Source organism: Gobio gobio (genome assembly GCF_949357685.1).
Source record: "Gobio gobio genome assembly, chromosome: 5".
NCBI classification, from domain to species: domain Eukaryota; kingdom Metazoa; phylum Chordata; class Actinopteri; order Cypriniformes; family Gobionidae; genus Gobio; species Gobio gobio.
In genome coordinates this window covers 55351469-55420227 of record NC_137101.1, presented here as the reverse complement: position 1 = coordinate 55420227, position 68759 = coordinate 55351469, and the positions used below count along the sequence as shown (strand labels likewise).

The window sequence follows — 68759 nt, the reverse complement described above, 5'->3', positions numbered from 1 at the left end:
TGTTAATTTTTAATTAGGAAAATTAATTTCGCTTAACGTTTTAAAAACTATTTCGGTATAAATAAATGTTTGACAAGCTTAACGCAAGCTCATAAAATGTATACAAACACGAGATATTATATATGCGAGTTGTCAATGCTGAAACCTACTGCCTACTGAAAACTAAAGCCTACGGTCACAATTTACATTCTTACTCGCGTGCCAAGCACGCGCAACCTGCCAGCTGGCATGGCCTATATAAGGTGGGGTCAATGACTGCCGCGCGCAGAGACGGTTTTCTAGACTAGACAACTGGACATCCGGACATACTGCTAGTTTTTCAGAGGTAAAGTATTGTTATTTATTTTTTTAAGGTAAAGTACTTTTAAAACGTATGAGCCCATTAAGTAAATGGTATTTAACATTGAAGAAAGTAAAATACTAAGATATAGGCTAATACAGTCAACTAACGTTATACTCAGGCCAGGGTAAAGATGAATGAGAGTCAAATAAGATCCCTAAGTTAGTCTTTGCTAGAGATAAATAAATGCCACTTTCACCTGATGAACATATACACCTCTTATAAAATTGTGTCTTTTCCAGTAAATATACCATTACTGTTCACATAAAATGTACCATTACTGTTACACATAATGATTTTCCGTCTTTTTTTTACCGTCCACTTGTCAGCACCATTAAAGTAAGGGAGGTTATAGCGAATACAACCCCGACAAGCTGATCGGGACCCGGACGCGAAGCGCTTATTAAATGTCTACCTACCAAATAAGTTAATAATTTGACTCAAAATATTGATTTAAAAAGGAGTTTATTGATTTAAAAACGATTATATTGCCAGAGTGAACAGAACTGCGTCCATAGCAACGCTCTGTTTTTCATGGCAACGGTGTTATACCGTTACGTTCGAATTTTTGAATCAAGCTGCTGAGCTTGTTTCCACTACTATCAGTTGCGCGGATACAATGTCCTCGCGCAGTCTTCACTCGGACGCGCGCTTCAATCATAGACTGTAAAAAATAACGCTGCACACGTTTGCGGCTGCGACACGGCTACCGAAGCTGATCGCGCCCATTCTGGTCAATGCTTGTGTGCGTTTCAGAAGCGGCTCTCTGTGCTGCTTCGCTAAGGATAGGCGCCTAGTCTATTTTTGATGGATTCCGCGTCCAAGCCGCACCGTAAATACAAAATAAAAGTAAAAAAAAAAAAAAACATTGTCAAATTCAAAATAAACGCCCTGTGCAAACTCCCAATTGTATTACACACCAATATCCTTGGTAGAAAACCATAGACTGAATGGTAGAAACCCAAAAAATCAAGAAAAACCACGCCGGACAGGCAAATCACGTGGTCTCGCTCATCCAGTCGCTCGTGTCCCTTCTTGACATCCAACCACTGATGAACGTTTTTGATGCATAAATAAATAAATAAATATTCACGTAAAACATTCTCAGCACTAACAATGCTGTAACAACAACAAACGAATCCCAATGTACTATTGCAATTGATTTCTGGATATAGTTATGCTATATTATTATTGTACACATATTGTAGGCTACTAAGCATTGTATTAGACAAAAGCCTTTATTAACTTTTGAATATATACCATCAAATTAATTCTCTTCTCTTTTCCAGTATCAATTACCATCTCATTATTGTAAGTAAGCAAGCAGTATATCAAGCAGTCATCCTGTTTAATCACATATTGTTGAAAACAATGCATTTTAAAACATACAGATATATCTCACTCATATTCATGTTACGATTTTTTCTCCCATTTCCTTGTGTCAACAGCAGCTAACTACACCCCAAAGGCTCTTTTAAGAGCCCTAGCACTGATCATCTTTGGATTTGTAAGTATATGTTTGACTAACAATCAGACATATTTTTTGAAATCTTCTATTTAATGGCATTTAAAAGTTCTCCAGCACATCTATCAATTCAGACTCATGTAATATCTGATACTGAAATATTCATATAGTCACTAAACAGATAATTTCTCTTTTCCTTGTCTGCAAACAGACATCCTTGATTTCTTTAATTTTAGATCATCCACCATTGCTGCCTGTTCTGAGTATTTTCTTTTATTTCAAGGCAAGTCATTTCCTTAGTTTCACTTACATGTGTTCTCCATAATGTAAACAAACCTTCCCACTTGATAACTAGATTGTTTTTATATATATTTGCAATTTAATTTCATGTGAATTGTTCAATATATAGCAAAGTAACTTTTTACCAATTTATATCCATTGCAAGTGCCTAAAAATAACAAGCCATTCACATTGATGTGTTGCAGTTTTTATCCACTAGTTCTTTCATTTCGCCTTCAACACTACAAGGTAAGATATTTACAAATGTACATTACCATGTTCTTTCTAGTAGGATTTGTTTTTAGTGTAGAAAGATCACAAAGGACCAAACATAAAAAAACCTAATAATTAAATAAAATCTGTTAATCGGTGGTCCCTATATATTTTAGAAAAATAAGCTTGACATTAATTTCACTGACTTGAAAGCTCATATTTGGTATCAAAATGGTGTACAAATTACATCTAAATTAAATAAATGCTACTCTCCTAGAATGAGCTCTGAAAAGAGAGAGTTACACAGGAAATATGTGCATGCTTGGAGAACCGCAAGGCTCGTGCATCCAGATCGCCATCTCACCTGGACACTAATCCAGCCGTTGAAGTACAATCACTTGATCTTCCACTTGAAGAACAATCAGAAGGTGCTGCCGGTGTACTGTCAGTTGATATGGAGCAGAATTGCAAGAAAATGCAAGAGAACAACCAATAGAAACAACATGGGAGGTAATTAACAGCTTAAATGAATCCTTGGCCTTTTACCTTGAAGACGACGACAGTAAGGACATGTCACTGGCAGAAGAGCTGTCCGCTTGGGCCATAGAGTACCAAATAAAACAAAATGCACTTGACAACCTTCTTAAAATGTTAAAAAGGCATGGACACAGTGAATTACCCTCAACTGCCCGGACACTTTTGCACACTCCCCGGCAACTTGACACGCAGCAAACATCTGGAATGGAATACGTTTACTTTCCACTTAAACAGAAACTACAAGAAACATTAGAAAGTTACCCACTTGATGAAGTAGTTAAACTACACTCTGTTGATTTATCCCTGAACGTTGATGGATTGCCACTGTACAAAAGCTCCAAAACATCTATGTGGCCAGTCCTTTGCGCAGTCATGCTGGATCCTGTTACCATTTTCCCCACAGCTCTGACATGTGGTGCAAGTCGTCCAACAGATCTTCGTTTTTTGGAAGACACAGTAAGGGACCTGGGCCATCTGATGAATGACGGGATTTCCTTCATGGGAAGAAAAATAAAAGTCAATCTGAGGTGCTTTGTGTGTGATGCTCCAGCTCGTGCATTAGTAAAAAATATCAAACAGTATTCCGGGTACTTTGGCTGTGACCGATGTGAGCAAAAAGGTGTGTGGTTAAACAGAGTCACATACCAAGAGACTGCTGACCTCATACTCCGGACAGATGAAGCATTCAGAAATCAATCACAATTTCAGCATCACCATGGGAACACACCTGTGTCTCACCTCCCCATAGACATGGTGAGGTGCTTTCCCATTGATTACATGCACCAGGCTTGTCTCGGTGTAATGAAAAGGCTCCTGCTCATCTGGACCAGAGGAGACAGAGCTGTGAGGGTTTCGGCCAGCCAAAACAAAGAAATTAGTGCAAGACTGCTGTCTCTTCAGGACTGCATACCATCTGCATTTGTGCGAAAGCCTAGGGGTCTTGAGGAGCTGGACAGATGGAAAGCAACCGAGTTTCGTCAGTTCCTTTTATACACAGGGAAGATTGTGTTAAAGGGAATACTGCCAGATGACGTGTACTTACACTTCCTTTCTTTCAATGTGGCCATGGCAATCCTAGTATGTACAAGTCTTGTGCAGGAACATTCCAAATATGCCAATGAACTTCTGCAATACTTTGTGGAAAAAGGTAGGACAATCTATGGACAGGAGTTCCTTGTGTACAACACCCATACCATGTTGCACATAGCAAGTGATGCAGAAAACTTTGGTTGTCTGGAAAATTGTAGTGCCTTCATGTTTGAAAACTACCTGCAGTCACTGAAGAAGATGGTGCGTTCTGGCAGACACCCACTGATTCAGGTTTCTAAGAGACTGGAAGAGATGAGCAAACAGAAAAAAACTCCAAACAAAACAAATGAACAGAAAATCTCTACAAAGGCCAGAGACTGTGCATATATCCTCAGTGGGGGCCGATGCTGTGAGATTCTTCAAGTGGCAGACAAGGAAGAAAGAGTGTTTTGCCGTGTGTACAGTAAACCGTACCCACTGTTCCACAGTCCATGCACATCATTTTTGATTGGAGCCTACACGTACAACCAAAAAAACAACACAAGTAAATGGATTCCAACATCAGAACTCACAAATCATGCAATAAAGATGATTACAGAAGACAGGAGTGTGATTTTTCTGTCATTGCTCCATAAGTTACACTGCATGAAAAGTGGGATTTTCGTCAGTATGTGACACTGTAGATTGCCGTGAAACTTCAGGTTTACGACTGTGCACTGCAATTTGCAGGCAACACCGAAAACTGCCGTAAATTGTCGGAAATTGTCGTGGGCCTTGCTTGGCAGTTTTCCCCCCATGACCCCCCCTCCCCTTAATTCTAGGGGAGGCTTTATCATGTAAATGAAGATGCTGTGAGCTACACAAATGCAAATCAGAGTAGCAGCAGGGGGAGTTTTATCTAGGTTCTGAATTTTTTTGACTAAAACAAGTTTAAAGTTTAAGTTAAAATGTTATCTTAAATTTAAGTAAAATGTACTCGTTTTAGTACACATTACTAAATTTTTAGGGCAACCAGTTTGCTCCAATTTTTTAAGTAGATTCAACTTGTCCGGGCTCACAGTGTAGATGAATTACTCTGTATGTCATTAGCAATAACCATGTTATGTAAAAAAAATAAAAAAATACAGGACAGCAGTTCATGTCTTCAACCTTTAGAGAGGTTATGTGATGCAACAAGACAATGAACCAAAGCACACAAATAAATCAAGTAAAGCATACAGTTTACATACCAACATTAATTTTTCCACCCTGCACTGTGAATGATTTTTTAAATGGCTATTAATCATAAATGTGAAAAGTACAAGTTTGTTTGTTTATAGTTAAGTCAGATTGTGTTTTTCTGTAATTGTCATTTAAATTGAGCTCACACCACATTTTATGAATTATCAATGCAGATTTTCAAGAGGTGGTTTCCTGGACAGGGTTTAAATTATGCCAAAAGTAGGCCTTAATCTATTTAATCGTGAGTTAAAAAAATGTTGCCTGGAACAAAGATTAAGCACAGATTACTAACACCTGGACTATGAGTCCTGAACTAAAATAAACTGGATTCATTTACAGTTTTATCTAATTGCTTACACACAATTTCTGAAAATATGGCTCCATTTCTTATAACTCTACACACAAAACATCAGACATCTCTTGCAAAAGCAACACTTTGTGCAAAACTATTTTAACTATTTCCAAAAATGTTGTTTTTGCATATATCTAACTACACAATGCACAACTGAGGAATTTACAGTTGAACTGAAATCAACTGAACTGAATCAACACTGAAGTCACTTGAGCTGAATATTGACACTATATTGGCTTGTTAGAGCCGGTTTACAGCAGAATTTGTTTTGAACTTGTTACTGAAGCTGCTATGAAACAATATATTTTGTTGTATGCATATTCTTTCTTTCTCAAACCTTAGTTTTGATTTCTAAGTGATCAATTTATGTATAAGTGTTTTCACACATGATCATTGGCTGTATGGGTCCTCAGTAAATTAATGTGGCATTTAAATGGCAAAAGTTATTCTTGTCTCTATAACTTATGGCTTATAATAATGATATAATGAATAATATAAATAAAATGAATAACAAAACATATTTTAAATATAATTAAGTCATTTTATTATAGCACTCATCAGATGTTCCTGGAAACAAAACAGAGACAGAACAGTATAAACAAACTATACAACAAACTAAACACCAAATTACAAAAACATTATTATGTGAAAGTGAATAAAGTTGTGTGTGTTTTCAGTTATAAATATGTGCTGTGTAAATTAGCCTATACTTTTAGAAATTATATATAGCCTAACTTTAAAAAACAAACAATAACCCATATAGATAAATTATAATAATTGTATAATATTAAGCATTTACTTAATATACATTGTAACATTAGGCTACTTTACTCTAGCACAGTAGTCAGTTAAGCAATTAATTAATTTCTTATATTAATATGTATGTAGCCTAGGCTACATCTAAAGGTAAGTCTGCTTAAAAAAAAAATATTACACTTCGACATGTACAGAATGTGCGCGTTAAGAAACACGTTCAAATGTTTTTCTTAACATGTTAAAACTGTGCGTGAAGCGGAAAACAGGGCGTGTTGAAGGTTGAAACGATCATAAGTCACGCGTTTCGTATAAAGAGATTTGGCCCCAGGCGCGTTCCATATCAGAGCCCTAGTCCAATGAGGTGCGAGGTCGAGGTCATGGCAATGACGCGTAGAAGACGAGCTTTAAACTATTTTTTTTAATGTTTTTTGCTGCTTTCCTTTTTCGTGATCAACAATGACAGGACACCGTCTTCAACTCAATCTCTGCATGGACGCGACGAACTTTTTGGACTCATTTTCAGGAGGCTGTCTTCGTCTTCATAACTCTGAGGCAAACTGCAGTCGCTATGAACCAGAGCATGGGTAATGTAACGTTACGATTTAAAGAATATGCTTTTATTCAGCTGTATAAGGAAATGGATGCGTTAATAGATCCGAGCTTAAAACTGCACATTTTGTTTACACAGACTATCCTCGCCTCATAACGAAGCCGTGAGCTCTTATCTGCTTGGAGCGATTTCCGCGAGTCCAGATTTAACCGCTGATCACGACGAAATTGTGTGTAAGTAACTTCTAATGTGTTTCTCATTCCTTGTTTAATTTTACCGTGACTGTTTTTATTAATACCAGTCTCATGTAATTGTTTTCCAGCTGCCTGTAAGACGTATTATGAATCGACACGCCGGAGCTTCAGATACAAACAACCTGAAACTGCGAAGTTTAGCTCGGAGTCGATCAAGAAGAAAAAGGGTAAGATTTATTATATTAGATCCGTTTTTTGTCAATGTGAGTATTTTTCAGGCTGCTTATTGTCTTTATGGATTGTATTACAGTTGCTGGAAGCGAGAGTGTGCTGGATGAGGTGGACGTTTGGAAGTCCGCGACCATTGAACTCATGTTTGACGAGGAAGACGGCTTTGTTGACGGGGTGTCTGGATGGATTGTGCGGCCACCGCGCTCTCGCAGCCTGGAGCACGCCGAACTTTACATTACATTACGAGACATTACTGCTGCACTGTACATAGTTGTATGTTTAACAATAAAGCTCTTTCTTTGAGTAAACCGCTGTGTTTTATAAATGAAGCCCTTTCTTTGAATGAACAGCTGTATGCTTATAAATGAAGCCCCTTGTTTGAATAAACGGCACGGTCCGTATAATTTTCCCATATATTCCTTGATGGTATGAATACTTCATAGCACAATAACATTAATATGAAACAAATTATTACAACATAAATTATATATTTATTATTATTATTGGGGTTTACATTTATAATGAGCAAGGGGGACCAATAATGATTGGTTTGCAGTGATCTGCCAACCAATCACGAGGGATTTTTCTTTTTTAAATGTAGTGGCTTCAGCCAATAGTGAGTGAGTAAATTCAAGTCTGGCCGTTGACTCTCTGGTTTCGCTGCTATTCATATGCAAATTAGAGGCGTCGCACCTCCGCGGGCTCTCTCAGCGGGGGGCTCTCCACCTACGTCATGGTTCGTTTACGACAATTTGTGGAACAGACGAACGCGACGTTCGCTGCCTCTAAATTGTCGAAAACTGCCGAAAATTAGGGAGATTTCCAGGAGTATACAGGCGTTTACGGGGTCGAAAATCCCACTTTTCATGCAGTGTTATAATCAAAGGTAATAGGTTGTTGTATGATGTGATGAAGCGATTGGTAAATATAATCAGCTTCTTTTCCATTTATAATGATTTTTCTTGCTTCTTGCAGAATGTATTCAATAGTTGAATTTTTAGAGGAGGGGACTTGTGATTTGGTTCTACAGACCTGGCTTTTTAAAGAAGACGAGGTATTAAATCTCACTTGTATCAAAAACATACATTAACGAATATCTTTAGTCACCATGAAAATCAAAATTGACAAATCTTTCTTTTATGGAACATAACAGTGCATTTTTTAAATTCTTCATGCACTTTTTTTGTAAAGCCCTTTTAATCTTTTTACAAAATAATTGTCATGCCCTCCTTGTAAGGACAACTCTTCTCTTTTTTTCCTCATCTTTCTCTTTTTAAATTTAACCCATTGTTCTCCCAACGAATGTCAGTTCCATTTAGTATGTTTTGAGTACAATTCTAAATTATTAACATTTACATTTTAACTTTTTACTTGAGTTAGATTTTCAGTTACTTTTGCTTTCATATTTCAGTTTGAATTTATTTTCTACTTCTACAATATCTTTTTCATAATTTAATTGTACTATTTTATTGCAGGTACAATATTGTTACTGGCCACCAATTAATGTGACCAAAAAAATTAAAAGACTTGAACTTCCTGATAAAACAAATTGGACCAGGCACAGGGTCAGAGTGTTTGCAGAAACAGGTATTTCATTTTACTTTAAAGGATCATTCAAACAAAATGTTAGTGCAACTACTGTTACTGAATGCTAAATTATACTCACTGTATTTGTACTTCAGGTGATTATGAAACCGCTAAAAAGTGGTCCAAAAGAGCAGCTGTGAAGTCTTCTGTGGAGAGCTCTGATGACATTCCCAAGAGGAAAAAACGTCCAGTGTATCTCAGCAGCTCTGATGAAGGTATGAACCTGAGAATGTGAAATAAGTTAACAAGTAAACAATTAAAGTAATTCTAAAATAACTTTTTTCTTTTTTTTACAGATACTTCAGTACCTCACCCCAAAAAGAAGAGCCGGGTGAACTGTACAAAAACTGGTAGGCCTTTCTTAGTTTTAATTCTTAAAATTTAAATTTAAATCACTTGTGCACATTTTCATATTTAAAGTGTTTTGGGGTTTTCAGAATACCACAATTTCATTAGTTGAGTGATACCAATAACGGTATATTTTATAGCTATGCGTTTGTTCCTATTTTTTAGTAATTAACTTCTAATTTACAGTGGAACCTCAGCTGCCATTTCCCCCCGCATTTAAACCCAACAAACCAACCACACTAACGCCTTCAAGACCTGAAGGTTCAACATCAAGTCTTGATGCAACATTAAGACCTGCGCCTCCTAGAGAAACCCAGAAGAATGGTAAAGGCAAAACATAATTTGAAACTTAGTTTTTACCTTTATTTGAATTAATCAATATTGATTCTCCCAGATCACCTCCTGAGCCTACTCACTCAGAGAATCATCAGCATAGAGAGTGAGATAAAGGCAATGAGGAGCTCAACAGCAGCCCTGTATGAACTCTATGCTCGTGCCCTGGGTGATGGGACTAGTCAGCGAGTGGAGGAGATGAATCTTGATGTGTGTGGAACTATGGAGGAACTCCTCTCTCTTGAAGAAAAAATTAAAGAGGAGGCATTTCGGAATAGAGTGGTATGTTAATAGTGAACTATCCGTGAAATGCCAAAAAAAAGTGTTAGAATTAAGTTAAATAACAAAAGTTATTACCATTTTGAAAATGTATTCCATCTTGTAGACACACCATTTAAGTCTTGTTGGAGGTCCAAACCCTGGGGAAAACACCCGGCGGGTGATGCGGGCACTGGCCTCCTACAGTGTTTGGAAGGAGTTTAGTCTGAAAGGGAAGAAAGGGAAGAAACCACTACTAAACTTGAACATTATGAAGGTCATAAAAAGTAAGTCCAATATGTTAGTGACACAAAAAACCTGTATTGCCAGTACTTTTTAAACCATTGCTGTATATTTATGGAATTGAATTTTACAGAGGCAGTGATGATGTCCAATCCTAAAATCCAGCAAGCAACAGTGGAGGACTTTGTGGCAGACACACTTAAGCATGCTCCAGCAAGGTGTCAGAATGTAAGCTCCTTTTGTGCAGTTTTCTGTAAAATAGTTATTATTAGGGTTGTCTATTTTCACAAATTACCATGATCGATCGTCGTTTAAATAACGACCAATTAATAGATTAATCGTTAGCCTTAATACTGCGATATGCGTCTACTCCAGTGGCATAATATGGCCAACAGCATGACAGTCTGCAAATGCTGCTCAAAATGCAATGTAACTTACATCATATCTTGGCCACATAGTCATCTGGTGGGTCATAGTCTAATGCTTTTTGAAAACTTAAGGCTTTCTTCTAGGGGTGTGACGGTTAGTATCTAGGCTAACCATGAGACCGACGGTTATAGTTGAACACCGTCATTAGAACTCTATAACCGCCAAAACCGTGTTATTAAAATATTTTTTACAAAAATAAAAAAATTATCACAGAGAATGTTTAAATACTAATTAAAAACAATTGGTAACAGTCTGTGTTATTAATGGTCTACGTCGTTTCCAACTGTATTTGATTCGAAGTACCCCCTGCCCGACCAATCATTTGAGATAGAAATAAAAGCTATGACTATGATATAGTGATGTGCCATCATTATGAGATTTATTAAACAAATGAAAAACATTTAATAATAAACATTAGCAATAAATATTTAAACCAAACTGACGCCCATGGCTATATAAGCTATAGCGCATCTCACCTCGTCATAATTTACATATAGTTGACATCTGACATTCATAGTAACAAATAAAATATTAAAATGAAAGATATGATTCATGGTTACTCACATAGAGCGCAGCTGCAGTTTTCTTGTTTCGTTCACCAACTCCCGAACAACCGTCCGTTCTTCATCATTTGTTTAGAGGATTGCGAACCAACATCATAGGTGCATGTCGCCACCTACTGTTATGAAGTGTGAAGAGAACTGGTTCTCTCACGTAATCCCTATCCTATTTTTTAATCCACTTATTTTAATAAACTCACTATTGCATTTATTTGTTTCCTGCATTTGAGCCATTTAGTAAATACAATTACATTTGTTAGTTTTAAAATTTGCCATTTTCAATGTATTTATTAAGATTAATTAATTAATTTAATTATTATTTATGGATTTATATTATATATATATATATAGTTATCTTACATGATTAATATAATTAAACATCATATTTTAAATAAATTATATTGACCAGCTGAATGTAACACTTAATTTCAAAAAATTTAAAAGTCAAATGAAAAAACATTATGTGCAATGAATTGTATAAAACTGAAATATACTTTTCATTTTGCAGCAGCAGGACCAGAGAAAAGGTGTGCAGCAGCATGATGATGATGATGATGATTTTTCCAATATCAAATTAATTAAAATCAATGCCAAATTGTCACTTCTCAATAACTTTGTTAAATTTTAAAAACATGTATATGGTAAAAAATTATATGTTAATTATTTATTATCTGGGAAATGTAATTAACAAACTGCTGATTAATAAATTATATAAATGTTTTCTAGTTGTTTGATTCTTGAGGAACACGTGTGTGACACATTGAGCCATGCGGTGCACACACACAATAGCACAGGTAACACAATAAATGCTGATTAAATGTAAGCCTATGAAGTGTATTTTTTGTCGTTGCTATTACTAATTTGGTCCTTTGATGTAATGTCCCCACAACATACCAGTTTGGTCATTGAGACGTCCTCATCACGTTCTTGTGATGTACCACATAACGTCGCCACGACGAATACAGGAATCACAAAGTTACGTCGCTGGAACGTTATGTGGTACGTCGCTACGACTAATATGGTCTGGTCCGGTTACGTCTTCACAACGTAACTGTGTTAGCTGGGAAAGAGGTTAACGAACTTTCAGTCTTCAGTTTTTCTTTATTCTCTCAATACCACCATGGAGAAAAGTATAATTTGACATTTAAGCTGACAGTTGTCAAATTTCAAGCGTGGGTAAAGCTGGATACGGAGCGGCTGAAAAATTCCTTTAATGCTTGCGCGCACACGTGTGTGCGTGTGTTTGTGTGTGTGAGGGAGAAGGAGGAGATATATTTCATTAACTTCGGGATGTTATCCTTAGGTATGTGGCCTGACAGTAGCTTCTGATGGAAGCGAGGATCACCTTATCCATTGTTTCAAAGAGGGAGAGCCGTACGCATCTGGGCGGAGCTGTTAGTGCGAGCAAGGCAGGCAGAGTTAGCGGAGGCTGGAGAAGTGGAGGAGAGCGACGAGGAGGAGGAATTCGCCCATAAACTTGTAATTGGGCTCGGGCGCTGCGTTGCATTCTGGGACGTGGCGGCCATGTTGATGGCCTCGCGAATGTAAACATACAGCAAATCGAACGAGGAGAAGCAGAGTTGGGAGAAAGAAAAACTATGTTAAAATCCCGAAAAGGATGTGGAATTTACCGGGATACGTTAAATAGGGAAGCCAGGGACCGGTATATGGACAAAATTGGAACTATTAACGGTTTGGATTCATATGAAATTTGCAGTTCACAAATGGATGGGTTCAGGAGCTGCAGATCATGAAGCCTATGTAACGTTAACCTTTTACCTTGAAGCATTCTGCACCGTTCTGTGTTCTCAGGTTGCACTACTTGCAAATAAACACTGAAAAATATCTGATTGTGTGACACTTCTTGCTTTTGCACATTATACGGTTATTGCGATTGTGTGACACTTCTTGCTTTTGCACATTATACGGTTATTGCGATTATGTGACACTTGCTTTTGCACATTATACGGTTATTGCGATTATGTGACACTTCTTGCTTTTGCACATTATACGGTTATTGCGATTGTGTGACACTTCTTGCTTTTGCACATTATATTGATTTAAGTATATTTATTTTGAAGATTGTGGGTATGGATGCAACAGACACTTATGGCTGTATTTAATGCACATTTATTTTATTTCAACGCTAGGGCTCATGTTTGTCAGAGCACAACATACATACACAATCTTATAGAGGAATGTCATGTCTTCGTCCTTGCTTGGCAACACCATGTGAATCGGTACTTTATCTGACAAAATAGTGTACTTGTTACGGACGGTTACAATCACCCTTTCCACGTGAATTCGGAGGTGGGCATTTTTTCTTGTGCTCCCCACATCTCTTGCATCCAGCTGACAGCGTCCTTTTGTGAAAGCAGGGATCTTTACCTCGGCACACATAAGTCCCACACTGTCCTTTATGTCAAAGCCGCGATCAGCCAACACCATATCCCCAGGTAACAGTTTGTCTTACAAGCGCGATCCAAGCGAGCCGACAACTCTTTGTTACCTCGGATACTTGGTCTCCGTGGTTGCGTCTCCAAGCAGGAAAGAGGTGGAAAGTTAATCCATTTTCGACCTTTTTCCCATGGCGATTATGTGATCTAGTGTTACACCCCACAATGCAGCAACGGTTTACCATGGTTTCCAATAATAACGCCAAATTAAGACACACGACTGAGAGGGAGCACGTCTATAAACAGTGCGCAGTAGTCCGAGTAGCAGCAAATGAGGCCATCAACATGGCCGCCACGCAAAGTAATGACGTCATACGCCCGAGCCCTATTGAGAATCGCGGGGATGATGATAGTTATGAATAGAGTAATTTTCTATCACATGATTGCAGTTGTTTTACAGGGTAGCCTTCATTCTTTCTTTTTGATGTGTTTCGGGCAACAAGTTCATACGCTCAATGGATTTTAGCGGTAACTTATATTGTTCTGCCCATTGCTGTCACATCGTTTAGTTTTTTGCGCTGCCAATAATCTAAGACATTTCTTACATTAAATGATTTGTTAAACACATTCGAATTAATTATAAATAAAACGTAATATAATGTGGTAACCTCCTACCGTCATGCTTGAACATCTCAACACTAAATTAAAGGCCTGTCTCTTATAGACGCCTGTTTCAAATACAAGCCGGTGCAGTTCGGTGATTTGGGTAAATAGAAGCCCAGGCTATTATTTTAAGTTTTACGGTAGTAAAGGATATGGTTTCCTATTTGTATAAAATTTTATATGCATAATTAGGGTTGCCACCTTCAGTGTGGCAAAATAAGGGACACCCATTCACGCCCCCCCCCCCCCCTTCCAAAAAAAAAACCACGTCATGAAATGATTATTTCTACATTAACAACTTGACAGCTCAATAATAAACCATAAGAAAACATGAGATCAAGTATGTGAACTTGCAACAGAACACATTTTATATTATTTTACATTTGATTATTTTATTTATTTCTAAATAACTCTTTTGTAGCCTATTTGGTGCACTTTAAAGGGATAGTTCACCCAAAATGAAAATTCTGTCATCATTTACTCTCCCTCATGAGCCGCGTTTCCACCGCAGGAACTTTACCCCGGAACCAGGAACTTTGGGGGGGAACTCGGTGTGTTTCGACCGCAGGAACCAGGGTCTAAATGAAGTTCCGGGTAAATATTTCCCCCTCCAAACGGCCCTGCTTGCGAGGTGGGACTTTTCAAAAGTTCGCGAACTTTCGGGGTTGGGACTTGGGCGCTGAACATGCTGATTGGTTGAGCTCTCCCAGCTATTTTTTTTTTCCACCGCCATATTTACAAGTCTTTTGCGAGGTGGGTTCCGTGGGTTTTGCGTTCAGTAAATATTTTTTTTGCAACAATGGAGTTCAACAAAAAATTCGACCGATGGACCGACAACGAGGTTCAGGCTTTATTGAGCATATATGCGGAGGAGGACATCCAGCGGGAACTGGAAACGGCGACCCGCAATGAAAAGGTATAACTGAAGATATCGACTCGGTTCCAGTCACACTGGAAAACAGTGCAGAGAGAAGTTGAAGAAATTAAGACAAGATTACAAGAAATTAAAGGATCATAACAACCGGAGCGGTTCCGACCGGCGTATCAACAAGTGGTATGACCGCCTGGACGCGTTGTTGGAACACAGACCGTCATTTTCTAGGGCAGCGGTAACGAAAGACTCGGCTAGTGTGTTGTTGGAAACCATCCAGGAATCCGAGTGGGTTGAAGGTAAATATATCATCTTGGTATCATCTATTAAACTCGTTGCAGTGTTTAAACACGTTGCAGTAACTTTTTTCAACGTGCTTTTCCAGACGTAACGAGTGGCCCTGATGAATCGCAGGCAACGGAGACCAGCGTGTTTTCCCCCGCGGTCACCAGTACGTTATAGAGCTGACAAAAATGTGTATATATTTAAAAACTGATGTGTAATCCTTAATGGTTTTGTTGTTTTTAATTGTAAACTTAAATTGCCCATGATAAAAATTGCACACTGGGCATTGTTCAAGCTGGGCAAACAATTGTTCATTATTTGTAGTGAAAATACTTTAAATAATTAATTGATGGTTTCTATTGTTTCATGGTTGCCTTGTGTATTAATTTCCATGTGTTTCTGTGCAATTTTTCTACTTAGAGAAAAGGAAAAGGGACTGTGACTTTTTTTGATGCACTGAGGGACATGGAGGATGCTAACCCTGCAGCATGGACAAGAACTGACCAATATATGCAGCTGTTACTGGATAGCCCGGCCGAGGAGAGATGAGGAGGCAAGAGCTGGCATTCCACCAGTCAGAAGCGGAAGAAAGCACACTGCATGAAAAGTGGGATTTTCGTCAGTATGTGACACTGTAGATTGCCGTGAAACTTCAGGTTTACGACTGTGCACGGCAATTTGCAGGCAACACCGAAAACTGCCGTAAATTGTGGTAAATTGACGTGGGCCTTGCTTGGCAGTTGTCCCCCCATGACCCCCCCTCCCCTTAATTCTAGGGGAGGCTTTATCATGTAAATGAAGATGCTGTGAGCTACACAAATGCAAATCAGAGTAGCAGCAGGGGGAGTTTTATCTAGGTTCTGAATTTTTTTGACTAAAACAAGTTTAAAGTTTAAGTTAAAATGTTATCTTAAATTTAAGTAAAATGTACTCGTTTTAGTACACATTACTAAATTTTTAGGGCAACCAGTTTGCTCCAATTTTTTAAGTAGATTCAACTTGTCCGGGCTCACAGTGTAGATTAATTACTCTGTATGTCATTAGCGATAACCAATGTTATGTAAAAAAAATAAAAAAATACAGGACAGCAGTTCATGTCTTCAACCTTTAGAGAGGTTATGTGATGCAACAAGACAATGAACCAAAGCACACAAATAAATCAAGTAAAGCATACAGTTTACATACCAACATTAATTTTTCCACCCTGCACTGTGAATGATTTTTTAAATGGCTATTAATCATAAATGTGAAAAGTACAAGTTTGTGTGTTTATAGTTAAGTCAGATGTTTTTCTGTAATTGTCATTTAAATTGAGCTCACACCACATTTTATGAATTATCAATGCAGATTTTCAATAGGTGGTTTCCTGGTTTAAATTATGCCAAGAGTAGGCCTTAATCTAGTTAATCGTGAGTTAAAAAATTGTTGCCTGGAACAAAGATTAAGCACAGATTACTAACACCTGGACTATGAGTCCTGAACTAAAATAAACTGGATTCATTTACAGTTTTATCTAATTGCTTACACACAATTTCTGAAAATATGGCTCCATTTCTTGTAACTCTACACACAAAACATCAGACATCTCTTGCAAAAGCAACACTTTGTGCAAAACTATTTTAACTATTTCCAAAAATGTTGTTTTTGCATATATCTAACTACACAATGCACAACTGGGTGGCATTTATAGTGAATCGAAAGTTATCCAGGGATAATGTCATGATGTAGTGTGTGTGTGTGTGTGTGTGTGTGTGTGTGTGTGTGTCCGTGACTCTTTAGCTCTGCACGCCTGCATGAGCTCGGGTGTTTTCGAAAAGAATCGGTACAGCGTTATAAATATGATCAAACTAAAGACTCTACAGAGATATGACGGACGCAACACTACTCTATAGGTACTCAAGATTAACATGGAATTTACAGTTGAACTGAAATCAACTGAACTGAATCAACACTGAAGTCACTTGAGCTGAATATTGACACTATATTGGCTTGTTAGAGCCGGTTTACAGCAGAATTTGTTTTGAACTTGTTACTGAAGCTGCTATGAAACAATATATTTTGTTGTATGCATATTCTTTCTTTCTCAAACCTTAGTTTTGATTTCTAAGTGATCAATTTATGTATAAGTGTTTTCACACATGATCATTGGCTGTATGGGTCCTCAGTAAATTAATGTGGCATTTAAATGGCAAAAGTTATTCTTGTCTCTATAACTTATGGCTTCCTAAAGACACGTTTATGGGTAAATAAAATATTAATAATATAAATAAAATGAATATCAAAACATATTTTAAATATAATGAAGTCATTTTATTATAGCACTCATCAGATGTTCCTGGAAACAAAACAGAGACAGAACAGTATAAACAAACTATACAACAAACTAAACACCAAATTACAAAAACATTATTATGTGAAAGTGAATAAAGTTGTGTGTGTTTTCAGTTATAAATATGTGATGTGTAAATTAGCCTATACTTTTAGAAATTATATATAGCCTAACTTTAAAAAACAAACAATAACCCATATAGATAAATTATAATAATTGTATAATATTAAGCATTTACTTAATATACATTGTAACATTAGGCTACTTTACTCTAGCACAGTAGTCAGTTAAGCAATTAATTAATATCTTATATTAATATGTATGTAGCCTAGGCTACATCTAAAGGTAAGTCTGCTTTAAAAAAAAAAATATTACGCTTCGACATGTACAGAATGTGCGCGTTAAGAAACACGTTCAAATGTGTCTTCTTAACATGTTAAAACTGTGCGTGAAGCGGAAAACAGGGCGTGTTGAAGGTTGAAACGATCATAAGTCACGCGTTTCGTATAAAGAGATTTGGCCCCGGGCGCGTTCCATATCAGAGCCCTAGTCCAATGAGGTGCGAGGTCGAGGTCATGTCCATGACGCGTAGAAGACGAGCTTTAAACTTTTTTTTATGTTTTTTGCTGCTTTCCTTTTTCGTGATCAACAATGACAGGACACCGTCTTCAACTCAATCTCTGCATGGACGCGACGAACTTTTTGGACTCATTTTCAGGAGGCTGTCTTCGTCTTCATAACTCTGAGGCAAACTGCAGTCGCTATGAACCAGAGCATGGGTAATGTAACGTTACGATTTAAAGAATATGCTTTTATTCAGCTGTATAAGGAAATGGATGCGTTAATAGATCCGAGCTTAAAACTGCACATTTTGTTTACACAGACTATCCTCGCCTCATAACGAAGCCGTGAGCTCTTATCCGCTTGGAGCGATTTCCGCGAGTCCAGATTTAACCGCTGATCATGACGAAATTGTGTGTAAGTAACTTCTAATGTGTTTCTCATTCCTTGTTTAATTTTACCGTGACTGTTTTTATTAATACCAGTCTCATGTAATTGTTTTCCAGCTGCCTGTAAGACGTATTATGAATCGACACGCCGGAGCTTCAGATACAAACAACCTGAAACTGCGAAGTTTAGCTCGGAGTCGATCAAGAAGAAAAAGGGTAAGATTTATTATATTAGATCCGTTTTTTGTCAATGTGAGTATTTTTCAGGTTGCTTATTGTCTTTATGAATTGTATTACAGTTGCTGGAAGCGAGAGTGTGCTGGATGAGGTGGACGTTTGGAAGTGCGCGACCATTGAACTCATGTTTGACGAGGAAGACGGCTTTGTTGACGGGGTGTCTGGATGGATTGTGCGGCCAACGCGCTCTCGCAGCCTGGAGCACGCCGAACTTTACATTACGAGACATTACTGCTGCACTGTACATAGTTGTGTGTTTAACAATAAAGCTCTTTCTTTGAGTAAACCGCTGTGTTTTATAAATGAAGCCCTTTCTTTGAATGAACAGCTGTATGCTTATAAATGAAGCCCCTTGTTTGAATAAACGGCACGGTCCGTATAATTTTCCCATATATTCCTTGATGGTATGAATACTTCATAGCACAATAACATTAATATGAAACAAATTATTACAACATAAATTATATATTTATTATTATTATTATTGGGGTTTACATTTATAATGAGCCAGGGGGACCAATAATGATTGGTTTGCAGTGATCTGCCAACCAATCACGAGGGATTTTTCTTTTTCAAATGTAGTGGCTTCAGCCAATAGTGAGTGAGTAAATTCAAGTCTGGCCGTTGACTCTCTGGTTTCGCTGCTATTCATATGCAAATTAGAGGCGTCGCACCTCCGCGCGGTCTCTCAGCGGGGGGCTCTCCACCTACGTCATGGTTCGTTTACGACAATTTGTGGCACAGACGAACGCGACGTTCGCTGCCTCTAAATTGTCGAAAACTGCCGAAAATTAGGGAGATTTCCAGGAGTATACAGGCGTTTATGGGGTCGAAAATTCCACTTTTCATGCAGTGGCAGACGGCAGCAGAGGGACTTTCAGACCGGGTTTCTGTCTGTTCTTGGACAGTTTGTCCAGTCGTTCAAGAAGTAGCCACAATGACCAGCCGCTTGAATGAAGCATTTGCTCTACCACATTTGTACTTTATATATTGTACATGTTGGCACAGCTCTTGGACAGGTTACTGAAAAATACACTTTTTTTATATTGTTGTTTTCACATTTTATATTCATTTTATTGTTCTAGTAATTTATTTGTCTTTGCACACTTTTATTTTAATTTTGTAAGAACTAATCTGTCTAAAATAAAGTAAAATGTGTAAAATGTCACTGTGTCTTTAATTTCCACATTCTAACTATATAACCACATTCTAATTGTATTCATATAGTGTAGGAAGCAAATAAAAGGGCTGCTGCTCGCAAGTCTTTCTGAATATGCACATAAACATATCTAGAAAACCCAAATATTATATTTTTAAATGTATAACTATGTGAATGTAGTATAATAACTTATAACCACAACTTAAGTGAAGCCATAAGTGTGGTCCTGTTTCATTTCAAATTTGAGGAAGAAGTCTCTACAATTATGCATTTAATGAAGCATATTGTAATACTAGTCATGTGATTTTTTTTTTTTTTGTGAATGTTAAGAGATGTTATTGTGATAAAAAATAAAATACTTGCAGTCTAGTACCTAATCTTTCAACTGCTTGATTCAGTCTATTATTTTCATTCAATTAACTTTTCACACATCTGTCATGACTGAAACCTCATTATCCTTTTATAGAAAAAGTTTTGTTTTGGAATTGAGCTATTACAACACATTCAGATTTTGGATTGCCCATCATCCCATTTTGCATTAAAATGGTCAAACCAGGTGAAAGTGCACGTTTAAATAAACAGTGTTGGTAATGTGTGTACATAATCAGCAAAAGCAGCGCTGCTTGCATCACCTACACTTGTTATAGTTGCAGACAGTATCGCGCAAAAGTGATTACTGTCCGTCGGTGACTGGGAGAAGCAGTCGCGCGCATTCCCACGTCACCGGACTAATTTGCCTAATCTCCCCGGTACTTTAGACCGCGGTGGAAACGCAGATTGTAGCAGGTCTGGGGGAGAAAAAGTTCCTGGGAAAAAAGTTCCTGGTACAAATAGTTCCGGGTAATTTCGGTGGAAACGCGGCTATGTTGTTCCAAACCTGTATGAGTTTATTTGCTCTGCTGAACACAAAAGAAGATATTTTGAAGAATGTTTGTAACCAGGCTGCTTTGGGGGCACCATTGACTTCCATAGTAATCTTCCTATGTGTTCATATTTTATTATATTGATATTTCCCCATAACTTTTTAAAAATCATTAATATAACTTGATTTTAAGTCAAAATCACTTCAGAAAATACATTTTCCTGTCAGAAACCCTCCTCTCAGAACAGATTCTGTCAGGATATATTTTATTATATTGATATTTCCCCATAACTTTTTAAAAATCATTAATATAACTTGATTTTAAGTCAAAATCACTTCAGAAAATACATTTTCCTGTCAGAAACCCTCCTCTCAGAACAGATTCTGTCAGGATATATTTTATTATATTGATATTTCCCCATAACTTTTTAAAAATCATTAATATAACTTGATTTTAAGTCAAAATCACTTCAGAAAATACATTTTCCTGTCAGAAACCCTCCTCTCAGAACAGATTCTGTCAGGATATATTTTATTATATTGATATTTCCCCATAACTTTTTAAAAATCATTAATATAACTTGATTTGAGGTCAAAATCACTTCAGAAAACACATTTTCCTGTCAGAAACCCTCCTCTCAGAACAGATTCTGTCAGGATATATTTTATTATATTGATATTTCCCCATAACTTTTTAAAAATCATTAATATAACTTGATTTTAAGTCAAAATCACTTCAGAAAATACATTTTCCTGTCAGAAACCCTCCTCTCAGAACAGATTCTGTCAGGATATATTTTATTATATTGATATTTCCCCATAACTTTTTAAAAATCATTAATATAACTTGATTTGAGGTCAAAATCACTTCAGAAAACACATTTTCCTGTCAGAAACCCTCCTCTCAGAACAGATTCTGTCAGGATATATTTTATTATATTGATATTTCCCCATAACTTTTTAAAAATCATTAATATAACTTGATTTGAGGTCAAAATCACTTCAGAAAACACATTTTCCTGTCAGAAACCCTCCTCTCAGAACAGATTCTGTCAGGATATATTTTATTATATTGAAATTTCCCCATAACTTTTTAAAAATCATTAATATAACTTGATTTGAGGTCAAAATCAATTCAGAAAATACATTAACATTAGAGTAACCTACATTCACATCAGTTCGCCCGTTCAATCGTGCGTTGCTGTCACTACCGTTAGTTACTACAGCCTACAGTTAGCTAGCTACTTATGCCTTCGTCACGTAAATGCATATTACCTTATTGTAAAACGTATAAAAAGATTATAAAACAAAATTGCTGATATCAAGAAGGGGTGGATTAATTTTGTGAACAGCTACCTTGAACACCACCAACACCTGCCTCTGCAGTGATCGTTTTACACCGGATAGTTTTGCAAACGTTCATCAGACACAGCTGGGATTCACTGATAACCCACTGCCGGACAGAGACAGGACTTCATCCGCCCGTCCCGCCAACATCTGGTGCCATCGTTGCAGTCCGTGCCACTGCCCAGTTGTCTTGTGTGCTTACTGCTGCTTTCCCGCTAGTGGGCAGGGTTTCAGTGCAGACAGTGTTTGAGGGCAGAGAATGCTGCTTATTTTTTCAAGATTTTATATATATATATATATATAATTTAAATTTAAATTTGCCACACATTTAATAACACATTTTCATGTGGTGTGACAAACTCAGAACAAATATTTAATTTTGACTTTAAATATAAATTAATGTTGAAACAATACATTTTAATTTCATCTTTATTTGAGTAAAGTTTTTTTTTTACATTTAAGTACACTACAGTTTTAATTTAACTTTTAGATACAACACATTTTAATTGAATCATTATTTAATTAGTTTACATACCTGTATGTAAGCACAGTGCACTGTTAATGTACAATCTGTGTATTTACAATGGTAAATTTGCTGACAACCAAAAAAATATAAATAATATAAAAAAATAAACTGCCTCGTTTTTGAACTGTGCAGAGCTGTAGCTGAATAGTTAGGCCTACTACGCGACTGTATTTTAATGTTGGTCATTATGGTGGTACTTGGAGAGCCAAATATTTTGTGACTTGGTATAAAAAGTTTGAGAACCACTGCTCTAGTGGAAACCATAGAAACAGTCACTTCAGTTTTAAATCAAAACAATAATGGACTGCATTCTATTGATGACATCACAGCACTGGAGCTCCAGAGGCTCTGTGTTCTTCCCACTCAGACTCACTTTCACTGAACATCTCTCAGTGCTCTTGACTGAGAGCTGTAATACAGAAGCTTTAATAAGAATAGATGTATAACACAATGAAGTGTGTAAGAAAGAAATGAATACAGGATTGGGACAACATGAGAGTGAGTAATGACAGAACTTCTTTTGGTGAATTGGGTGAACATGTTTATTATGGGCTGTGGTCACTTTAAGACCTGCACGCATCGAGATTCAGACACGCATGCGGTTTTCTCTCGACTGTATACGTTCACTTTAGAGTTAACATGTGGTCGGTCATGAAACTATGCCAACACCAGTCACTAGAGTCAGCAGACATTATTCACTTCAGAAACACACTCAATGTCCAGATCTCGTTTCTTGTTAGTTACCTAGAAAAATAATAACTATAGAGAGGGGCATTTTGCTAAATATTACATATTCATTATATGTTTACTCAACCTGTTAGTGTTGTCTTCATTATTTAATGTGCGCTTGAATAAATCTGGCATGAAAACAAGTTATTACAGTCATTTAAATGTTTACATTTAACCAACAAATTAGAGTAAAAACATAATTCTATTATTAAAAAGTTGATATATAAACTACCTTATTAATGTAGAAACAACTTAAAGACAGTATGAATATGTGTTGTTATGGCATGTTTTTTATCAATGAAGGCCACTATCACTGACACTAAAACTGATACTGATGTCTCTGTGAAACTGATTTTTAAAACATTAATTATAGACACTCAAGATGAATGTAAACCATCAATTTATTTATTAATTTATGAGTCTTTAAAATATAACAGCTTTTATTTTAAGTGAACTTAAAACAATCCTCACATAAACCCATTATAATAAGTGTCATATTTACCTGTGGCCTTCATATCAATTTACAGAAATTGAATACATTTATCAAACACTTAACCGTCTTAACTGCAAACATTATAAATTAAATATAGATTAATTATAGATCCTTATTAAAGCAACAAAGTTCTCGTTACCGTTGTTCTTTGGTTAACATTAATGACAGTATCAGTTTTATTAGGCTGCTGTCACTTTAAGATCGCCACCATTGCCAAACATGACGCGGATCTGATGCTTGTTAAATATTTTTAATTCATTTAACTGAACGAAACAAGGGAAATCCCGCACACTATCAGTACTTGCAACAAAACTTTTTTATTAGCAACGTTTCGGTCTACTGACCTTCATCAGGCATATACATATTACTCAAATCCATGACATTTAAAAATGGTAACATGACCAATCATTGAAGAGAACCATTAATTAGTGAATCACACTCAATGACTAAATATGTCATTAGCAGCATCATTAGTAGGCTACCACATACCCATACATCACATGCACAAGTACACCTATATAAATACACTTTACACATTTTAAATATATACATACACATGTAAATGGTTCCATAAACACATGAAGAAACATTTTTATTACATATTATAACATCACATTAAATAATGCTTCATCGTTCATACCCATAGGTGATAAATCTGAAGGGTAAAAATCCAAAACAACTCATGTCTCTGTAAGAGCAATTCAGTATCGCCTCCTCTAGGTGGCACACTCACTTTTTCAATACCACAAAACCGTAAAGAGGACACGTCATGATTCAATGCACAGAAATGAGCCGCAACCGGATAATTAACATCGTTTCTTCTAATAGAACTCTTATGTTCACTTAATCATCTTTCAAATTCTTAGCCCGTTTGTACACAATCAACGGCGGATGCTGAAAAGTAGCACTCAATTCAGGATCAGAAGTCAACAAATGCCAATATTTTTTGAAAATCGATCTTATCACATAAGACTTGGGTGAATGGGTTGTAATAAAAGTGAAAGAATGTTTTTTTTACTTTTTTTTTGTCTTCTTTAACAATTCCGAACGTGTCTTTTGAAAAGATGTATTAAAAGGCATCATCAATCCATTCCGAAGGATAACCTCGATCTAAAAATCTCTTTTTCATTACTCTCGATTTTTCAGTAAAATCCAGATCAGAATGGCAAATTCTCCTCAGTCTGTAGAACTGACTTTTGGGCAACCCCTTTTTAAAAAAAGTTGGATGGAAACTAGTAGCAAGCAACAAAGTGTTGCGATCCGTTTCTTTTGTGAACAAAGTCGTAATTAGTTTTCCCTCATTTTTATGTACTCACATATCTAGAAAATGAACTTTGGAAATATTTACTTCCCCAGTAAATTCTAAATCATCAACTAAGTGGTTTAAAGACAACACAAATTCTCGAGCCTCCTTGTGGTCTCCTAAAAAGATACAGAATATATCGTCAATGCACCTATACCACTTAGTGATGTGTGAACAAAAAGGATTTCTCTCTCTATTAAATACATAACACTGCTCTACAAAACCCATAAATAAACTGCCATTATTCAGAGCAAAGATCGAACCCATTGCCGTACCACTAATTTGAAGAAAGAAATCTGTGTCGAAACTGAAATAATTATATAATAATTATAAATTATTATTATAAATAATAAATCATTATAACCGCTTTGCATGAGGAGAATAAATCCAGGATTACTGCTCAAACGCTTCTCAAAACGATGTATCTGAAGTAACGTTACAGCGCTTCACTAGATGTGTTTGTATGTGTTGATGTGGGCGTTGATCGGGGATCGTCAGTATTTGAATCTCAATAGAGCGCGCGATCTGTGGGCGAGGTTGCATTACCGGATAATGAAGTGGATCGCGGGTGACCGACATGTATCGCTTTTCAACCAGATTAAATAAACATCGATTTGGTTTACATTGTTTAAAATCTGACATTTCAGCGTTTCTTTAGACATTAGTCTCATGTTTGTGAGACAAGTATTCACTAAGCTAGAGTTCCTTTTCTGAAGACTATCTGAAAGAATGTCTTTGACAGAGCAGAGGAAGGGGAGGTAACCTTTCCCCGTATGACGACATACACAGGAAGATTCCAGATCAGCTCGTCTGAGCTCTCATTTTCTCAAAGGCAGAGCGGGACACCCAGAACTCGGTTTACACCTGTCGAAATTTCTAGCCACTTGGGGACCATATACCGAAAAATTCATAAAATGACATTTTCATGCCATGGGACCTTTAAATTAACTTATATATGTTCTATGCATTTTCCTTTTAGAAACAAAATAAATGTGATGAGAGAACTGCAGTTGTGAAAGCATCAGATCATAGTGATGTGGATAGTTTGCACCAGATCTGCAATTCAGCTCCTCATACAGGGAAATTTAATGCCACTAAAGTTAAATACCATCCATAAAATCAGTCCAGACAACACAATATCTACGAGACTTGAATGTAGTGTAGAATGTGGATTGTTTTAATGGTGCCTTTATAGTGGTTATAGTATCTAAGTTATTATCAATTTCTGTAAAGCTGAAGATTTGAATAAAGAGTTCAGCTTTCAGAATGAAACCAACCTGTTTGTTCCTCAGTTTCTTCATGTTTCACTCTCAATGTTTCCTCAATCTTCAGTTCTTCACTCTCCTCTTTCTTTGTTTGTTCCTCAGTTTCTTCATGTTTCACTCTGAATACATTTTCAATCTTCAGGTCTTCAATCACCTCTTTAATAAACGCCATCTTTATATTCACGAGTTCACACTTACATCAAATTAAATAGAGTAAAGATTATGCGTATTTGGCGTGCTGTCCGGGGGAATTTTGGCCCGAACCCAGAGTACCCCCCCCCCCCCCCCCTGATAGAGCTAGTCTATAACTAGACTGTATTTTATTTTGGATTGTGTTGACGTCTAATAAGAGTTTATTTAAATCAAAGTGAGGAGATGGGGTGGTGGAGGGATGCTAAAATAAAAACGGTCAACGAAAGAAGGTAAATATGCTGTATATATATACACCTCTTATCGTTGATTAAAGCGATTAGCTTGATGTGCTCCACTTGTGTTTAATTAGTTTTAATTTTCTGAATGTGCTTCTCCCGAAATTTGTTTATAAAACATCAAATAGTGTGTCATGTGGATCTCAGTCACTTCATCAGGAGTTTTTCTGTGTGTTTGTCCTGTTTAAGATGAGAATAATTAACAGAAAGAAAAATAAATCCACACTAAATTAGGGCTGGTCCGAATACCATTTTTTGAGCTTCGAAGCTTTGGTAGTAATCAACATCGAATATTCGAAGCTTCGGAGGGAAGGAGCTGAACATATCCTTCTCTCTAATAAAGACTGGAATCTGGAGAAGGGCTGCTAGCGTGACGCGTCCGGGCTTATATGCTCCGCGAACGGGCAATGAACTAGTGATACAAAACACACAGGTCTGTTACGTCCCAGTTTTTATATATTATGATAGTAAAAATAATTCTGTTCAGTTACAGATTACGGTTATACCCAGATAGCAGACCAACACTGAATCATCGTTGAATCAATGTTAATGCATTAATCAAATTATAATTGAAACGATGTTGATATTTAACATTGATTTGTCGTCAGGTTTGCACCCTGAAATAATGTTATTTCAACAATGAAAAATAGATGAAGATGGGCTTAAAATCAATATTTTTTGAACTTAAATTAAATCACTTATTTAACACTGAATCAACATTGAAACACTATAAAATCAATCTTGTTTTATGTACAGCAGGATTCTATGCCAGTTAATTTTCATGTATGGCAGCAATTGATATGATTTTGAATCAAAAAGTCACTCAAAGTAAACAACATCCTTCAGTTTACATGCAAATGTATTTATTTATGCCCCCACAGTTTCAACAGGAAATCTCACATTGACTTAAAACAATTACATCTGAATTTATAACACAAGTGTAAAACATGACAACCTGGCAAAACGGAAGTAATGGAAACTCGTCAATAAAGACAGAAATGGGACAGTACTACTGAAAGAAAAAGGTAGAAGAAAGAATGAAATACTCTGAACACTCTAAACTCAGCTCTCAACTTCCCTTTAAAGCACCTGCAGACACACAGGAGGAATGAATGGAAAAGCAAGGTGAAAATATCTTCAAATATCTCTTGTTTTATGTAATATTAATACTGTATTTAATAGTAAATAATAGTAAATAAACAAATAAAGTGTGAAAGTGAAATAAGTAAATTAATAATCAAATAGCTACATTAATAAAAGAGGAGCTGGATAGGCCACACTGTGCTTTGTAAGAGATTATCCATTTTACAAAGCGAACTGGAGGTGCAGCAGTTTTCTAAATTTCTGCAGTTTGATATAGCTGCCTACAGAACTTAAAGCTCTCACTCTTCTTTCTTGCTGCATTAAAGATTAAATTGGAATTGTGTAATTCTGGTCGGCCCTCGTGAGCTAATCGCACAGGCACAGCTGAAGCAGAGCTACAAACTGATTGGTCTATTTCCCCTCACCGGCCAACAGGGCGATCAGTTCTAGATCTGCTTCAGCTGTGATATTAGCTCACGAGGGCCGACCAGAATTACTGACATGCCAGAAATTCATCCGATCGCCGCTCGTTTCTCCCTGTACACTGGACAAATAGGGGATGATTTTACTATCAAAATTATTAATAAATGCATGCACAATAATCCATGAACTTGATACATTTTGTAGATATTTTTAATGTCCACAAACAAATGCAAGCATGAATAAATAACCTTAAACATCAAATTTAACTTTAAATATACATACTTTAAATGTAAATATAATATACTTTTTAATATACAAATTAAGGATATTTAATATGCATTGTGCTTTCAGTGCATTGTTAGAATGAATTAATAATAAATTTGAGCACAGTTTAAAATATACTAAAAATATAATTAAAGTAATGTTCAAATAAGTACACTTTTAAAAAGTACACTGAACTTTCATTTTAAGTATATTTTTCTAAAATATATTTTTCTAAAATATGCTAAAATACAATTATTTTAAAGTGCATTAAAAGTTACATTGTGAAAATATGATTCTAATATACTTTTTATATGAAAGATGGTACAATTTTTGTTAGTATATTTACAATATACTATTGAAAAAGAGAATATACTTGAAATACAATAAAGTATACTTTTTTTTCACCAGGCCTAGCCAGTCTTCAGACCTAAACCCAATAGAGAATCTTTGGAGGGAGCTCAAACTCTGTGTTTCTCAGCGTCAGGCCAGAAACCTGACTGATCTAGAGAAGATCTGTGTGGAGGAGTGGGCCAAAATCCCTCCTGCAGTGCAAACCTGCTGAAAAACTACAGGAAACGTTTGACCTCTGTAATTGCAAACAAAGGCTACTGTACCAAATATTAACATTGATTTTCTCAGGTGTTCAAATACTTATTTGCAGCTGTATCATACAAATAGATCAAGAAAAGTCTAAATATGCAGGATAATCAGTTTCTTTACAATCATATTACTTTAGACAGGGAATCAGGAAAATAATGGATTCATCAGCATGACACATTATATTGGGAATGCCAGATGAAGGATTAGACATATGGCATGAGTTTAAATACACAGGCTTACTAAGAAAAACTAGACTAGAACTAGACAAGAGGTGAAATACTCACAGGTAGATGGTCCTGGGAAAGAGGCGGTTCTTGGATCTTCGCTTCACTCTGAAACGGCATCTGGAGATTCTGGAAATGCTAAAGGAGCCGGAAGAAGATCAGTCAGATCCAGCAAAGCCGGTGGCTCAAAGAAGGATGGATCCAGCTGAAGATCAGGCGTATCCTGTGAAGCCGGTGGCTCAGGTACAGATGGACCCGGCTGAGGATCGGCTGAATCCTTCAAAAGTCAAAGTCTTTCTTCTTCATTTTTGTTTGCTTTTCTAAAAACCCCAAAACAGAAACAGAACAGTTAGAAATTGTCTCCAGATATTATAAATCAAATACTGAGGCTAGATCCCAAGACACAAAAGAACAGGAATAAAATGACAGTAGACCCACCTTCAGCTGGATTTGCGTCACAGTTTGTTGGCTTGACGCTGGACGGGCCCGGCTTTGGATCAGTTTTATCCTGTTGAGCCGCTGACCTGAGGTGGGACGGGCCCGGCTGTGGATCAGCTGGATCTGTGTCAGACGGTGGCTGTAAAGGGACTTCTTCTTTCCCTCGACTTTTTATAGCCAGCCATGAGTTTCTGAAGAATTTAGAAAGGCGACTCTTCTTGCTTTTCGATTGTTTTTCTAAAATAATAATAAAAAAGGATTTCTAGTTACTACATTGACTTTAATTAATTAAACATTTGACATTCAGCATGAATGCCACAGCAAAAGTAACTTCATAGAATGAACATCTACTTAAATTAAAAGATAAATGTGACCTGTACTGGAAAAATGAGCACATTTTCAAAAATGAGATATTCTTAATTTAACATTCTCTATTAAAAAATCTACTCCTCTCAGAAAAGGCACAAATAAAGACACTTTTAGATGCTGAATTGCTATTTGGAGCATTGGGATCGCTAGACGAGGGCTTAATGAAGGTGGGTCTAATGCAGAAGGTTGCTGGTTCGATCCCAGCGGTCACCACCAGTGTGTCCTTGAGCAAGGCACTTTACTCCATGTTGCTCCAGGGGGATTGTCCCTGTAGTAAGGGCACTGTAAGTCGCTTTGGATAAAAGCGTCTGCCAAATGCATAAATGTAAATGTAAATGTTAATGAACTCATTTTTGTTAAAAACTCAAAATCAAATCAAAATGGATCAATCTTTCAATAAATCAATATTTTTCACTTAGCCTTAAAATGAGTGCACATCCCGACTCATTTTGCCAGCACGGGTCACAAACAATATTTCATTTGTAATTATAAACATATACACACATACAGTAGTGGCCAAAAGTGATGCTGTGCTTGGAGAGTGTAAATTGTTTTGTTTTAACGCAAAGAAACGGCTAATGAATTATTACCTGCTTATGCTGTAGTTAATGTATATTTAATTTCCTGTCAGCTTTTTTGCATAGTGAAATAAAACCTATATACTAAGCTGTAGTTTGTGAGCTTTTCAATTAAATACTTTGACCAAGTTTGGTGTTTTCCTCTTCCCAATGTAACATGATCCTCATATGACTATATATTTCTTGTGTTTAAAAACCTCATGTGTGAAAATATGAATATGAAATATATTCACCTGTTGAGCTGTTCTCCATAGCTGCTCCAGTAGGAGACAGTGCTCTAGTGTTCATGGTAAAAGCAGATGTCCAGAGTTTGGCTGCTGATCGTGTGAAAGTCTTCGCTGCTGCTGACTTTTTTCTTTTTTCTCTGTTATGTATAGTATTTCCATAGCAGCATAGTCCATCCATAAATTTTGCCTTGTACTGACCAACACATGTGAAATTGATCTACAATACACACAAGCTATACAATGATCTCTGAGCCCGTTTCTCTGAGAGCAGCCTGTGGGGAGATGGAGACAGATGAAGCAGCCATACAGTCCTGGTGCCACAGATGTTCTGCAAGGGCATTTAGGAGAGGCGCTACTTCACCAAGCCCCGCACTCACATCACCTCCCACTCGGAAGACCGGAAGACCCCACACCTCTTGAAAATGTGTTATGTCACTGTGTGTGCATAAATAAGTCAAATTTGGTGCCAACCACCAATTTAACCATTGGATCTGAAGATTCTGTGATCCGTGATTTCTGATTCGAAAGATCATCAAAGGAGCCTCGATCAGTGAAGGAGAACAGGAAAAGGATGGCATCCACCTGTTCCTTACATGACGGTAACATGTGGTCAAATCTTCGCATGGCACTTTCCCCACAGTCCCAAAGCTCAAAGCGGAAAAACAGCACACGGCCACTGTCCTTTAGTCTCACAGGCCAGAAGACCACTGTTGTCTCTATGCCTGTGGTCTCATTATGCATTTTGGGGAGATCGAGGCCAGCGAGACGGGCAGCAAGAGCACTCTTCCCGACTCCAGTTTTACCCGAGATAAGAACCTTGTAGCGAACGATGTCCACATTCATATGAGGAGGCATCATCGGCGCCTCCAAGAGCCCAAACTTTCGCCGTGTCTTCTTGTGCAGTATTTTGCTGAAGAACTCTCTGCTGTCTGCACAGCGGTGCCAATCCGCCACCAATATGGATCCAAGTGGGATAGCCATTTTAATTTAGCTAAATTAGGTAAATGAAGAGGCTTGTGCTTTATATTATGATATCAAGTAACTTATTCTGGGCGAACGTTGCTGCTGCTGACTTTTATACTGGCGCAGCTCGGAATGTTCACTGGAATGTAGCTCGGAATGCAAGCACTGTGACATCATGAGCCCTGTGATGTCACGCCGTGCAGTGGAGCCTCGATCGCTGCTTTCACAGATGATAAACTTTACAGCTTCATACAACATATCGTTTTGTTCATTTCACGGGTGTTGTGTGTCGATTTAAAGTATCGTGTGTGTGATATGCTTTATTATATTTCGCTGTTATAATGTGCATTCGTTTTTTTATGGCCATTGAAAGGAGATTATCGTGTCTTTAGACATGCAGCGCTGTATACATTAGCTTGTTTATGATTAGCTGCTTATGTTGATGTCCTTTATGTATATTTAATTTGTATTTCTGTGTTTATCCCCTTATTAGCATTATGTAGGCATTTAACCCTCAAATTGTGAAATTACTAATTACACTCAAAGATCAAAGGTTTAAGGACAGATAAAGCTCTGTTTAATGTTTGAAAGAAATCAACATTTCTTGTTTTTAAAAGAAGTATCTTCTGCTCAGAAAGGATGCATTTATTTGATAAAAAAATACAGTAAAAACGGTAATATTGTGAAATAATATTATAATGTAAAACATCTGTTTTATATGTGAATATAGTAAAGTGTGATTTATTCCTGTGATCAAATCATCATTACTCCAGTCTTCAGTGTCACATGATCCTTCAGAATTCATTCTGATATGAGGATTTGATGCTCAAGAAACATTTATGATTATCAGTGGTGAAAACAGTTGTGTACAATATTTTTAGGATTTTTTGAAAGCTTTCTATTTCAGAGAAATGCTGTTCTTTTGAACCTCCTATTCATCAAAGAATCTTGGGGGAAAGTGAGCATAAATTATTCAGCATAAGAGACTACTTACATTTTTTTTTTAAGTACATATCCCAGTCTGAACTGCAATACTGTAAGGCTTAGAATATTAACACCTGACCACTCGTGTGGGTTTGCTACTGTTACAATTAAAAACCGTATAAGGGTAAGACCATCACAGCCAGACATGATGAAAGCAACACAGCTACAGCTACTAACACTGATACTGGGTGTGCGAATGATCAAGAATTGACAATAGTCAATCATATTGGTGGCACCGAGGGGCCCCCAAATAAAATTTTGCTTAGGGCCCCATAAGGGCTTGGGCCGGCCCTGCTATATATATATACTTTATAAGCACTACAAACAATAAATGTGTTTAAATTTGTAGCGAGTTAACTATATTCATCTCAGTTCAATCATCCTGTGAATCAATATTTTACTCTTGCAACACGAAATAAACATTAATAAATATCTGAATGCCATTGAAAAAATCAGAATAATCTAGCCTAATATATAACGAATGTTGACATCAATTAGTTTCAAAAGTCGTTAACAAGTCATATGTGTCATTTCTTTTTTCATGTTAAATGTGAAAGAGGCTGGATGCCACACTTTTAAAATGTATTTTTATTGTTTTTATATCGTCACATTAACTTCAATTTTATTAATTTGACATTATTCTTAAAATATTAGGATCTTAATAGATTTTGTTGGTTTAGTTATTTTTGCCTGTTTGTAGGCCTATGCATGTAAACACAATCAGAAATTAGGCCAACAAGATGAAGTTGAAGGTTTCAGTAGCCTATCGGTTCATCATTCGGAAGTGCTCCTGCTCAAGACTAAGACAACACAATGTTTTTCTTATTTTAAAATATTTTTTAGTGCACAAAAATTAAAAAGTAGACCCTTTAAAATTACGAATGATGTATTACTTTTAACTTTATGGACAAAAATGATAGTAACTGAAGTTGTGAACCAAATGTGATAAAAGGACAAAGGATATTGAAATACGTTTATATAGGTTACATTGGTTTAAGTTAATATTTTATAATTGATTAAGTGTTTTATACCTATAGATTTTCTTTTAATTGTTCATTTCAGAATGATATTGATATTGAACTGAGCATTCCCTCTGGGAAATCCAGACGAGATCAGTGAAGTTCTGGTTCCATCTGTCAGACGCTCTCCATCACTGTGCCTTCACACATAGAAACACACACCCCGAGAGCGACCCCAAGACCTATCTGAAGGACCAACTCCACTCTGAAACCCAGTCCCAAAATCGAAAAATGAACCCAAAAAAATTACACAGCAGGAATACATTGATTAGAAGAATAAAGCAGTAGGCTACAGATAAACAAATGAACGGTTAAAAAAAAAATAGTCTGCTGAATTGGCTTCACCTGAGCAGCGTGAAAAACTACAGTCAAACAAAACTCCTGGCAAAGTATCCTCTGAGTTACCACCGTCTGTGTGTGGAGATGGGCAAACACAGGTGGAGCTGGAGCACCAAAGGTGTGTTCACACTGCTCCACTGGAGCTGTTGAGGACAAGCTGCACTTCCTCAATGAATGCAGCAAATATCAGCATATCAGGGACACTAAACTCTATCTATCTATCTATCTATCTATCTATCTATCTATCTATCTATCTATCTATCTATCTATCTATCTATCTATCTATCTATCTATCTATCTATCTATCTATCACTCTATCTATCTAAAACAAGAAATAATCTATAAGAAATTTTATTACATTAATACAGCTCAACTGAACTCAATTGTAATGTTGGGGGGGGGGGGGGGGGGGGGGGGGATACATCCAAGTAATAGAAATTATGTATTAAACAACTTCTGTAACCACAGAATCAGAAAAATGAACTACCTAACATGATTGTAAACAAGATTTTAAACTAGAATAAAACTTCAAATTAACTCTTTAAAGGGATAGTTCACCCAAATATGAAAATGTTTATCTGCTTACCCCCAGCGCATCCAAGATGTAGGTGACTGTTTCTTCAGTAGAACACAAATGATGATTTTTGACTCCAACCGTTGCCGTCTGTTATTCGAAAACACTTGGAGTTAAAAATCATCATTTGTGTTCTACTGAAGAAATAAAGTCACCTACATCTAGGATGCGCTGGGGGTAAGCAGATAAACATCAAATTTTCATTTTTGGGTGAACTATCCCTTTAAATGGGAAAAACCCTACTGCACACCAGCCACAGATTTAATTGCATCGAGGGCAGTAGATAGACCTGCAACCTCAGTGAGGATAACGTTTTCTGAGCGGCACTTTGGGCACTGTGTTGAGTTTTCCATCCACTGTTGGACACATATACTGCAGCCCACAATGCTTCGGCAGCATGCTGTGAAAACTTTTTTTTTGCAAAAAAAGTGTTGTCATAGTATAACAGGTTTAAGAACTCTTTTTGTAATAACAAAAAAACCCTCAACGTTTAAATACAACAATGCAATACACAAAATATATAAAGTAACATTTTAAACAAATTAAAGTGCAAAAGAATTAGGCTATAAAGAACAACAGGTAACACTTTACAATAAAGTCGTATTATTTAATGCATTAACTAAGATTGAGCAATAGTTTGTTACAGAAAGTATTATTTTTTGTTAATGTTAGTTAAGAAATACGACTGATCATTTCAGGTACATTAAATAAGTTATTTTTATTTTAGTAATGTTTTAAACAGTAACTAAGAAATTAACATTAACTAAGAATAATTAATGCTTTATTGTATTTTTCATTGTCAGTTTGGTAATAATGAATTAACATTAACTAATGAAGCCGTATGTCTCAAAGCTTTACTGAACAATAACAAATAATCAAAACATTTCTAATCGTTAGGGCATGTTGTAGTCCAGATTCAAATTTAAGTTCGAAGTTAAAAACTTCACCAGCGCAGTTGCTTTGTTTATGGGGTTTACGGGGTAAAGTTGCATTTCTGCTGTTCCATCAGCGCCCTCTGGTGTCAGAGAGTGAACGCGCACTTTCATTCAGTCTCTCTCACTCGTTCCTGGGCTTGTTTACATCTGAGTGCGTGTTCTTGTGATGCAGAATACAGCAGTGTTGTGCATTGTTGATGGGTAAAGTATTCTTAAATACATTATAAAACTGTTAATAATTGGTAATAAATTAATATTTACGGTATTTTAAAATGTCCACGATAACAATATCGTACATATTCATATCGCGATAGCATTACCGAATATCGGCACAAGTCTAGTGGCTGGTGTGTGGAGCAATTTGTATACCTGTGCAAATTACACATGAAAAAGTTTGTTTCATCGTAGTCACAAGTGACGCTCTTTGTGCTGCTCCCATTGAGGTGGAGACAATGTCATTGATATGCTGAGAGACAGCCTCAAGACCATGGGAGGCCTCCAATAGCTCTTCAACACAATGCTTTAGGTCTTGCACTGCGGAAGAGTCAGGATCTTTATGCCTATAAGAAAAGAGTTTTAAAACATAAATAAATAAAGGCTTTCCATTACAATTTGTAGATGTACTTGTATTATAGACTAACACAATTTTGAATGGTCTTTCAAAATTGTCTTCAAATACACAAGTGTGTGTGTGTGTGTGTGTGTGTGTGTGTGTGTGTGTGTGTGTGTGTGTGTGTATGTATATGTAGCGGGACCGTGGCCCTTCACACTTGGGGCAAATATAGAAACACTGCCGCTAGCGTCACATGACTACGCCACCCTATTTAATAGGGAAATATAGATGTTACTACTAAGATTTGGTAAAAGATACACAGGAACGTAAATAACAAGAAAGGGCTAGAGACGTGGATACCAATAATACAAAAGTTTTTATTTAAATACAATCATTTTTAAAATATATAAAAGCTGAGAATCATCAACAGACAAATGCGGGCGAGCCCATAATCCAAAGGAGGCCGAGGCTTGAAGGCAGACACACGCCCAAGGCTTCGATATCACTCAACACCCCGTGTACGAGTAACAGCACACACACTGCAATAAAGTCAAGAAATAATCACACAGCACTCTGAGACAAGCTCTCCACCACCACATACGGACCCACTACTGTATATATATATCCAAACAGTAAAACTTAAAGTCGGGTACTGTGTCTTGGTTTAGAGTAATTTAACATTTATCTATCAATGTGAACTGTATTATTAACTTACCATTGTGTTATTAAATGTATTTCAATAATACATTAAACTCAGAATTTTGTCATCTTTTCTTATTTTTATTAATATATATTTTCGATGTTAATTTCTGTGCACTTCTGTGATTTTAGACGCAGCTGTGAACGGGACTTTTATTTTGGTACCCAATTGTGACGTCATAAGGCCGCGCTCCTGCATCTGTTGTGATTCTGCTGAAGAGAGGTTTGTGTTTTAAGCGTTTAAAGTGTTTAAACCGTCACATAATGAATGATATATTCCCAGCAAACACAAAACGTTTTTACAACGTTTCACAACGTTGTATTTTGGTTGCAATTAGGTAATGTTGCAGTACAACGTTTTAAAGACGTTTTAAAAACGTTTTTTTAAATAGAAAAATAATGTAACCAAAATAAAACGTTTCAAAAACGTTGTAAAAATACCAACCTGGTACGTTTTCTTTAAGTAGTCAAAAAAACGTAAATATTACGTTTGTCTACTACCAAACTACAACTTTTGTTAGACGTTTTATTCTGGTGTTAAAATAACGTAATCTGTACGTTGGAATAGGACGTTTAAAAAACGTCATGACAGTACCAAAATACAACCAGATGCCAAACCTCCAATGATAGGCTACGTTCTGTTTGTGTAAAAATATCAGTAACATTTTACCATTGAGGCGATTCAGTGACTGAGTGAGACTGATTTATGCAGCTGAGCATTCGATATCAAAAGGACTTAAAGGTAGCCTAATATGTGAATGCTTACTTTCAGTGGTCTCTGCTCATTTAACTGATAGCAAGCTATTAGAATAATCCAATCGATTATTGTTGTTTCATAGCTCATCACGAGCCTGGCGCGTGGATCAAACAGCTCAGAGTGTAAAAATGAGCCCGATCACACGAAAATGCGTATAAATATTACTATATACGCACGAACCTAGGCTGTGATGATGTAGGGCTAGGCTGCACTATCCAATTAAACAACGTTATCAACTTTCGGGACATTTTCTACTCCATCAGTAAGCCTATGTGCTGTTTTAATTCTTGAAACGCTGTGTAATTGATATATGACGTGTTTAATGGGCGTGCGTGTTGAACATCCGAGTCGCTTTTAAACTGGAGCGGTGGGAGTTACCATGGAAACGGGGCGATACAGTGAAACAGCAAGACTCCGCCTGCGTCCTGTCACTGTTGTTTTCACTGATTTCAGGTAAGTTTAATCCCTAAAATTACACATATAATGTTAAACTACACATATAATACATACAACTGTTCCGTTGTTATGTTGAATATTTAATTTATAGAAATGGTTTAACGTTAGTGTCTTCGGAAAAAATCCGTTAGCCGTTAGGCTAACTTTATGAAAGGTAACATTAACTTAGGCTAACGTAACTAGCCTTGAGCTCTTGTTTATGAAAGTTTGGGGTTTTAATCACATATTATGTGAAGATAAGAGGGCTTTGATAGTTTTGTTAACGTTTTGCTGGCAATTTGTCAATGGATGAATGGAAGTAACGTTAATCTAATTATTTAACCTGAAAGTTTGCACTGTAAAGTTAATCGGTGACGTCACTCACATGGAGCGTGACAATGAGCTGAAACTATTTCAAACACCTTTTTTCTTTTATCTTACATGGTTTTCCATCAATTATTATTATTACGTATATATCTCCATGCATCTGTAAAACCCCAAAACATAAATTCTGATATCTAAAGATATTATATATTGTATATCCTGTATATTCTTACTTTTTTCAGCATTTTAACCACGTGCTCTAGTTTATTTATTTCTAATAAACCTGACATTGTATACCACATATTGTTGGCTCTGTGACAAATTGTTTATGTTTCTAGATTCTGATGGATGTGCAGAGAACATCTCTAAGGTACTATGAACCATCTGACTTGTAAGTAAAACCTCAAACATTCCTGTGTGTATATGATACAACAAATGTTGATATTTCTTGTAAATTAAATGGTAAAATGTTCATGAAGTGACTCCGAGAGCAGCTCTGCAGATAGAGATAGTATAGAGAGACAGCAGACACTGAAATCATTGCAAGCGTCACACACGCTTTAGTTTGCGTAGTAGTCGAAACTGCAGCGCTCATTCACACAGACATGGCAGAACATAAAGACTTCAGATTTCATTAGCAGTTTTTTTAGCTTTAATATTCACAGACACTAGTATGTATCGGTATCTGATTCATTGTACCGCCCTACTTTTAATTTATTAATTCAAAAATTGCCAAATTCTGTGGCGTTCCGCAATTGTGTGATGTAGGTGTGTTAAGAGTTTAGGAAAATTGTTAAAAGTATTGAAAAAATTGTGTTCAGTAAGCAATTCTTAAGTACAGTACAGTTTGCACATTATGAACCCAAAACACTCATGGAAGTTAATTAATATTAATCAGAATTTGGAAATATTCCAATTACTAATCAGTCATGTAAACACCAATATTGTCATTAATTATCCAATAATATTCTGATTTATTATCTATTATATATATATATATATACACTGTAAAAAATGTATAATCTTCCCAACTCAAAATTTTCTAGTGACCGTTTACATCTAAAATGTTCAATTGGCCCAAGTGAAATTCTGTAAATGTAATTTTATCAATTGTGGCAACAGCCTGTTAACATGGGCTCAATTAGAAATAATATGTTGAGCCAATGGAAAAAAATTTATAATCTTCCCAACTCAAAATTTTCTAGTGACCGTTTACATCTAAAATTTTCAATTGGCCCAAGTGAAATTCTGTAAATGTAATTTTATCAATTGTAGCAATAGTCTGTTAACATTGGCTCAATGAGAAATAATTTGTTAAAACAATTGAAAAGAAATGAGTTTACCAACCCATGTTATTGGCCCAATTGTACATTTTAAATTGTAGTAGCGTTCCTTTTTAGTTTTACCTAAACTAAAAATGTATTTTGGTAAATTTATACTAGTAAAGCAACTTCACTGTATTGTTTATTCCCCGTTGCCCCAAAAGAAAAACAAATATATATTAAACACTAAAGCCATACTGCCACATGTTATTTAATACATTTTATTAAATCTACAACAGTATTGTGAAAATACCTTAAATGGTAAATACATTGAACTTTTCTGCACAGTAGACCTTTGTAGATAAAAATCATGCATTTCAATTCAGGATTCTAAGATACACAAAACTCATTAGACCTTAGATCTTACATTAACAAAACCACAAATATTTTAAAAACATGTATTATCAGTGTTTAGAGAAATTTCACTGACATTGTGGTATTTAGGTACTACATTTATGAAACTGCAATAACAATATTAAACATTTAAATAATTTAAAATATTATGTTAATATTTGCTAAAGTGCAAAAACGTCAACACAACATAAAATACAAGTAACAGGAGAGGGCTACTTTAAATATTCAGTGTAAATTTACTTGAATTTTTGTAAAACATTTGCAAATATTTGAAACGCTGCAAAAGTCTGAAGTAAAAAATGACTTCAGGGTTTTGTTTTATGTCATTTCATCTTAATATGAGCTCATGAAACTGCATCTTACTCATCAAATATTAAGCATGTAAACACATTTACAGATAAATAGAAAGCAGAAAAAAACATTCTCACCAAAGGTACTTTGAGCTTAAGGGTATTTCTCCCGTAAGGGTTAAGTGAAATTTCACTTAGTTTTCCAATAATTTGCTCATCAGAGTTTGCACTTTTTTGCTGCACTCAGTTCCCATGTTCAAAAAGACCTTCTGAATGAATTCAAAAGTATATCTTAAGTCCTTGTTGTACTCCATGTTAAGTGCGTAGAGCATGCCAAAGAGGACAATGAAGGCACTCACAAAGTCTCCCATGTTTTCCAGGACAACTTCCTCTTCAAGGACAATTGCAACATTTACCACATCGGAGAGGGATCTTGAAGTGGAACTGTTGCTGCTCACCACTTCAAGAATTCCCATTTTCATTCCAACTTTGTGATGCTCCAATGCCTCTGAACTCTGTAAAAAGTATAAAATAGCAATATTAATACTGATAGTGAATAAATCCAGAACAATACAGAACATCTTCATTCCCCATATTCTCGCTATTTAATAAAATATTAAAAAGTTCCCACTTTAAAATATATAGTGTGACCAGCTGATACAGACTTCTAAGAAATATAATTGACAGAATGTACCAATTTTTTTTTGTGCAAAATTGCATTTTCATAAAAAAAGTCAGTAATAAGATGAGAACTAAGAAATACTACATAAATCAAAGTAATCAGATGTAAAATAACACTGGTTAGTCTTCATTGTAAAAATTAAATACAGATGAATGCTTACACTTACAAAATGTATTCAGTCAAGAGTAGAGTGATTTGAATTGTCTTTTGCTCTTTGATTTACATGACAGACAGCAGGCTTATTAGACTGTCTCTTTAAGAGCTTATGCACGGATCCAATATACAGTTACACAACATTCATTATCTTTCACAACCATTTACATTCCAAAACTGACTGCTTAACTGACCACTTACCAATACAGGCATTTTAAGACAGACTGTTTAAGCGGAGCAAACCACTCATTTTGGTACTTGCAACTCAAAAGCTACCTGAGAGAAGGCTTTGTGCATGCCACTTATATAGATCAGTGGTGCACATGCTTTTGGTGTGAGCGTGAAACTTGTAGGAATGACTAAAAGGATTCACAATACAAGCACAATTTCAACTATTCAGAGCAAATGAGAGAGTGAATGTCACTTCACCATCGGAGAGAAGAAAGAGTGAGAACGTGCAGCTGAAACAGGTGTATCAATACTGCAGAGAAGGTGTATTGGAACCATTTCAGATATTTTTAGTATCAATATGTATCGAAGTAATATTTTTTTGATAACACTAGTGTCTAATTAGGATTGTTGTTCTGAAAGATTTCATGGTGGTTCCCCCTGGTTTAATTTGGCCATGCATGTATTACAAATTTTAACAAAAAATTACAAAGTTTATATCTGATAGGTTCATAAAATAATAACTAGCAGATATATTATTCAGACATATATTTTGTGTAGAATTAGGTGCCATAAGCAGTAAATGACAAAACCTGATTGATACATGGGACTGCGCTTTATGTTGTTTTATAGTCAACCATAAGGGTTGGATAATGGCTGAGATTAAAGTGTGTGCAAGCACTGATGTTATACAACTATTATTATTTAACCGCTTGTCATTTTCTGTCTCCTTCTTTTGAGCTTTTCTTATTATATTTATTGGTGTATTTGTTGTTATGGTGGGCTGATACAATTGTCCTTTGATAACAGTTACAGTGAAACTGTGCAAGCACTGACGGAAGGGGGGGCTTAAGATATTTTGTGCGTTTATTTTTCTGCCACTAAAATTTTCCATTTTTTTGACTAAAAACCATCAATCCCTAGTTATAGCGTAGCTCTGATTTAGAATCTTAAAATCTTGCTGTAGAAATCTACCGTCCACTGGATGTCTGGAAGCAAGTGACGTAGGAGGCAAATTTGGCAATAATTCTGTACAAAAACGGTCTGATTAGTATATCTAATATACAGTACTGTGCAAAAGTCTTAGGCACGTTGGTATTTTCACACGGAAAATGTTTTTAAGCCAGTTATTTATATCTTTTACTGCAGTGTGTCAGTAGAAAATATATCAGTTTACATTTCCAAACATTCATTTTGCAATTAATTTTTTTATGCACAAGAAGTCTGATAGCAGCCGGTATGATCTGATCTCACCATCATCGAGTCTGTCTGTGATTACATGAAGAAACAGAAAAAACATAGCCTGGCGTGGCCATACTCAATTCTAGTCAGAATATGAGTCTGGTACCGCTCCATTGAGCTTTGATTATGGGGCGTGTTTCAACCGAGCCAGGAAAGACCTCAATCGGATAGACCCACAACCAATCAGAGCAACGGAGCAACGCGTAACGTTAGTTGTCAAATGTCAACAGAACTCAACTGCACTGTGTTGCCAAGTCCGTGTTTTTCTCCATGTCCGCGGGTTGAAGCGACCCCAATTATGTGATTATATAAACCCAGGAATGCGAATTTTAGCCTTCGATGACGTGGATGATTACGTTACTGTTGATCATCTGTCCATCATCGTCTAAAGCCCGCCCTGATGATTTCATTGGTCCGAACAGTTTCAGTTCGGGCATAATTCCTCCTCTATGGAGCAAGTCCAGACCGAATTGCCCGAGCAAAAAAATTTGTGGGCGGGGCTAAATTCGGCTGGCATCCAGGCTAGAAAAAACATAGACAGATTAAATCCAGAAAAACTAAGGCAGCGTCTCCCAGACACTTGAGGAAACCTACCTGCAAAACTACAGTACTGGGAAAAGTTTAGGCACTTGTCAGAATGCTTTAAAGTGAGAATGCTGTCAAATATAATAACATAAATAGCTTTTATTTATGAATTAACTTCTATTAACTACAGGGTTCCTGCAGGTTTCACCAAGTCAAATTTAAGACTTTTTAAGACCATTATGAATTAAATTAAAGACCTATCACACAATTAAAAAACGTACAGAATGAAATACAGAATAATAAAATTACTTAAAGAATATACATTTATTTAAATTGAACAAAGTATCAGTAAACTTGCACTTCTTCATAGCTTAATTTATTTTTTTATTTTTTTATCAAAATGATTTTGGTGGGAACATTTTGTGGTGGTCATTTCCAGAAAAAAGCATGTTTTTTTCCCCCATAATTAGGATGCCCATTATGTTAGATGCACAATAGTCACACATGACAACAAAATGCATTACTCTATATTAGGTTACTTTCATTTTAAGACCTACAGTAATGTGCAGATCCAATACTGACACACGTTTCAAACTTTTTTACACACAACATACCCGCCAATATGGGCATAGGGATAATAATGTGTGTGTTTGATTGTTCAAGAGTAATGAGCCTATAAATAGACACATTGATTCATATACTCGCGCGAGCGCTGACAGGCGGCTAGCGCGTGCACGGAATCCACAGCCAGTCTGACATCGGTCCGTGGTTTAGATCGCTTTTATTAACTATTTTTAGTACGCAATCGCTTTGAATACGCAAACCAATTGCATTGAGAAAGGTTAGGACTGCCAACCTTATTAACTTGGGTACACATAAATAAATAAATAAATAAATATAGAAATGCATAAATACATGTAAAAATAAATAAATGTAGAAATACATAAATGTAGTATAACACAAATGGTACAAACATAGCGCAATTAAAAAATATTTTTTGGACAAAATTATTCATGTATTCATTAATTTATGCATAACTGCATTTATCTATTTTAGAATTGTATAATTTAATTATTCATTTATTTATGCATTTCTATATTTATTTATTTATTAAATTATGCATTTATGTATTTATTAATTTATTTATACTTAAGTCATAAGCACCTGATTTAATGGAGGAGATTTGCTAGGGTGACTAGAGGGTACAAGATTTACGGGTGACTAGGTGGAGAAAATGCCCTTTGAGGGAGGTTAGTCCCATTCACAGTGCCAGTGACACGCAGTGACAAAACAACATGATCATATTAATTTTCAATGAACAGTAGAGAATATAAAAAAATACCAGAATAGTCTTGCATATGGTTCCATGTTCCTTGAAATAAAAAGGAAGACCCCGAAGAGCAGTAGCCCTTCTCTGCACAGTTAAGTCTGCCATCTGTACAAGGGAATGAAAATAATAACATCTGATTAATACAATTTTTAAATGTATAAAAAAACAGACATTCTCTCAGATTTAATTTAATTTGTGTTCTGAAGACAAATGAAAATCTAACAAGTCTGGAATGGCATGAGGGTGTGTAGTTAATGACATAATTTTCATTTTGGGTTGAACTAACCCTGTATTGTCACACCCCTACTGGTCAGCTAACAAGGAAGGAATTTGATCAAGGAAGCTCAAGTATGCTTGCTCGAAATATTAGAACCAACAAGGTTCTCGCATGCCAGGCCAGCACATTTGAACCAGAGCCCTTGAATATGGCTCTGGTTTGAGCTTCTGCAAGAACCAATGAGGTTTGTTCTCATGCATCAAGCAACAAATCTCTTTAGACAACACAGATTAAATGGCTCATAATGATTTATTTTTGATCAATGTATCTTTGAAGTGTCAAAGCTTTTGGTTAACAGACTTTCAATGGAGGGGCATATCTCTCAGATTTGATTAAAAATCTTCATCTGTGTTCTGAAGATAAAAAAAATTCTTATGAGTTTGGAACAAAATGAAGGTGAGTAAATGACAACATAATCTTCGTTTTGGGGTGAACTATCCCTTTAAATAAAAATTGTGACCTACCTGTTCATCTAGATTGTCCAGCAAAGTCTCCAAGTCACACTCGCCTCTCTGTATTACTTTTGCCCTGAAGAGTTTCAGCAAGCCTCTGGAGTTGTTATCCAATGATGTAAGGAATGTGGATTTAAGGTCTAAATGGTTGATCCTTCTAAATTCTGCATAAACCTATGTGAGAAACATAAGAGAAAGAAACAAGGAGAGAGTTCAAGCAAATAAACAAAACAACTGTATGTACAATATGACCTTAGGAAACATACCTGTTCCTCATTAAAGAGTGCTGGCCATCGTTGTTTGAGTGTTGATACAAGAGGCTGATCTTCAACAACCTCACGTCTTCTAAGAGAGAAGGTGAAATCCATCTTTGTGTTCAAAGCACGCATGTTCACATCTTTCTTCTTCACCTCTTCTTCCATCCATTTGCGTTCATTCTCCAAAGCTTCTTCATCAAAACCAGTTGGAATGTCAGGAAGAAAGTTCAGTTCAGATCTTCTTGGTCTTTTCAGTGTTTGTTTGGATGCATCTCGTCTATTCAGTGTCAATTCTGCACAACCAAGCTCACAAAGTTTTTGACGGTAATTCTGCATTTTGTTCTTCAAACTTAATGTCCATCCTTCACATCCAGTTTCAGATCCAGGACGTTTAAGGCAGGGATGCTTCTCTATCAATGCAGATGCAACCTTCTTCAAATCAGTGTCCTTTGGGTATGCCTTAAATGTGTATATGGCTTCTGCCAACTTGCCCAACACTTCCATCAAGATGTCTCTTGAGACAGTTAAGGACTTTCCATTTTTCTCGTATTCCTCATTGGCTTTCTGAAGCTTTAGTTCCACATCATAGGAGAAGCAGGGTATTGGAAAGTTGCTTGGCCAATGTTCTGACCTAAATAGAGAAGCGGCCTGTGTTGAATCTGAGGAAGTTGCTGATGTAGATGGTTGGATGGACAATGTGCTTTCTGCATCTGGAGGGGGATCTGTCAATTCAGAATGCACTGAAATTGGGGTTAAAAATAATTCCCAATGAAGTCTCAAAGTAGCTTTTTCTGGTGGAAGCTCGGCGATGTCATGCAAATTACAAAGTTGATTATTGAAATCTGGATCTTCATACTGAATGGTAAAGCCTTTCTCTATTTGCAATTTTTCACACAGACACGTGCAAAGTTCTTCTACTGAGGATGGGGTAGGCACAGATATTTTTCTAACGTTGTCAGGTGAAAGAATGACTCGCAGCAACATTGCAACCTGGAGGACAGGGGACAGTATGAGCAGAATTGGTAAGTTTAGAACAACCAAGTAATCAACAAAGTAAAAATCTCTTTGGTACAACCATGCGTCTTGCACCAACATTGTAAGCAGCCAGAGGATAAAAATCAACAAGCTCTTGTGGAGTCACAATTGCAACATCACAGTGCGTACTTTGATTTATCTCATATGCCTGGAAATGTTCAATGTACCATGAGGTAAGTCTGTGCACAATGAATGCAACCTCTGTGCCACAAATTAGGATATGATCAATCTGACCAAACTCTGGAAATCCATTTCCATTTCCAATACACAGAATCATTCCTCGACTGTACTGGGTTCCATGTACAGTTGCCTTTGTGGTTAAAGAAAAGGAAGTTTGGTTTGCATACTTGTTCTCAACTGCCAATCTCAGCCTTGCATCGAGAGAGGATATTTTAAGTACCTTAACATTTTCGACATGTAGAGGTGCTTTAAAAAAGCTATGCGAGTCAATTGCGCATGCCATCATGAGTTGATGCTTGTTGGATAACGTCTTGAGAAGGTTTCTGAAATTCTGTGTTTCATGAACAACCTTCTTGAAAAAACTGTGCTTTGCCTCAAAGCGCATTGTCCACAGATCCACTAGAGCAGTGGTTCCCAACCACGTTCCTGGAGGACCCCCAACAGTGCACATTTTGCATGTCTCCTCAATCAAACACACCTGATTCAGGTCATCAGCTCATTAGTAGCTACTCCAAGACCTGATGTGGGTGTGTCAGACAAAGGACACATCCAAAATGTGCACTGTTGGGGGTCCTCCAGGAACGTGGTTGGGAACCACTGCACTAGAGGACCAAAGCAACAGATCAGGTGAGGATAGTGTTCAAGAAAGTGATGTTTTGGACGCAAGTATGCATCAGGAAAGACCTCTTTAAACAACTCACGATGGCAGGAAATCTTGCTTTCCAGATACCAGACAGCCTCCTCAGTTAGTTTTTGGCTTACCACAAGCTCAACAATATCTTTCAAATCCATGATGAGATCCCATGTCTTGTCACTCTCAGGCACCAAACCACCAATCATCAGAGATATCAGTCTTAGGGCGTTTTCACACCTACCTTGTTTGGTCCGGATTTTCGGACTTTTCAGTTTGGTCCGAATCAAAATTGCAGGTGTGAAACCTCCCCCGTACCACGGTCCGGACCAAACAGACGAAATTTGGTCCGACGAAAAGAGGTAGGCTGCGTTCGAAACCGCATACTTCCCTACTATATAGTATGTAAAAAGCAGTAGGCGAGCGAAGAGTATGCTCGAATCCTTTGTATTCATAAAAGAGTAGGCGAGAACTACCAGGGTTTTTGAGTATTTCTCGCGAGATTCGGACGTGCGTATACTGATGTTGCGTTCGAATATGCCTACTTACCTACTATATAGTAGGCGAAAACAGTACGTGAAAGGAGAAGTATGTTCGAAACCTCAGTAATCATAAAAGAGTAGGCGAGAAGTTCCCGGATGGCTTACTGATTCCGCCCAGATTGTGAAGTACCCATCGTCGGATACTTTTCTATCCCTGCCTTCCCATGAGGCCACAGGAAAGGATACGTCAGGCGGAGAAAAGCCAATCAAATGTGAGTATTACAAACCAAAATCACCGTTCCTTGTGTTAAAATCGCATTTGTTGGACTACTGTAGAGTAACGTTAAACTGTTGAATTGTTAAAAGTGTAAAGACGACAGACAGTATAGTGTAGTTGTGATTGGGCTGTAAAAACACGTTTTATTATGTATGAGCTCCAGTAACACACACACACGTCTCCAAAGTGGATTTACATAAACGATATACTTAAAGATAAAGATGCTTACTAAATGTTTATTTAACATCTGACAGGAACATTTTCGATAAGTATTGCAGATGACATCACAGCATGAAATAGACATCTGATCAGAGGGATGTGTGTGTGCTATAATGTAGAGTTCACTGTGGTCAACACTGCTTTACATGAACGTCAGTAATGTTAATAGATCTACATAAAGTAACTAAACATAAGTTATCTTTTTTTATTTGTCCATTAGTACTGTTGATGAATTGAGGAACATTAACACATCAGCAACTACCTGAACATTTAAGGCTATTGAGCACATAAACTTTTATGCTTTTATCAAGGTGTTGTTTAAGATACAGGTAACATGAAAGTTGTCTGATGTTACAGGGGCAGAAGAGCACGTGTGTGTTTATCTGGTGGAGACTGGAGAGAGGCTGATGAAGGAAGCCTGTTATCAAAGGCTTTGAGTATACTACAGAAATGAATAAAACATACATTTAAATCTTAAGTTGTATTTTATTTTAATTTCAAACAGTTATTTCAGCACTTTTCTGATTCTTGATGTCTGTGCATTTGCTGCAGAGCTTCTGTGGTTGAGCCTTGATCAAGGACACACTGGTGGTGGTGACGGCTGCGGAGATCCAAGCAGAAACCTTCTGCTTATCAGTTCAGTGCTTTAGCCCACTACACCACAAAAGTCATAAAGCTACAATACAAGTAGCATGTAATTGTAAAAAATATGAAATCAAATATGGCAAGAAATGGGATGCTGACAACATGAATTGTAAAACGTTTTCAGTAGTCATGCTGATGGAGAGCAGACACACGGATGTTTGGAGTAGACATCAGCAGTCAGAGATTGTCCCACACATGTTCTCCACTCTTGCTTCAAGGTTGTGGGGTTCAGAAGGGACATGATGGACGGCTAGGACAGGCGAAGGTGTTCACGGTGGTCAACTGCTTCATCAAGCTGTGTTGAGATGGCAGCAGATGTGGGCTTCACCGTCTGTAAATGTGTGATGGTTTGTTAGAACAATACGTTTGAATAAAGCTTTGTTTCATGGTGACTTATTCATTTGTGATGTTTACTTTTATTCATTCTTTTACTCATTAATTCATGTTTCCTATTGTTGTCAGTAAATAAAATATTTTATTAACTCATGCATTTATTCATTGCTTGACTGAAAATTGGTATTCACATCGGCTGCATTTGTTCTAGTGTATTTTCATGCATCGCTATGTCATATGACAACAAGTTGCATTTTGCTTGTTTTACTAAAACAATATAATTTTCAGTAAAAAAAAAAAGTAATATAATTAAGTATTGGTCAGCATTTGTTATTATTATTATTGTAAGTGTTTTAGTGGGCTAGCAATGCAATTAATTCTGGGGTAATCTTAATTTTGAATAGTAATAACTTACATTTTAAGAGTATAAAATCAACAGTGTTCTCCCAAGGTGAGATCTTCGAGCAGCTGAAAGACGTCCTCGTTGCAGACTCTGAGGGAAACTGCACAGGTCGGGCTGTGGAGTTATTGATGCTTTGAGCTGTTACTGCACCTGTCACTCATAGGCCTATCTTTTATTTTATAATTACATGGTTGTATCTTTAACAATCCTAATAATAAAACAAATATCATGGGTTTGCATACATTAAAGAAAAAACAATAACAAGGTTAGATATCTTTGAATAAGGGATTGAGGGATAAAACAGGAGTTAAATTTAAAAAGGAAAATATAAAGGAGATCTAGGCCAATTTTGCTTGTGGATGACATGTTTTGCATATAAAATAAAGAAATTAACAACATATTTAAGAGATCACGATTGTGGGTTTTGGTAAGGATAAAACTGGGTCAGATTAGTAGGGTTAATATCACAAAATAAATGGGCAGCTGTTTCTTCAACAAGCCCACACAATTAGCAAGTTTAATCAATATTAAGATATTTATAGATCGATGAATTAAACCTGTCACTCGTCTTTCAAGTCGTTGCGCTTGAGATAACGTCGTAGGTCACATGATAACGTCAACATGGCGCATAAAGTGCGGATCGCATTCATACTTAACGAGATCAGGCAATACAGTACCTACTCTTTTAGAGCTCGTTAAGTAAGTACTTATTGAAAATGAGTACCTACTCAAAGAGTATGCGGTTTCGAACGCAGCCAATGTCTAATATGGCGAGAAGTTTCACTCTCACTGAACTTCCGGCTTCTGAACTGGTTGCAGTTCCTCTCTGATTCCATATGAGGGCGCTCACAGGACGAGTGCAGAATGAATGGAGGTCTATGGCGCTATACCAATAAAAATCCACTTTTCTCAGGATATAATTTTTTATCTAGTAATTTGAATGTTGTATTCGAAAGGAAATGCAAATAAATTACACATTGCTGGGTGTTAGATTTTTTAGAGTCACTTATTTGCTTTAAAAAGTCTTTTAAAGTGTCAATGACGTCATACACATGTACGACCAGAGATACTGCTTAACGGCAATCCTTCAGTCGCTCTGGTGCTTTCGCGCTCTGCACTTTCTTTTCTCTCGAGGCATCGACAACACAGCTGACACAGGTAAATACACGTGCTAGAAGAGTTTTTGTTTTGTTTGTTTCTGGTCCCGCTTCAGATGACACGATGCCATCAAGCGGGATCTCTGGTCGTAATCAGTCCTTCACTGACCAATCAGCGTTCATTAGCAGAATGCTAGCGTGTTATGGACAACAACAACTCAACCTGTAAGAAATCAAAAGGACATAAGTACTCGTTCATTCAACTTTCGACCTAAAACCCATGTTGAACTTGCAAAATCTACAATCATTTCTGAGATTTCTCAACGGCAATCGGGTGAAAGAGACAAATTTAGCCGTCAAGCCCCATTGACTTCCATTCATTTTGCACTCATGGCGATCGCCCCCAGTGGAACTCTGGTGGTACTACAACCAAAATTCTGTACAACAGGGCTTAATAGGGAGTGGGCAGGCTCTCCGTAGACGGGCTCTGTTATAACTTACCAGTCATATGGTTCATAATGTATAGAGATGTTCTTCGACAGGAGTATGCTCCAACTCTAGTGCACGGCCATCAGCAAGGAAGAATCTACGAACATCTGTCACAGAGACAAAATATTTAGTAGCCTATTCAATGCCAGGTTTATTAGAAATAAATTATAGCAGAGGTGAAACGCAGAATAGAAAAATAGTAATAAACAGATATACAAAAAAATTATTCTAAAATAACAGAATGTACATTTTTAGGTTTACTTATTTAATAAAACTAATACAGTGTCACTTATGTTTGTACATCAAAGCCTTTTTAAAATAACTATATATATATATATATATATATATATATATATATATATATATATATATATATATATATATATATATATATATATATATCATAATTATTTTTTTGCAAAAGAAAATCGTAGATGCATGGTGATATAGATGAAATATGATGTATATTCATATTTATGTATGCTGTATATTGTGGAAAAAATGCATATGAAGATCACCTGTTTCCTTCTGTTGGCAGTTCCCTTTGGAAATTATAAAATCCATGCGGTAGAGGGTTTTTTCTTCTTCTGAAATCACAGAACAAATTATATCAATATTAACGTTACAACGAAAGATCATAACGTGTTTGAAATCAGCTCATTTCACTGTTTGTGACGTCACCGATTGACCGTACAGTGCATATTTTAGGTTAAATGAATTAGCCTAACGTTACTTTCAAACAAAACTATTAAAACATATCATCTACACATATGATGTGATTTAAAATCCCCAACTTCCATAAACAAGAGCTCAAGTTAACCTAACATTACCTGTAGTTAACGTTAGCCTAACGGTTGAGAGGCTAATGGACTTTTTCCGAAGACACTATAACGTTAAACCATTTCTATAAAGTAATATTCAACGGAAGCGTGTCATATACATGAAAAAAGTGTAAGGAACATTAAACTTACCTGAAATTATCCAAACAACAATGAGAGACAGAGTTTTGCTGCTTGTCAGTTGAGTTCATAGACTGTATAAAAAGGTTGAGTTGTGTAGACGCTCCGTGTCCATGGTAACGCCCTCTGCTCCAGTTCAAATGTCACCCGAATGTTCAGCGCGCGCGCCCATTAAAACACGTGGAAGTCACGTAGCATTTACATAATGTCGAATTAATGGAGTTAATTTTTTGATAATCAGATAATGTCCTGAAACTTGATAAATTATTAAGTGGATAGCAGGCCTGATTCTAGCCTACATCAGACTTTAAATGGAAAGAGAATAAAGCAGTTTTGAGAATGTAAAATTATTTTGAAGTCATTAAAATAGGCTAAATGTTATAATAGGCTATAATATAGCTAATATAATATAATATAGCTCTTGAAATGTATACATGTAGAAATAAAATTGCAAAAACAGTGATTTAAAAAATATTGGCCTACATAAGGCATGAATATATTTTCGGTAACACTTTTTACAATAAGGTTGTATTAGTTAACATTAGTTAACGCATTAGTTAACATGAACTAACCATGTACTCTGTTCAGCATTAGTTAATCTTTGTTAACATTAGTTAATAAAAATACAGCTGTTCATGTTAGTTCACAGTGCATTAACTAATGTTAACAAGATTTTATTCATGCATTAGTAAATGTTGAAATTAACATTAACAAAGATAAATAAATGCTTTATAAGTGCAGTTCATTATTAGTTCATGTTAACTAATGCATTAACTAATACAACCTTATTGTAAAGTGTTACCATATTTTCTCATACTGTATAATACATTTTCAGATGTAACATGTAGAACAACTTTTAAGCTTATGTTATATGTATTTTTTAAATAGCCTAAATTAATATTTAACAGTGCACTTCACATATAACCTATGTGAATATATAGGCTATGGGTTCAATTAAAATGAATTTATTAATAGGCTATATATAAGTGTTGTGATTAATCGCGGTCTAATGATACTACTGTGATATTTAATATGTTTTTATGGATGCATTAGGCATATTATAGGCTGAATGTAGTGATTGTTAACAAAAGTTCAGAATAGATGCTACACAACAATCTATTGTTTCACTTGCTTAAGTAGACTTACTAAGTGTGTTTATGGCTACATTGTGGTACTTGGGCTAAATTTGGACCAAATCTCGACGGACCAAACAGAGCCCAATTTTCAACGTCTTTTTTTGGGCTAAATGAAGGCCATGATGGGCCAACTTGATTTAGCCCAAAAAACAACGTCCAAAAGACGTCTGTGCTGGGTGGGTACATTCTCATTTCTCATGTCAACATTCAGCAAATGTGTATTTATATACTTTAAACAAATCTTTGAAAATGTAATAAAACATTTAATTTCACAAACCTTGCAGAATTAATTGAATAGCTGTCAGATATTCTGAATTGTGCATTTTTAGCATGCATGACGTGACGGACAGTCCGTGCGCATTAGTTCAGCTTCACTGGATCGAAACACTTTAAATCCTTGATTTCTCACTGTATGCTGCAACTAGTGTTGCCTCGTCTCTATCGGAAAAAAAATATGTTTCCCAGTGTGCACAAACTTACTGAGTGGCTACTAGTTGGCTACACTTTTATTAAAAGAATGGCATCAGCCATTCAACCACTAGTTAATGACTATTTTGACAACTGATGTTTAATGCAATAGTGTTTTATGTTGTGCAAATAGATAAATCCATAAGCTTGTTTCAGTCTGGATATTCTCCATAGTAGGCTACATTTTAAAAATTGGGAAGATTGCGATTCAGATCATGGATTGTGATTTTTTTTTTTTTATCACAAAATGAAATTTTGTGAAGATCGCTCACCCCTAAGCCGTAACACATTTTTTCTCTATACTACGTATTTGTAAATATTAAATGCTTGTCTCTATGCATGATATATATTATACGGTATGTTTGTATCTAAAATGTTAGACTACCTTAAAATATAAGGGCATTATTACAGCTAGTTATCTAGCTGGTTAGCTCAACAGCCTCACAGCTGCAAAACATGTAGGTACTATATCAAGCCAGCTACAACTAATGAAATTATCCAAATGATGCATACCTATTGGTTTGCTATCTGTCTATGCTCCATCTATCATAAACTTGGTAGTAGGGTTTGAATTTAGCAATGTATTATGCTATAAGTTTAGTTAATGATCAATGCTGAACAGTTCTCACAATTATTTTTTTCATCCACCACACATTTAGGGATGTGATAAAAACTGAATACTTGAATCCAGGTTTAATATGAAGACATTCAACAGGCATTCCACTGAATGTTAAAACATTCTTATGCTCTCATTCACATCCTCATTCAAGAAATCCTTAATTAAGGGCTGGGACAATTTTTTTTAGGTCCATCCACCTTACCTACCTATTAAGGGGGCGGCAGTGGCTCAGTGGTTCATGTAGGTTGTCTACAAACCGGAAGGTTGGTGGTTCGATCCCCGGTTCCACCTGACCAAGTGCCGAGGTGTCCATGAGCAAGACACCTAACCCCAGCTGCTCCCGACGAGCTGGATGGCGCCTTGCATGGCTGACACCGCCGTCGGTGTGTGAATGGGTGAATGTGAGGCAAAATGTAAAGCGCTTTGGATGGCCGTAGGTCTGTTAAAAAGCGCTATATAAATGCAGTCCATTTACCATTTACCACTAAGGCTAGAAAACTTCAATAATCTGGATTTACATGGCACTGTGTGGATGCCTACTAAATCCATGATGTGTCATTTGGTTGAGTTTATGTGGGCCCTCCAGAATCATGCTTCAGGGTTCAGTCTAGTCAAAATACAGACTCATTGGAAGAATACTGACAAACTGTGAAAGCTGATAGCATTCTCATAACCCAGTCTTGTCTTCTCAGCCTATAATTTTGCCCACACACTAGTCTATACAGTACCACTAGCAAAATGTAACACAAACTTGAAGTGTGACATCCAGGAATGAGAGCAAAAACAATGAACTGAGATGGAACCACAAGTGGCCAGAGCTTCTATTGACTTACATACATAGAGGGCTTTGTGATGGCAGTTTGAAAAGCAATAGTCTTGATCTGATCTGCTCTGATCTGATCTGTTGGCTTAAGCTTAAATGCTGCTGACTGAGAACAAAACTGCATAGAACATAGCAGTAGCCTGCTAGAACATACATTTTACACTTATCAAAGGATCCAAGCTTTTTCTGGATGTAGACCAGCTGTTCTTGTTTAAGGCCTTGGAGTTTCCTCTCCATCCAATGTGTTGTCCAGGTGCAATTTAATGTGAATGTTTGATTGGACCACTTCAACATCAGCCCCATGGAAATAAGCAGAGTGAGCAGGGTGTTCTTCCTTCTGAAACTAGCCTACCACTATCTCCCTGGTCTTCAGTAAGCAAGTTTGAATCTGCTACCTATTGATCTGAAATGTAATAATCGTACAGTGAATTATAGCCAGACATAAGCAGTTGACAAAGACTGTAGCTGAAGATCAACTGCAGATGAGTTGAGCATAATACAGCTCTTTTAATACAGCTTTTTGCCCTCAGATGGTGTCCACATACTGTAACAAATACATTCTTTGGTTTTAAATTAATCCATTAATTTTTTACACCAGCGATATGCTTACAGGTTATGCTTGCTTACTTAACAATAAGCCTCCACACCATATTGCCCCACAAACGGGCCTTAATAGGCCTTTTAGCCATTTGCAGATTCACATACAGTATAAAGTGATAGTAACTACCCATTAACATGTCCATCTTTCTCAATAAGAACCTCAATTATGGAACTAGCCCATGCACACATGTCTCCATAGACTCCTGGCATCCGAGCCACTGTGGTTAAATATAATTTTTGAAGGAAATGTGCCAAAGAATGTCAGTAAAATGTTATATATAGAATTAGTATTACATATATGATCAACAGTCATGCATTAATCAAATGTATTAATATTATTAAGGTATTTCCAAGTCATGTTAATAAATAGCTATGAGTTTATTAAAAGCCCATTAGTTGGAGAAAACTTTGATATTACAGTTTTATAGTTTATTTTTTTATTTTGTTATGGTTCTGGTGAATAATAATACGCATTTCAGTGAAGTTTGCGGTTATATTCTCACATGGTGGATGAAAAAAACTGACGGAAACGTTTTTAATATTTTTATAAGGTAAAGTAATTTTACTTATGAAAAGGTTTGGTCACGTTGGTAATTTGCCCGGGAAAACATTTTTGCGCGAGCTGCGACAAGGTCACGCGACGTGTTCATCATTCGCACGAGGGAACAGAACAGATCGTCAGAGAGAGGTAAGTGAAACTAGCTCGTTTTATACTATTTTCAAATTGTGAAACGTTGAGCAATTAAACTAATTACTGATAGCTAAGATATTACAGACCAGCAAATTACTACAACTGTTGCTTGCCTATAGTATGAAGATGACGAATAACTAACGTTAGTTAGGTTAGCTAAATTAACTTACAGTAAGTTAGACCTAAGCCAATGCTCGCTAGGCCTGTCACGATAACTACTGAAATAATTGCGAGAAACAATATTATTGTCATTTTAAGACAATTTTATGCCACTGAATATATAATCATAATATAAAAGCATAATAATAAAAGTAGGCCTACACACTTTCAAAAGACAACAGCCATTTAATTATTTAGATCATAGAAGTGAAGTGTCAAAATGTAATATCCTGAATAAAAACTTAAATAAAGAGTAAATAAACATTTTCTAAAAAATAAATAAAAAAGTTAAGGTGCTGAAAACACAATCAGACGTGTCTGTATGAACGAAGGCACAAAAGGCATTTTTATTTTAGGCACAGAACCCTATTTAGTGTGCACCCTTTTGCGCTGTGACGTTTTATATTTGCACCAGAACAGTGGATTGCAGCTTTGATTTATCCGTCCAAACTGGCGGTAGTTGTCAGGAAAACGCAATAACGCCTCATATGAGGCCCTTTTCACCTGCGGATGAGCGCGCCGTGTTTGAAGGAACGGGCCGAGGCTTGCTTTCGCCTCCGACACGACAGCACGCTGCACGATGTTGGTGATATTCATAATTATGTAAATATAATGGCCGATATATTGCGTCACCAAACTTTATTGAGGTCATGTACATATATTGTGCGATTAATCAAAATATTGACAATTACGACAGGCCTAAATGCTCGCTAGTTCCAGATAATTTGATAAAAGTCGATTTTCAAAAATGGCATCAGAACAATCGCATATGCCTCTAATAATTTTTGATTAATATTTATCTTTTCATCTATTCTTGTTATTTATTTGAGAAATATGTTTTATGTGTAACTACCAAGCATGATCTAAATTAGTAGCATGTTTAAAGCTAATTGGACACAATAAACGTGTGTTTCATGCAATCAAGATTGAAATATTAGTCACTGAAATTTTAATTATTTGCTTTCTAACTATCCTTTCCAGAATTTACATTTTCATAACTGGATGTCATCATGTCAAAACGGAAGCGAATTAGTCCTGTGGAGGATGCCACTGCACACATTCTGTCTGGTAAAGACAAACCATGCTTTGAGGAGAGATTCATTAACTCTTTTAAAGGTTAGTAACAGTATTGCAATTCCTCTTTCGCCCCTTTTCACTGGAAGATACTGAATCGTTCTAAAACTGCATGCCCTCTTCATATAAAACAGTAATACAATCATAAGATAATAGCACAAAATGCATGTGTAAAGCTGTATTACATTCAATAGTCTAATTTTAGTTGGTATTTTACTGGTATTCCTAAGATGATTCATTATTGTTGCTACAGTTGCTTTTGTGGGCTGTGCAAACGAATGAGCAGGTTTTCACAAAGGCTTAAACTGACCAGATGTTGGAAGAAGTTTGCATGTCCTGTAATTAATGTGTGCATGCCCTTTAAATGCCAGGTCTATTGAATAAAAAAACACTTAATTTCTACAGAGACACTTAATATTCAACACCAAGCCATCTCTTTCTCTATCTTAGGTAGAGGTGTGTTTGCTAGAATATCCATTGACAAAGGATGCTTCATATTGGAATACCGTGGAGAGTTACTTTCCCAAGAGGAGAGCCAAATAAGACAGAACATTTACACTGACACAGAAAATACCTTCTTGTTTGACTTTTCTTGGAATGGAAGACAATGGTGGTAGGTTTTGGGAACCATTTTGACTGACTATTTTTGACTTACTTATTGGAAACAAATTTCATGTTTTTTCCTCTTTCCCATTTTAGCATAGATGCCTCAAAACAAGACAGTTCACTTGGGAGACTAGTGAACGATAATCACAAGACTCCTAACTGTAAAGTAAAAAAAATAGGCATCGAAGGCAAACCACATCTGTGTTTGTTTTCAATCACGGACATAGCTCCAGGAGAAGAGTTAACTTACAACTACGGAGATTCAAATTGGCCATGGCGTACTCTGGTAATTAGGTCTCTATTTAGTTTTTGTTGGTATTGTTGAGTTATATGTTAGTTGACTTTCTACCTGATGAACAAAACAGAACAACTTAAATAATAATGATGTAGTATTATCACAGCATTGCATAGTGCAGTCATACACAATGTTTTTGGTGAAATGGCCTTCAGATATTCAGAGCATGTTGCTGTTGTTCTTCTGATAAGACACAGTAGGCATAATGATCCATTTAGACACTCAGTTGAGTTCAAATCTAATCTATTTTAGTATTGATTAATTGACTTACTTTTAACATCTTAAGAATGTCCTCATTTTTAAACTGTGACGTTGTTTGAGGATTCCATGAGTGTGTAATGAGAGCCTGCCCACTGTACTGACATTGATGTGGTGTGAAACGTGCCACGTGTGTGTGTGGATGTCCTGACGTTTCTCCAGTATGAAATAATTAGTGTGTTTTTCACAGTGGATGCTGCTCTCTGTCTTTACAGGTGAACAGAGCAGTGCCTCGCAGTGAGGAGAACACACCTTTGGAGGAAGATATATGCCTTCCTACCAAAATAAGCAAGAAGCCAACTGAACAGGTGTAAAATTCCATCCATTTGCCCAAAAACCGAAAACTAATGACGTGGTCAAAAGGAATTCTGCGTGTAAGCCTTTTCAGCCTTTCGGTGAAGTTCTTTTAATTTATTGATATCTTATTTTAAATCTGACTCCATTAATAATTTTATCTGACTCCAATTCTATCTGACTCCATAAAGTGTGTTACATTTAGAGTTTATCAGCTGATTTGAAGATTAGTTGCGATTTAATTTAGATCAATGATTTTTCGTAGTATCACTTATTTTCAAATATTAATATCCTCCATGGGACACGGAGTCTCAAATAGGCTAAGCGTCCGGATTTCGCTTGCTCTAACGGTCACAGATTAGTCAGTTCTGATATTACAGAGGATTGCAGGGTGAACTATCTTACCTCTAAGTGAGTGACGCATGTGCACTCATAATAAAACATGTAATTTTAGTGATAGTCACGGAAACTGCAATTTATAATAACAGTGGCAGGTCAGAAATCAGGTTTTCCCTCATGCATGGCTCAATGCTCCCGCTATGGAGTTCCCAGTATGATCTGCCCTGGCAGAGAGATCTGCGGTAACCCCTACAAACCCCGCATGGACATGAATAAAATAATGATTTCAGAAAGATACAGAATAAATCAAGATTAACATTTATTTTGGCCAGACAGGAAAAGTAAATACGTAAACAAGAATCCATGATACACAACTGATCAGCGTAAAAACATAAAACACAATTGCAAAGCAATATGAAAATAATTTAAAAGAGTCATCATGTCTGGCACATCTACATGCAGTTTGCACGGGGGGTCTGACTACAGAATATTCCCCCAGAGAGTTAGATTATCCAGCCTTAAATACTCCAACTAGAACAAAAGGGCTGTAAATACTTGCAACACCCTCACCTGGTTTTGGGGGAGTGGATCAGATATCTTTGAAGAGACTACTCAAAGGAGAACTGAATTCTCATTAGTTTTCCAATCTTTCTAATACTACCAGTGACTGCAGTGAAACTGAGACCATTTTACCATTCGCACTGAGACCTTTAAAAAGACATCAAACATGAAAAGGATAAAACAATAAATTTACAAATAACATCATCACTGATATATCTGCATTTGGTGACTTGAAACCAGGACAAGGAGAGGGCAAAATGGGGAGGGGGGAGGAATGTTTGTCAGGGTGTTGTCACAGTTTCTGTGAGATATTTTCCTCAAGATTAGTGACTTTTATTGTTCAATTGCTGAGGTGTGTAGCTCAGCTTTTGTCTTAGCACCAAAACCGACTCTTACACAGGTAATGCCATGTGTTACATTAACCAAGCTCCAATCAAGTATTCCTTTGACCAGGTTTTCAAAACAAAACTTAGACGGTCTCTGGACTGTCTTTAAATAATAATGATGTGGTATTTACACAGCACTGCATATAGTGCTGCCACTAACGACTATTTTTATATCGACTAATTTATCACAATCATTTTCAACAATTTGACTTAAAAACACTTAATTTAACTGGCCAGCAACTAACTATACATGCCAGTGTGAACATCCTTACAGAGATGTTTGCAACAATCACATTATTTTTTTTTTTTGCGATCAAATGTTTATTGGAAGGAAAAGAACAAAATATTACAAGGCATTTCAAAAAAAAAAAAAAAAAAAAAAAAAAAGGTCAAAGTCAAATATACATATAACATATACACACAAATAAAATAACGTTTACATACATATACAATATACACATGGAGGGGAAAAAATAAATATAAATAAAATAAATTATATATAAATAACAGGGAATTACTCATGTTCAGGAGCTCAGATTAACAAATAAACAACTCAAGTCAGGCAAAAAATGTAAATAAATAAAACAAAAATTATTTATCTTAACCAGGCTTTCAGTGACTCAGCAAGTGTGTTCCAACTACAGATTGTCTTTTCATTCGCACCATTAACTCGAGCAGTAGACAATTCTAAAAAGATCACATCCAGAAATGTAAGAATCCAACATTTAACAGAAAGTGAATGAGGAGGTTTCCATCTCAATGCAATCATCTTTTTAGCAGCTGTGAGGCCAGCTAATACTGTGCGCTTATGCTGAATATTAGTGTTCAACATTGTTAACTTATTCAATAACAAAACGGGCACTGTTACGGGTATTGTTACTGAAACCAAATCAGACAATCTGGATGCTACCTCTGTCCAAAACTGAGCAACAGGCGGGCATTCCCACATCATATGTAAGAAAGTACCTGGTACCTTGAGGGTACATAGGGTACAAGCTGGGTCGGTTAATCTCTTCATTAAATGGAGCTTGCGAGGGGTTAAATATGTTCTATGTACAAAGTTGTAATGAATCTGTTGGTGGTCAGGATTACGAGAGGCCTCCTTTATATTTACCCAAACATCCTCCCAAGTAAAATCTGGATCCAAATTTGGGCAATCACGTCTCCATAGTCTGTCTAAAGGCAGTTTGGCATTCGAGGCCTCCAAAATAAAATTATATAATATGGACACCAATCCTCTATTTCCTTGAGCAATAATCAAATTATGCAATGGGTGTACACACAAAGGTTGTTGCCAAGGTACACCATATGCTTTGAGGGCCGATCTAAGCTGTAAATAAAAGAAAAATGAGGAGGCTGGCAGATTGAATGAGTTTGCAATATCTTGAAAAGAGCACAAACCAGAATCATTATAAACATCTTTCAAGTGACGAACACCACTCCTACTCCAAAGCGAAGGAGGAATGGGTCTGCCACCAATTGTCAGACCTTTATTATTGAATATGGGAGACTGTGTATGCCACCTACAGGAGATCTTGCATCTAGATTCAACCAACCTCCAAATTTGAATAAGATGAGAAACTATGGGACCAAAGCGCAGCTGACATTGCTTATTTGATACATTAGAAAAAAGAACGTCTTCCAAATTCCATGGATGCACAATATGTTCCTCAATCTTACGCCAAGAGACAGAGATATGAGGGTTAAACCATATAAACAGAGGCCGGAGCACAAAAGACCAAAAATAAAGCTTACAATTAGGTACTGCTAAGCCCCCATCTACCCTCTTCCTCTGTAAAGTAGTCAACTTCAAACGCGGTCTTTTCCTGTTCCAGATGAATTGTGAGATATTACCATGGATTTTATTCCAGAAATTGACAGGGGGGGACAGGGGTATCATCGAACTAAAATAATTCAGTCGAGGCAAAATATTCATTTTTACAATAGAGATCCGGGCCTGCAGAGAATTGGGCAGATTAATCCATCTGTCCAAATCTCTCTTGATGTCCTTGGTTACTTATGAAAAATTGTGCGTTACAGTATGGTTCAAAGAGGGAAAAATTTGTATCCCAAGATATTTAAAGTTCTGAACAACAGAAATAATAGGTGGATACTGCAATATTTTAGCTGACTCATTTAAAGGTAAAAGGGCAGATTTAGACCAGTTAACCTTAAAACCAGATAAGCAGCCAAACTCTTCACAAATAGACAGCAGGTTAGAAATAGAGTGTATTGGATTTTCCATGAAAACCAGAACATCATCAGCATATAATGCTACATGATGCAAAGTATTGTGAATGGAAATAGGTTGTATCTCAGTGCATTGTCGAATCATCTGGGCAAGAGGTTCAAGGGAAAGAGCAAAAAGAGCTGGACTCAAAGGACACCCTTGTCGCGAAGACCTAGTTATAGAAAATGGAGAGGAAAGCAATTGCCCAGTGAGTACTAATGCTGTGGGATTAGCGTAAAGGACTTTAATCATATGTATAAAACCTTTACCAAAACCCATATTTTCCAGAACAGACCACAAGAATGACCACTCCATCCTATCAAAGGCCTTCATCGCATCAAGGGACATCACTACTGACGGAGCCTTAGCATCCACTGTTGCATCGATTATATGCAGGAGGCGCCTGACATTATCCACTGCGAGTCTGGACTTAATAAAACCCGTCTGATCACAATGGACTAACAAGGGCATGTGATCCTGAATGCGTCGGGCAAGAACCTTTGCATACATTTTTAAATCTGCGTTTAGCAGACTTAATGGCCTATAGTTTGCGCATTCTGTAGGATCCTTATCTTTCTTTAAAAGTACAGATATTAGGGCAGTATTAACATCTCTAGGAAAGCTGCCTTTTTCAACTGAAGCTGTTATCATGTCTAGAAGCAAGGGACCCAATACGTTCCAGAATATAACATAAAACTCAGGAGGTATCCCATCTAAACCAGGTGATTTATTCCTTTGCATGGCAAGGGCTGCTTCTTTCAATTCTTCTAAAGAAATGTTGTTGTCAAGTAGAACGGAAGCATTTGTTGCCAACCGTGGTAACTGTAATTTTTTAAGAAAATGATTACATCTATCTTGTTCAGGCTGAAGCTCCGATTTATACAAATTAGAATAAAAGACACAAAATGTCTTGTTAATTTGTTTGGGTTCAGTTGTGATGATGCCCATTGAGGATTTGATGGAGGAAATATCAGCAAAATGCTCATTTGATCTAATTTTCATAGCCAACAGATGACTAGGTCTAGATCCATGGAAATAGTATCGTTGTCTAGTTCTATGGATTAAAAACTCTGACCGTCGCTTCAGAATATCATTTATTTCTTTCTTAACAAGGTCACGTTCCACTGCTATTTGTGAAGAGTAATTGCTCTGTAAGGTGGAATCTAGTCTAACAAAATCTGCTTCAAGAGCTTGCAATTTGGCAGATCTGGCTTTGCGCAAATTGGAAGAAAACAGTATAGCATTACTCCGTATAAAGCCTTTTATCGCCTCCCATAATATTCTGGGGTCCTCAACTGATCCTACATTAAACTTCAAAAACTCCTCTAATTGAGATAGGAATTGTGACTTATAGTCTTCATTAACCAATAGGGAAGTATTGAAGCGCCACCTAGTGGCTCGTTTTGATAAACCATCCAAAGTAGCACAGCACCATATTCCTTTGTGGTCTGAGAGGGCGATAGGCAATAACACCGCATGATCAATTTTCTGAAAAAGTAAAGGAGACGAAAACAAGAAATCTATCCTCGAAAACGTTTTATGTCTGGATGAGAAGAAAGTATAATCTTTTGATGAGGGATTGAGAGACCGCCATATATCTATAAGCCCCAGACTACTAGCCCACGAATGTAATGCAGCAGTAGCTAATTCTTGCTCCCTGGAAGCAGTTGAACTTGACCGATCAAGGTTAATGTCCAATATTGCGTTCATGTCTGCTCCTACTATGAATGAATAATCAGTCAGATCTAACATCTTTTGTGTTAATGTATCAAAAAAGCAATTATCAAATGTATTTGGTGCATAGATCGATATAAGAGCAACCTTTTTGCCATACAATTCAACTTTTGCAATAACAATTCTGCCTGCATCGTCCGCCCATAAATCCAACACCTTAATTTTGAGATTACGTCTGCAAACAATGGCTACCCCTTTGGATTTTGTACTAGCCGTAGAGGAAGCAATAGTATGATAATATCTATTAGCAATACGACCAGAATCTTTACTTAACAAATGAGTTTCTTGTAAAAGCGCAAGATTAATTTTCTTTTGCCGGAGCAAAGTTAAGACACTGCTCCGTTTATGCGGTACATTCAGCCCATTGCAATTCCATACTAGAATAGATAATTCACCCATGATCATCATGAACAGTTCTCATAGCAGACCCTGGTAGTCTAAATATAGGTCTAACCATTTTTTGCCAATAGCTACAATTAAGGTTTCCAAGGTATTGTGAAATGATTCTCGCCTTGCCAAACATAGAGCACCGTGAACATTCCCCAAAATAAAATATATGCAAATAAATAAACACAACAAATAAGAAAAGAAAATAGAACGATACAAAATAAAAAGGGTAAATAAAAAGTACATACAGATCGTGTTGATCCGTGACCATTTATGGGTACGGGGCAGCAAAGATAATTCAACCCAGAATTACAAACTATTAAATAACCGTTGAAATCAAAATATAATATCCACTGTTTGCTTTAAAAAAAAAAATAATAATAAAAAAAAAATAGATAAATTTTTTTTGCTGAGTGATGAAAACACTTCTTACACTGTAGGCCTCCTACCAGAACAGGTATTATAGTCATCTCGGTAACTTAGATAACCTAAACATGTAGGTCTACATATGCAATGAATACAAAACAATAACATAAACTAATCAAGTCCAAGGGTAAACTACACAGTCAAAATGTTGGTCCTCGCAGTGAAAAAATAATACAAATAAATCAATCAAGAAGAAGACAAAGTCGGGCATTAGTTGTTGATCCAGATCTGCTCGAGCTTGCGTGAGCGAGTCGTCTTAATCCAAAAACAAATCGTAGCTTGTATATAAATTAAATCAGACCATTATACTTCAAATAAACAAGTTAACATTATAAATACAGAATTAACCATGAGTTTGTGACTTCAACGGCGCAATGTCCTCTTCTAAAGCAGCTTGTCGAACTGCTTCAAACCAAACATTCAAATAGCCAATCTAAGCCTGCAATTGTGTAACAAAGGCCCAGGGAGTGAACAACAAAACAAATCCTGAACAGGATCTTGTTTGACGAACCGCTCACGCGTCCGCGTCAGCATCTGTACCTTCAGTTTCCACTGGAATTCCATCGTCCGCACCGGAAAGGGGGAGCACCGCAGGCAGTGTATTGATAAAATCCTCAGCATCTCTAGGAGACTGGAACGACTCCATTCGACCACCAACCTTTATCTTCAAAATTGCAGGGTAGAGCAGGAAGAACTCCACGCCCTTGGCACGAGCGTTATCCATTGCCTGGGAAAAGGCTAAGCGGCGTTTAAGAGTGTAGCTGCTATAATCTGGAAAAAATCTCACCCTCCGACCTTCGACAGTGAGAGGGTTTTTCCTGGCAGCTCGAAGAATCGATTGGCAGGTGGTAAAACGAAGGACGTTGAAAATCATTGTGCGGGCATTCCCTCGATTCTTGTTGTCAGTGTACACTCGATGGGCACGCATTATTTCACCCTGGAGACTGCCAAGGGAGGGAAACCATTTAGGGAGTGATTGCGTCAGGTACTGGATTGCACTAGACCCTTCCAGACCCTCTGTCAAGCCCGTAATTCGAATGTTACACCGTCGACTTCTGTCCTCCATGTCCGCCAACTTAAGTTGCATCTGTTGTAGCATTGCATCTTGAGTGGCTAGCAACTTTGAGTTACCTTTAACATCCGATCTTATTTTCCCCATCTCCGTATTTATAGTTCCGATGCTCTCAGACAAAGTCATTAAGTGGGTCTGGATAGCGCCCAGTTTCCCTTCCGTATCTTTTCCCATCTGCTGAAGTTGATCAAAACGGGATTCAAGATAGTCACGCTGTTTCTCCAACACTGCTTCAGCAATGGCTTCCATGTCAGACCGATTAACTTTGTTTTTCGAGGTATTGGATACAGACTTTTTACCCGATTCTGCCATCCTGCTTCAACTGAAATGATTATAAACAAACTGAACAAAAATAAAAATGTTTCAACGGAGAATTACCGATCAAATGAACAATTCTGGGTGAGGAGAATCAAACTATGCCGCCATCTTATCCAGCTGATCACGTGACCTTTTCCAACAATCACATTATTATCAATCATGTTAACACTAACCACTATTCTATATATATATATATATATAAAATGTAATTTTATAATAACAATATAGATATTTAATTTGATTTTATGTATTTTTTTAATAAGCAAAAATGCAAATTTCAAACAATATGACAAAAGCGGTGACTTATTTTCAGCTACAGTAGCTCTAATTAATAGTAGCAATCAATAAAGAAATTATTGAGAAATAATCAAGTGTAAAAACAAAATTGCACTGTCTGCATAGTCACTCTGTAAATAACTATACAATGATTCTCAATAAATATATAAAAGCTATTCAGTCAAGCATAGGGTGATTTTATATTTTCTTTTGTTGTGTGATTAACAATAATCACATCGGTCCGGCCCTTTAAGAGCTGCACGGACCAAATTCATTGTAACGCATCTGATTTCTCACCCAACTCTGTATATGTTCACTAAAGACATATCTAACTGTGTTTAATTTTATACTAGCCAGGATGTGCATTTTTACATATATTTTTGACCATTCAAACCCAATAATCAGCAAAACTGACGTTGCGATCCGTCTGAGTGAAAGGCGTGTGCGCCACACTTTATTACTGCAAGCGTTTCTGTTGCTTTCTTTTTACTGGGCTGGCGTATATATGTCCCTGTTCGGTAACACTTTATTTTAAGGGTCCAGAATAATGCATTAGTTAAGCGTTAATTAATGGTTAACTTTTTGGCTTATTCTGAACAAAATAAGTCTTACATGATAAATAATGGTTAAATGATTACAGAAATTTTATTCATTTTAGGGTTTTAAAGTGTAGTTTTGGTTAACGTAATCCTTTGAACCGAGTTTTCAGCAGAAATGCTTATTGATAAGAAATGAACAATAAGCTAGTAATAATGTTTAATTACTGCTGATTTTGCTGTTGTAAATGGCTAAATTAGTGTAATAAAGGCAATTTGACCCACTGTTCTTTTTTTTCTTTTTCTTTTTTTTTAATACTTTATTTTAATGGATTTTTCAAGTAAAAACACAGAACAAACAACACTGGCTCGGACTACACACACACAAAAAAAAACAAGTCAGTATATACAAGTACATTAATAAAGATCTGCACCACACACTAGGTACCCAGAAGGGATATGCAGTTTAGACCTTAGAGAAGTCCTTGGGGGTCGACTGAGCTGCTAACTTGTCCAAATGCCCGAGAAATGGACCCCAAACAGCAGAAAACTTTTCAATAGAGTCAGTTCTCAAAAGTCGAAGTCTTTCCATCTGTATGACAGAGATCATATCCATAATCCACATCTGGAAAGAAGGGGGTGAGGGTGACTTCCAGTTCTTAAGCACAAGTCTCTTAGCCACGACCATACCCAGCATTAAAGATTGTTTCATTGCACCTGAAAGGCAAGAGGTGCGCTGTGAGAGGCCAAAGATGGCAAGTTCAGCATCCGGTGGAAGAGGCTTATTGTAAGCCTTGGAGTACCAGTCAAAAATGCTTGACCAAAATCCAGACAATAAAGAGCAAAACCAAAAAGCATGAGCAGCTGTATCCTCTGCCACCTTACACCTGTCACACATTGGTGAAACGGTGGGGAAAATTTTATGCAATTTAGCTTTGGTGTAATGTAAACGGTGAATAACTTTGTACTGGATCAATTGGTGTCTGCTATTAACTGAACAAGCATGTATCGTAGCCAGGCACCTGTCCCACGTGACGTCGGAGAGCTCAACACCTAGATCTTCCTCCCAGGCCTCTTTAAATCTTACAGTAGGGGCTGAGAGGCAACTTTCAA

The 68759-nt window shown here is 36.6% G+C and overlaps 1 protein-coding gene and 1 pseudogene across 2 annotated transcripts; one reads left to right on the top strand and one right to left on the bottom strand.

Moving 5' to 3' along the window:
- Positions 1–8111: 8111 nt before the first annotated feature.
- On the top strand, positions 8112–49524 carry LOC307126579 (uncharacterized protein). The gene is made up of 9 exons (XM_079817175.1): positions 8112–8221; positions 8643–8754; positions 8850–8969; positions 9051–9104; positions 9289–9426; positions 9497–9717; positions 9821–9980; positions 10070–10168; positions 49224–49524. Exons 1-9 carry the CDS (start codon positions 8120–8122, stop codon positions 49379–49381), a joined length of 1164 nt encoding a protein of 387 aa, XP_079673301.1. The 5' UTR covers positions 8112–8119; the 3' UTR covers positions 49382–49524.
- LOC307127225 (ciliogenesis and planar polarity effector 2-like) lies at positions 31208–31955 on the bottom strand (annotated as a pseudogene). The gene has a single exon. The product of its transcript is annotated as a ciliogenesis and planar polarity effector 2-like (transcript).
- Positions 49525–68759: the final 19235 nt, after the last annotated feature.

What these genes read in the sequence shown, in the direction of transcription:
- LOC307126579 (XM_079817175.1), top strand. Translation starts at nt 8,120, where the DNA reads ATGATTTTTCTTGCTTCTTGCAGAATGTATTCAATAGTTGAATTTTTA. An exon ending in GGTGAACTGTACAAAAACTG is followed by an intron (nt 9,105 to 9,288) that starts GTAGGCCTTTCT and finishes TCTAATTTACAG; the next exon opens with TGGAACCTCAGCTGCCATTT. An exon ending in TAGAGAAACCCAGAAGAATG is followed by an intron (nt 9,427 to 9,496) that starts GTAAAGGCAAAA and finishes TGATTCTCCCAG; the next exon opens with ATCACCTCCTGAGCCTACTC.